General features: G+C 33.1%; 3 protein-coding genes and 2 long non-coding RNA genes across 10 annotated transcripts; 2 read left to right on the top strand and 3 right to left on the bottom strand.

Moving 5' to 3' along the window:
* Positions 1-3,024: 3,024 nt before the first annotated feature.
* On the bottom strand, positions 3,025-4,169 carry LOC146897261 (protein LURP-one-related 3-like). Its single transcript, XM_085735089.1, has 3 exons — positions 3,920-4,169; positions 3,442-3,672; positions 3,025-3,336 (listed from the first exon to the last, which is right to left on the bottom strand). The coding sequence occupies exons 1-3, from the start codon at positions 4,151-4,153 to the stop codon at positions 3,202-3,204; spliced, it is 600 nt and encodes a 199-aa protein (XP_085591215.1). The 5' UTR covers positions 4,154-4,169; the 3' UTR covers positions 3,025-3,201.
* A 1,858-nt stretch (positions 4,170-6,027) lies between these two features.
* Positions 6,028-8,000, bottom strand: LOC146897260 (uncharacterized). The gene is made up of 2 exons (XR_015021963.1): positions 6,495-8,000; positions 6,028-6,408 (listed from the first exon to the last, which is right to left on the bottom strand). It is a non-coding gene; the product is annotated as an uncharacterized LOC146897260 (long non-coding RNA).
* A 17,517-nt stretch (positions 8,001-25,517) lies between these two features.
* Positions 25,518-37,080, top strand: FAB1B (phosphatidylinositol-4-phosphate 5-kinase family protein). Of its 6 annotated transcripts, none has more exons than XM_085737292.1 (13): positions 25,518-25,767; positions 25,962-26,191; positions 26,904-27,757; positions 28,909-29,643; positions 30,227-30,380; positions 30,461-30,805; positions 30,933-31,793; positions 31,879-32,210; positions 32,963-33,086; positions 33,158-33,328; positions 33,819-35,318; positions 35,709-35,975; positions 36,451-37,080. In XM_085737292.1, exons 3-13 carry the CDS (start codon positions 27,114-27,116, stop codon positions 36,784-36,786), a joined length of 5,469 nt encoding a protein of 1,822 aa, XP_085593418.1. In that variant the 5' UTR covers positions 25,518-25,767; positions 25,962-26,191; positions 26,904-27,113; the 3' UTR covers positions 36,787-37,080. The 6 variants fall into 6 exon arrangements, with proteins under 6 accessions (XP_085593418.1, XP_085593419.1, XP_085593415.1 ...); XM_085737293.1 differs by having other exon boundaries at positions 26,855-27,757; XM_085737289.1 differs by having other exon boundaries at positions 25,518-25,821.
* Positions 37,081-45,245: 8,165 nt separating this feature from the next.
* LOC146897258 (uncharacterized) lies at positions 45,246-45,873 on the top strand. Its single transcript, XR_015022543.1, has 2 exons — positions 45,246-45,434; positions 45,477-45,873. It is a non-coding gene; the product is annotated as an uncharacterized LOC146897258 (long non-coding RNA).
* A 193-nt stretch (positions 45,874-46,066) lies between these two features.
* On the bottom strand, positions 46,067-47,399 carry LOC146897257 (uncharacterized). Its single transcript, XM_085735086.1, has 3 exons — positions 47,131-47,399; positions 46,647-46,774; positions 46,067-46,383 (listed from the first exon to the last, which is right to left on the bottom strand). Exons 1-3 carry the CDS (start codon positions 47,296-47,298, stop codon positions 46,275-46,277), a joined length of 405 nt encoding a protein of 134 aa, XP_085591212.1. The 5' UTR covers positions 47,299-47,399; the 3' UTR covers positions 46,067-46,274.
* Positions 47,400-57,993: the final 10,594 nt, after the last annotated feature.

The raw sequence follows: 57,993 nt of genomic DNA, 5'->3' as shown, positions 1-57,993 counted from the left end.
GTTTGGATTGGTTCGGTTTGTGCGGTTTATCGCGAGATAAAAAAATATTACATTAACTCTAATATTGACAACTTGTTACAAAATAAACATAGGACATTTTATTTTGATGTTTATATGATAAAATATTAGGTAAAACTTATATCAAAATAGGTAAAATTAAGAAGAAACATAAGCATGAACCAAATTATTGGGAAGTAAAGAAAACAAATTCATCACTGGAAATGAATTGAAACAGATGGAAAGGAATTATAATCGAACCTGATGGTGCAACGATGGAAAAATCGAATCAAAAGAGATTATTCTTAAGCTATGTAATTGGGCTAGTACATATTTAAGTAATATTCATTATTCTTACGGTTTGGTTTGGTTTGGTTCAGTTGCTGAGATGCAAACCGCAAACCGAACCGAACCGCGCGGTTCAGTGCAAAAGTCATCTGAATTCATCCAAACCAAGTGTGGTTTTTTGCGGTTTTGGTTTGGATTGGTTTGGTTTGCGGTTTTTCTATTGGGTTGGTTCGGTTTTGAACACCCCTAGACAGACTTGATCTACATCGAGGCAGGATGTTTGGGACCTTTAGGCTTATATAATCATAAACACGTCTATTCGGATTATATAATTTGAATTGTCCTAAAACTATAACATAATGCATTTTTCTTAGTTTTCTACGACATTTTAATTAACAGTTTTTTACACATTCTAGGCCCCATTCAAGGAGGTTGATTACAACATAAAGGTGCATATGAAAGAACAATCTTGACAGTTTGTTTTGCTAGAGACGACATCTATGCATCCACCACCAAAAAAGGTCACCGCAAAAGGGGACCCCAAAGAAAGATAAACATGTCATTTGGTCGACAAAGCGGTCGTCTTCACTCTGGGAGCATGTTGACTCCCAAGATCCATAGACACAGGCTTCACAGACGAATTCAACAGGGACAAGTAGAAAAAGTTCACGGAAAAGCAACATGCCTCGTAATCCTCTTAAGTTAATTTCGGTTAAAGTCAACATACCACACAAAGACCAAATCACATCTTTCACACACGAACATATTGAGAAGGTGGTGGATGTAACTGGTGATGGTCATTATGGTTTACGTGCAGTTGCGAGCCTACGTAACATGTATGTTGATGATTGCTAGATGATCTGTTACCAACTTCAACAAGAGCTTATCGGTGAAGAAAATGAGTGTTATTGACGGTTGATTGGGTCGGGTAGACGATATAATCAGGTCTTACACGCTCCAACCTGTTTTGTATCGGTCCTGCACTACCGAATAAATGGATGATCATGCCTGGTATGTGTTTCCTCATTGCACAGAGATACAAACATGTGGTTATTCGACTGTTCATTGAGAAAGGACGATTGAAAACCTTTTTCCCTTTATGTGGTGCACCGTCGCATAGAGACCGAATTATGTGTATGGCACATGTGAATGACAACCATTTTATGGTGATATATTTGAAGGATGGGTGTCCAATTCCTCCCACTTCCGCACTATGGAGACAACACTATCGAGATGATGCAAAAAAAATGAGATGAAAGATATGTCAGTCGGATGGTTAACTATAATGGACTATGTCGAGCGACGGGTTATGCAGTAGTAAGAGATGACCAAGTTTTGTACATTGTTGAAAATCTTGATCCATAAGGTTATTGCTGATAAGAAGGTTGAAGATGAGGTGAATAATGAAAAGGATGAGAACTTTAATCTTGATGATTGTAGCATAGATCTTGGGGCGGATTAGTTGAATTGTATATCATTAGTTGAGATGTGTAATGATGTAAATTCAACTTTTTTGTTGTAATGATATATATATATATATATATATATATATATATATAATGATTTTTTTGATATAATTATAACCTCGTTGTCTTTTATATTATTTTATTTATTGAAAAATTGTTGAGTTTAGAAAGACATGGAATCAGTGCATGCTGATAGCCGTAAATTTAATGATTTCAGATTATATAATTTTAAATATGTTTCAGATTATAAAATCTGAAAGGTATTTTGGGAAGAAACAAAAATAGAGCGCGCAAGAAATGGATAACGTGAAAAAAGTAATAGACATATATTTTTATTAGTACTTTTATCTTCCCTTTTTTTCTAGTTTGTGTTGTTGAGATGATGTTTGCTTGTTTTATGGTTTTTACCATTGGTGATACTTTTGATGCTTTGTTAATCTCTAGTGATATTAAGAAGACTCTTACTTGTGCCCACTATAGTTCTAGTGAAAGCTTTTGACCTGAATAGTTCCGTGATTTTTGTTCTCACAAATTGAGAAAAAGATTTCTATGCTAAAATTTGTGATGTTTTTTAATTATTTTTCTTCTTTTATTGTTATTATTTTTTTAGTGGATTGTGCTTGATAATTCTTCTGTTCAGGTTTCACACACAAAATAATTTAACGAGCTTCGAATATTCCATTGCAAGCTCTGGTCTCATTAAATACATGGTCTCATTAAATACATGGTTTGGAAGAAGGGATATTATAAAGATAAAAACAAAAACAAAAATAGTATTTCATCACAATTTTTCTTGTGATAATCTAACAAAAAATAGTATATATCAATCAACAAAGTCGCTCATGTGATAATCTATTTTTACAAAATCACTATCAAGTGTCAAACCTTTAAACAACTAGCACAAAAATTGATTTCTTTATTTAAGAGAGATATATATTTGTGTTCATGATACAGGTTGGAAGTAAACTTATACAAGTGGGAAGAAAATTGTTGACACAAAAGTGATTTCTAGGTACTACAGAAAAGTTATGTAAAAAAAAAAAGGTATCACAAAAAAAGTGCTTATGACTAATATAAAAAAATGTTTTAGGTCGACCAAGAGAAACACTTGCATGTTACAACTTGCAACCATGTAGCCAAAATTACCAACTTCTGCAGCTTGGTTTGTTGTATTATACTATAGCCTTATGAGTTATTATAGAATATAAGTGGAAGCATTTTTCACCAAAAAAAAAAATTAAAAGTGCAAGAAGCATTTTTCTAAACAAAGTCATTTTGAGATTGGATAATGGATTCATTCATCATGGTTAACTAGATTACAAGCATCACAAGCCATTTCCAAAGCTTAAACTTGAATCTGGGCTTAGCAATACATTTTGTAAACCAAAATGACTTCCACAAGATTCAAATCATTGTTTGTTCACTATTCTGTTTTTTCCAAAATACTTAATTACATTTTACTTTTAATAAGACTATAAGCTACAACAACTCCCATAATTAGAGAAAGATCAATATTTGGCTCCACCACCATTGTGAAAACATCATCTCCTAGATCAATTCCACAAGTTGACTTCTTTCTCCTTAGCTGCTCATAGAAAAAACATAAATTAATACATGTACTTAAGCATTTATATATGTTTATGTTATTTACCAAACTTTTCTGAAAAAAAATGTTAGAAATCTTTATTACCTCTGCAACTATCACTCCATTTTTGTCCAATATTTTGCAAGCTGGCTTGCAAGTGCTGCTTTCTATTTTATAATTATATGGTTGGTTTTTATCCAATCCAAGTTCAACTTCATAACTTGAATCCCATTTAGAGATGCTATATGTTTTACCAACTCGAAAGCATGGTCCTTTCTGGTCGTTCCTTGTCGCCGGAAGCTTGTAACCTTCCCAAAACCTAGACAACTTATATTGCTGCACACACAAACATATGTACACATGTTAATATTGATCGATTCATCTAAAAAAAACAAAAAAAATTCAAAATTTTAACTGACAGTTGCGTTGTGATTCTTTATATTGCAAAAAATTATAGTAAAATGCGACTGATGTAGCTGCAATTGTGGCCGTGATAAAATAACTGATGTCGCGGCCACAATCGTGTTGTACAAACTTTGCAAGTTTATAGGATATTGAGATATTGTTATGAAGTTTTGCATACCTTTTTAAGTATAGTAAACAAAGTATTTCCTCTTTGATCCATGAGATGAACTTGATCTCTATGATTTGAGTTGTAGTTATCAACTCTATATGCAATTTGACCATTGGAATCAAAGACGGTACACCCCTTTCCATTCAATACAAGAGATTTCATCCAAAGGGTGAAAGTCTCTTGCTTGGAAGTGAAATTGCAAGTTGTAGAGGAAGCTAGTGCTTGGGGATGAACTTTTCCCATGGTTAAAATTTTTATAAGGATATACAAAAATAAATGAGCTTTTATATACTAATGTACGGGTTAACCCTAGCCACATGAAAGTATTTAAACATATCATGAATCATTAGTGGCTTAAGAAACAAAAGTCTACACGGGAATAATTATTAGTGGTTGAGATGAAGCAAGAAAACAAAATAATTAAACAAAAAATGTATCAAATAAATTACAATATCTTGTCTACTATGCTTTTGTCCTTCATTTTCGAAATAATATCTTGACAAGTCAGTTGGAGTTAACCAAAATTCCACACCGGCAACCATAAGTAGTTTAATACAAATTCCATTCAACCTTATCAATATGGTCCCACATGTGGCCGATTTTGAAGAGCATATAATATATGGGTTGATCGTATACCATTCAACTTAGTTTTATTTATTTATTTGTAGTTGCATTGTAAAAGCTTATCATTGGTGCTTCCTTTAAATATTTTTTCTCTAAAAGTTTATGTCATTTGATGGAACTTAATTGTTTTTTATATAAAATTATAGTATCTTGGTTGTTGTTGATTTTTCTTTTTACAACCATGATATTTGGAAACCTAATTTTTCGCTGCGGTCATCAAACTGCATTTTATGGATCTAGATCATATGTTGTCCAATCCCCCTCTTGTCACTTTATGTTTCTAACTCTTTTTCTCATCTTCACTTTTTATATTCTTAATTTTTTGTCTCTCTCCTCACACTCACAATACCACATTTGCAACTCGCCCGCACCGGTTGGTTTAAATCTTCATTTTTATCTTTATCTTTTTCTTTTTATTTCTATCACATCATTAATCATTAATATATCACATCACTCTCTCTATCTCTTTTAAAGTACGAAGTATACACCAAACATTTTCTATTTTTTTTACACATTGTTGTTGTTATGTTATCTCACATTTGGGGAATTTCACTATTTTAATGGCAGGCTACCCTGCATAGAAATTAAGCCTAAATATGTTTTTAGTGTAGTTCTAGTAAGATTTAGACAAATTTCAAGTTATAAGTTTTTTGGATGGTGTCTTCGTAAATGTATGGTATTGTTTTAGGTTTTATTTTTTATGTGAAAATATAAGACTTTTCATTTTTAGTCTCCGTAAAAAAATTGACACTCGTTGCAACGCCCTCCTTTTTATTTAATTATTTTAATTAGTTTTAGAATATATTTATATATTTATATGATGTATATGAGGGATATATGATTTGTTGAGATTAGATGTCTTTTTATAATTTAGTTAATATATTTTGTTGAGTGATATTTTGTTATGTTATATGTTGGTATTTACTAGCATAACTAGAACGCCGACCCGTGCAACGCACGGGTCTCACGGGCCGGAATAATTTGATACATAATAAAACGAATAATTAATAAAGTTTTTAGTCCCTATAAATATATCAATTTTAGTTTTTAGTCCTCGTAAATTTTTTTGATAGATTTTGGTTTCTATAAAAAATTTCAGCACGTAGTTTAGTCCCTATTAAATTAAAATTTATTTAATTATGCTTAAAATTTTAAATTTTTTAATGATCTGTTACATACTTGTTTAAAACATTATAAAATGTTCCTTCGCTTAAACACATACTAAGCAAAGGCAAGCATACTAACTTGGTTTTATCAATCTGTACTTTTAATTTAACATGTGAATGCGTGGGATCTAGTTACTCAAGCCAAATCAGTATTGAGTTTTCTTCATCAAGCATACCAACTTGGTGAATGACTATCTAACATTCAGAAAAATATTAACACCTTCCGGAGGTAAATCTAAAAATAAATTTCGTACATTTAGAGGTTGAAGCGCTAATAAAAGACAATGATAATAAATTGTTGAATTAATACATATGGCAATGAATAAATTTATTTAGGTGGACTGGAAAAAGTTTCCTTAGCTAAGTAAATATAGCCGACACAGCAACTTGAAGAAAATTAAAAACCAAACTGTAAAAAACAAAAGGAAAAAACACAGATTATTTAATGTCTGATTTATGCAGATTGAAGGAATTCGATAACAAAGCAAACGGCTCTAGCATTCGAGCAAGCTAAACATCTTTGTCGTCCTTGTGCTCAATTTTGACACGAACAACTCTGGTAGGTTTTGTGGCCGACGTCTGGCCAGCTTCATCATCATCAACAGCCACATAGTCAATGCTATTAGAGGACCTCTTAGCACCTGTTTTGGTGGTTGGTGTATCAATCACACATGTATTGCTGCATGAGTCCTCAGCTTCTGGTACATCCTGCAGACATTGGCGGCAAACAATTTGATCAATTGTGTTACGGATTAAACCTTTACGGACTCATGAAAGATTAATGTAATAATTACCATCTGAACATTTGAATTGTTTGGCGCAGCACAATCCACACTAAGCTCAACAACAGATCCATCGTCGGAGTTATTAATTGTATTTGTTTCTCTACTGACTTTAGTCTCGTAGAGCTAACGTGCCTGCATGCACCTTCCATTCCACCGTAAAGACTCATCGCCACTGTATCAGAACACTTTTCACCACTGTTGCCTCCATCGATTCCTCACCGAACAGATCAGTTACCATACATTGATTGATTAGTAACTAATTTAGTAAGGGAACCATAGTTTCAATTATAAAATTAAAAAAAGTATACCAAAAATTATATTAGGAGAATACCAGCACACAGATTTGTTAGCAAACAAATGAATAGTCACGTAACCGTTTAAAATTCCAGAGTAAACTTAAAAATGTCGTGATTTTATAGGAACTAAACATATTTATTTATAAACATAAAATTTCATTAGATATAGATAAAGAAACTATAAATTGTAATAAGTTAAATATAAAGTATGTAAATAAATTAAAAATTAAAAATATAATTATGTCTATATATACTATATTTTATTACCGTGTTTTTTAAATTCGTTTAAATATTATTTTAATTAATGGTTAAGAAAATGGAAAATTTCTTATACGATATTTAGTGTGACAATAACAATAGTTAAATATCATAGTAATATGAAATCATGAATATAAATATGATAAAGGGCGACAACGGATTATACCCATGTTGGAGAATCGACTTAAACTAAACAATTTTAGAAGCTACTATGCATGTGTTTGATTATGCGGTGACCAAAATTGAGTTTGATTGAATTGATTTTATATATTTTTTTTTGAAAAATAAAAGAAGGATTATATTAATTGGAAATGGATCCCAAATTTCTTTTGGATTTTCTTCTACCCAAATCTTATTTAAAAGACTTAAACGCACTTTTGGCCCCTAACTTTATCATAGTTGCAATTTTGGTCCCCTATTAAAAAAACCACTTTTTAACCCCCTAAGTTTACCCTTTTTTTTCAACTTTAAGGTCCCCTTAATCTTGACTCTATCAACGCCCACGTGGCTCATCACTTAAGTGAGTTGGACGCCACATGCATCATTTTTCAATTAAATTTAAAAGAAAAAGCCACATGTGTATATTATAATTAAAGAAACAAAAAAGAAAAAGGTAATGGGAAGGGGCGCACGTGACAATCTTCATCTAAAACACAAACAACGATGTGAGCAGTTCAACATCTTACAACATGAACAACAACAAACCACTTATTATCAAAAGAAAAAAAAAACTATGGTCCTCTTTAGAAAGAATTTATTAGGCCACACTCATGCTTTCTCACCTACCATTTCTTCTTCTTTTTCATGGATAAGAAAATTCAGGGATGAAGGTGACATTCACAGCCATGGTCATGTGTATTTATAGTTATACCGTATGAAAGAAAGAAGTAACAAACAACACCTTTGTGTTCTTAGTAAAGTGGATGAAAAAATGGGGGGAAAAATTAGGTTTAGGGTTAGCTTTACGGATTAAGCATTTACCACGGTTTAGGGTTTATTTTTATCAAGAGAAACAGGTTTAGGGCTTCGTATATATAACCAAAATATTTGCTTCATAAAAAAAAGGCGAGGATAAGAATAAAATTTGTGTGATGCATTTTTTTAGATGGAATTTGTTATGTTAAATTGCAATCGTAAAAGTGTAGAAAATATTTGTTTCAAAAAAAAAAAAAAAGGAGGATACGAATGAAATTTGTTAGGTTAATTTTTTTTTTTTTTTTGAAAGGGAAATTTGTTAGGTTAATTAATAAATAAGGATTCGGATGGCCAAAACTATAGGAAAACAAATTTCGGATTTAAGTGAATTGATAACAAATTTCGGATATGACCAAAATTATAATTAGAGATAAATATGAAATAGTTGTTTCGGAAAATAGAAGAGATAAATACGAAATAGTTGTTTTGGAAAATAGAAGAGATAAATATAATATGATCAATGGCTAAAATTGAATGGCGCCTAAATGCGCAAGATCCAATGGCTTAGAAAAGTGGATGAAAAAATGGGGGGAAAAAATTAGGTTTAGGGTTAGCTTTACGGATTAAGCATTTACCACGGTTTAGGGTTTATTTTTATCGAGAGAAACAGGTTTAGGGCTTCGTATATATAACCAAAATATTTGCTTCATAAAAAAAAAGGCGAGGATAAGAATAAAATTTGTGCGATGGATTTTTTTAGATGGAATTTGTTATGTTAAATTGCAATCGTAAAAGTGTAGAAAATATTTGTTTCAAAAAAAAAAAGGAGGATACGAATGAAATTTGTTAGGTTAATTTTTTTTTTTTTTGAAAGGGAAATTTGTTAGGTTAATTAATAAATAAGGATTCGGATGGCCAAAACTATAGGAAAACAAATTTCGGATTTAAGTGAATTGATAACAAATTTCGGATATGACCAAAATTATAATTAGAGATAAATATGAAATAGTTGTTTCGGAAAATAGAAGAGATAAATACGAAATAGTTGTTTCGGAAAATAGAAGAGATAAATATAATATGATCAATGGCTAAAATTGAATGGCGCCTAAATGCGCAAGATCCAATGGTTTAGAAAAGTGGATGAAAAAATGGGGGGAAAAAATTAGGTTTAGGGTTAGCTTTACGGGTTAAGCTTTAGTAAATAAGATATATTTGTTAATTGTTATAGATATATATTTGTTATTTGGTGTATTATTATATATTTAGTAGAGAAATATTATTTATTAGAATATGAGGATTATTAGTGTGAGTGGATTTGGGGGTTAGAATAGAAAGAAGAATAAGTTGTTGGGCCTAAATAGATTTGGGAAGAATATTTTAGTATTATAAATAGAGAAGCTTAGGTTGGAAAGAGTTTACCTTAAACCGCTTTTTGAAAAAGAGGAGAACAAGAAAGAAGAGAAGAGAAGAGAAAAGTCAAGAGAAGAGGAGAATACCTTAGGAAAGAAGAACGATGCTGCTGATTCAGGAATTAATCTAAGGTGAGGGTGAGACTATCTTGCATTAATATTAAGTTGTTAAATCATTAGATTACATCTAACAAGTTTGGGAGAGTTTGTGAGAATTTGAGAATTAGGGTTTTGAGAGAGATTTGATGATTAAGTGATGAAAACTTGTTGAATTGATGTAGAAATTGTGTACAGACCTTAGATAATCCATAGGATGATTATTTGAAGTAGTTTTGAGGTTAGAACCATGAGATTAGGTGAAACTTGGAGAAAATCTGCATTCTGTCCGAATTTTGATATTAAAACTGGTATTGATCGATGCGGAATTGGTCTTAGGTGTAAACACGAAAGTTGTAGGTATGAATGTTAGTTTTTTAATGCCGTTGGTCTCACGTCAAAACAATTTATAGAACTTGAGTTATGGTCAAATTACTGCACGTAGGTCACAGTGAATTTTTATGGACTTTCAGCACAACTTTTCCGAATTTAAAATGAAAACTGGTATTGATCGGTACAGAATTGGTCTTAGGCGTAAACATGAAAGTTTTAGATAATTTTGTTAGCTTTCTATTGGCTTTGGTTTGCCGTGAAAATGATGTTTGGTCTTTGAGTTATGATGAAAATACTACAGGGAGGTCTTAGCAAAATTGTACAGTGACAGCATTCTCTGTTTCATGTTTTTGCGTTTTGTTCATATGTTTCTGTTTTGAATTGATCTTTGTTGTAAACATGAAAGTTGTTGATATTTGTGATATCTTTCCAGTAGCTTTGGTTTGACATGAAAATATATTGTGGATAATTTATTATGTTTTTACAAAGATACATAGTGAATTATTGTTGATGTTTAAATGCGATGTTATATGAAGTTGTTTATGATTGATGAATATGATGTTTTAAGATGTTGTTTATTATCATTTGATATTGTTATATTATGATATGACATGAATTATTTATGTGATCCATATGTTGTCAAGATGCTAAGATGTTAAGATGTTAAGACGTTAAGATGATAAGAGTTGTTAAGTCGTCGAGTCGTTATGAAGTCATCAAGTTATTAAGATGTTATGATGTCAAGATGTCAAGATGTTAGGATGTCATAGATGTTCATGAAGTTGTCTAAGTTGTACGAAAGTTATGTCGTTGCATTAGAGTTGTGTCGTTGCATAGTCAGAGATGGGGGCTCAATGCCTGACAGGTCCTTTATGACCTTAGAGATGGGGGCTCAATGCCCGACAGGTCCATTATGACCTTAGAGAAGAGGGTTTAATGCACTGGTGGTACCACATGCATAATGAAGATGTCTAAGATGATTTAAGATGATTTGAGAAGTAGAAGTTGCATAGTCGAGTCGAAGTTGTTAAGATGTTGAGATGTCAAGTTGTTAAGATGTCAAGTTGATAAGTTATTAATGAAGTGCTATGATGAATAAGTCGAATGATTTATGATAAGATGTTACGTGAGTTATAATTATGTTGATATATGAAGTTGATTACGAATTTGATTATGAAGTTGTTTTCGGTAATGCTATGTTTTGATAATAATACTTATGTGAAATTACATGATGATGCTTATGATTATATTTGATATTAGGTGTTGATGCTTATAAATAATGTTTGATGAAATGTGGTGACGTTTGTGATTAATTTTGATGTTGTGTGATGATCGTTGGAGACTATTATTTGATGTTATATGATGATGTTAAGATTAGTAATTGATAATATATGAAGATGTTTATGATTAGTATTAAGATAGTTTTACGACCAATATAAGAAGATAATGACACTAGTTAAGGAAGTTTAAGTTGTTAGATATGATTAATGAATTATAAGATGTTTAAGTTGTTGAATGTACTTTATATGATTTATATGCTTAATATTATTGTTTGAGAAATCTCACCCCTCTGCTTGGAAATGTTGCTCTTCGTATGGGTAACTTGCAGGTAACCAAGATTAGTTGCGGTCGTGAGTGGACTCCTCACAAGTGTGTCTTAGGTGCTCTGATACGTAACGGGATGGGATTATGTCTTCTATTTCTATTCCTTACGTATTACTTATGGATTTTTATGAATAAATGTTGAACAAGACTTATGAGATTTTTATGTTGAGGCCTGCGTGCCAAATATTATTTTTATTGTTTAACTAATTTCCGCTGCGAAGTTTTGAATTACTTATGTTAAATGATTTTGAAGAATAAATTGTTATTAATTCAGTTTATGAATTTTTAAGAAGTGTAGCATTCTGTTTAAAGTGAAATACTCTGATTTTTAATTATGAATTTTTTTTTACGTTGGAAAAACGGGGTGTTACACTCGTCCTCACAAAATTAACAATCATCATCACATCTAACTCCATTTAATCATTGGTTAATCCTTAAGTTTATCTACAATTGATATGACTAAAAACAAGTATATGTCAATATTACCATAATTGTAATTTTTTTTTTGAGGGAATTACCATAATTGTAAATGTAAATTCATTTATACGTATTTGAGCTTGTAGGTATTATTTGTCTTGAATTAGGATATCATCCTTCCACTTAAGATTTTTTTTTTAAATAATAAAACACCACATATGATTAATAATGTAACTTGGACTGCGACTACTTTCTTTTATTCTCCACCGTCCAAACACCATAATAGGGATTGCAAAGACTAAAATATTGTTTAAGACTTTTCATTATAACTTAATTAAAAAAAAAAACTATTGTATAAATTAAAAGTGAGGTTAATTTATATACCTTCTTAGTGTAAAAATATTGTTTCGCATGCATCTAATAATATTATCACATCATTTAATAAATTTAAAAACGCATGATTTATGATACTCACAAAGTAATATTACAATACATCATTATTACACAACAAAAAAATAAAAAGAGTAATGCTAGCAACACTCTCTTTTGAACACTCTCTTTAATACTCACTCTCTTATTGGTCTAAATCATTATGGGTCTACACTTTGAAAATTGAACCCCCACAAAATGGTGGGACATACATTGATTTCATCCAATAAATGAGTGAATGCTAAAGAGAATATTGAAAAGTGAGTGTTGCTAGCATTCCTCAAATAAAAATACATCATTATTGATACATAAAATACTTTGGGGAATGCTAACCGGTGCCCCCGGGGCACCGGTTAAGGATATGAAAAAGAAAATTATATAGTAGTTAATGCATTGAAATTGTGTAATTAATTTATAATAAAGTCAAAAACAATTTTTTTATGGTAATAATTCTCTTTTATGGTATGCTTAACCAATGTCCCGGGGACATCGGTTAGCAGGCCCCTAATACTTTTACTGAGATAAATCCTTCAAAGTTAATACCCAAAAAAGTCCTTTAAAGTATTTTGTAAGAAAATACTAAAGAAGAAATATTAAAATTAAAAATTGAAAATCTCACCGTATTGTCCTTTGGGTCATTCCAAGGGCCGAACAATCTAAGTTATGGTTTTAGGTCTCAAACTTGTAAGTTTTAAATACCTAAAAAGTTTATTTTATTTATAAATATATAATATGACAAATTAATTATAGATGCTTTTCTAGCCCTTTGATGAAAAGGTTGACCTCATAATTTTTTAGGTACCGTACACCAGACCCATATCCTTCTCTACCAAGGTTCAAAACTAGATTGATTATTTGGTAAAAGAAACAAGATTTATTATATTTTTATTAATCTTAATTTATTTTTTATTTTAAAATTTCTCAATGTCAAATTTATTTTAGACATATAAATATGATGAGCCGACCCAGCCGTAATTATCTTATCGGAAATGTTAACGAGTGCCCCCGAGGCACTCTTTAAGCACTTTAAATAGTAAGTTTTTTATGAAAAGTTGGGTAATCAATGCATTGGAAATTGTAATGATTGACTTTTTAAAGGAATAATTGCTAAATTGAGGATGCTTAAAAAGTGCCCCGGGGGCACTCGTTAACAAGACCCTTATCTTATTCCAAACTCATTTTGTAATTTATTTATTTTTAACCAAAAAACCAATTTCTTAACTAGGCAAGGCACTAAACTTATCGGCCGCCAAAATGACACACACACGTTTAGTGATATGCTTGTTAATTGTTTTGAGAGAATAAATTAAGAACTCATAAAGTTTGCGACCCATCATACTATGTGTGGTGATGATAATTTGAATGAGAATGCCAATAAATGTCTTTAAAATATTGACTAAAAAAGTTACAAAAGAGTTTTGTCAAAAAAAAAAGTTACAAAAGAGTTTAATTTATGATAAATGATATTTGTTCAGTTATTTTGTGATGATTTTTTAACAATTTTTCTTTTAAAAAAGACGCTTGAACAACTTTATCTCTCATACCCATATTATGTTCTTATTCTCCCTCTTCTTTTTTCTGTTTCTCTATTGATTTTTAACAGTAAAAAATTAAAAAAAAAATAATGTTGTGATAAAAGTTGTCATTCAATGATTGTATAAATATCGTTACTTTTAATTTAGTGTACAATATTTTTACACATATATAACGACGTGTTTTCACATCAATCAATGAAGTATGACAACTTTTAAACACCGATAGTGTATATATTAAACTCAAAATTAAAAGTGGTAATTCTTTTTTATAAAAGATGGTATATTTATTATTTTGAAAATTGTTTGATTTGTATTTCTAAACCAAAATTTTCTTTTATAAACTCCATGATCAAAGTATACCTTAATAAACTTGTTTGCATAATCCTTATTATTGTTATTTTTTGAAGAAAAAAAAATGTTCCTAATTTGAATATGCCAAACACACCAGGCTCAAGCATACTACAAACACCTTGGCAACTATGGCAATTGCCAACTCTGATCCAAGTGGCATATTGAAAATTTAAGTATGATGATGAAATCTCATATCAATTAAAATATATTAATTAGATCCACTTAATATCTCATATTGTTTATTGGCTTAGGTACTTTTGAATTAATACGTGACGTAAAACCTACTATAGGTGTTCAGTTTCACGCTATTTATACAATAGTTTATTTTTAACTTTTATCAATTTGATTTTAGTGGAAAAATAGGTGTTTGGTTTCTACCTCTCAACTTGATCTTTGAGTCAAAAAATCAAATTGATTTTTGTCACCAAAATTTGGTCTTAATATGTGTACTGTGGTATTGACTTTGATTGACAAGTTAATTTTTTTTTAAGTGTGTGGTAATATGACAAACATATATGTCGACTGTGAGCATCCTTTATCAATCTTTTGCGAGAAGTTGTGAAAATTGATGATTGGTCAAGCAATCATGTTCATCAAAATGTCAGCTAAGAAGATGAATTTTTGACACTATCATTGGTGGGGTAAGTTGTTATTTCACTGTCAATTGTCATTAGCAAGTTTGTTCTCTAAGAACAAGTAACAATGCAAGTTTAGGGTTTGTGAGGACATGTTGTCATATGATATTTTTTTATCCATTTATTATGTGTTTTAGTTTAGTCTATAGCAATGTTAGACAATTTGGAGTTGAAGAAGTCAAGAAAATCAATGGTTCTGTTCTAAAAGAACCGTGTCACAATTTATAGTATCGTGACTCAATTTGAAGCATTTGCAACTGACCTACAAAAAGTTAAAAAGGATTCTTTCCAAAAAATGTAAAAAAAGATATTAAGTGTAAGCCCAACCCATGCATGCCTTGCCTCGTGAGGAACTCCTTGTGACGACACTTGTGTGGTTTACGAGCTCATGAGAACACAAATGCACACTTCTTTATGTGACCTAAAGCTACTAGTTGTTGGAAACTAATCAATCTTGATAGACTCGTTCATGACCTTCTCCACATTGTTAATCAATCTTGGCATGTTGTGAACCGCGAATTAGTACTTATGTACCGGTTTGTGGTACTTTTGTGAGTTGGTTAGCATAAATTCTCCCTAAAATTCATCAAAATTAGTAAACCGAGATAAACCGATACAAGTGATGATAGAAGAAAGTAGAATATGAGGTTTGAGATAAAAGATAAAGGAAAACCTTCGACGATGCAAATAATTTTGCATAAAATCTCTTTGAAACTTGAAGAAAGAGTATGTCTTTTGCAAAAGAACACCGATAAAAAAGAAGAAATAAGTGAAAGAAAAGTAAATATAAAAAAAGGTTTTGGTATTTGGCCACTAGTTTTTTGTACTATCAGTTAATTTAACTGATTAAATATTAAGAGATTTTGAGTACTGGACCGGAGTTGAAAAGACTCACATTTGGTAAAAATTATATTTTTCTTAAAAATTTATTGATAACGGATTATACTTAATTAGGTAGTACTTGTACTACGAACCGACACGTCCTGGTACTCTATACCTCTATACGTATCGCATTCTTCGCATGTCGTGTACCGCAAACTTGTACCACTTACCAACATGAATTGTGAATTATGTGACTATTACTGTGATTTTTGATTTATTTGACAGGTTGTCTCATAATCAACATGCAACGACAACCATGCTCTTGTGAAGTTTATGGAAATGTCGTAACACAAAGCTATGGGAAGGTGTTGATACATCTCAATTTATAGTTAACCGAACAAAAGATTCTTTCAAAGAATGGTACTGCATGTAAAGGGCAAAACTCTGATTTCAGGGTACAACTCATGATACTAAGACTTTGTTTGAGAGTTTGGAGGGGATAGAAAGGAAGGGGATTGGAGGGAGCGAAACATAAGAGAAAATAGAGAAACATTTCACATGTTTTAAAAATGTATTTTTTTAGAGAATGATAAATAAATACTTATGATTATTATATTTTTAATTTTAAAAATATTATAAAAACATAAATTAAACATAAAGAATTCGTATAAACCCTCCCAAACCTCCCCAACTCTCTTTCAATACAACTTTTGACTTCCTCTAAATGAGAAGGATTTTCTATTATGAAGAAAAATAAACCCTCTAAAGTTCTCCCCTCTCAATATCCTTTATTTCTTCCACTCCCTCCTTCTTTTTATCCTAAACCCTCCCCTCTCTTCCCCTCCAAACTCGTAAACAAAAATCTAACCGGATTAAACCCCAACCCGACACAGTAAAATAACAACTCAATCATGGGTATGGCATGTGCTTTTGAGATTCCATGAGGTTTTTCCTTCTTGTTATGTCATGCTACGTGAACTATATAATTTCATCTACACAGACAGAAGCCATAGCGTTTTTGGAGGCTATCCAATTAGCCATTTCAAGAAGAGAAATGATATTTGAACATTCATTTTTTAACAACTTTTGTGACAACCCTCTCTCATACTTTCATTGTACTTCTATTCTCTCTCTTCCTTTTTCTCTCTCTATCGTTATTCTCCAATAAAAAGAGAGGAAAAAGGTTGTCACTAAAAGTTGTTGGAAATTGGTTGTCAAAATATCATTCCTCTTTCAAGAAGCATGTAATATGTAATTTTTGAATCAGAATGTAAGACCATGGTTGATAGTTTTTGTATATCTCCCCACACCGTCCCTCAAAATCAGATTGACGATATTATATCCCGATGTCTACTCATAACAACTATGTTCTATGGTTTCTACGGAGGTAAGCAGATAAGGTAGTTTATATTATTGTTAAAAGCAATTTTATTGTGTTTTAGTCCCCCATATTTTCTATGATCAGGGCCGACTAAGCTTATGTGTAATGTGAGCTATTGCACAAGACCTCAAAATTATGAGCGTCCAAATCCCGGAAAGAAAAAAAAAACACTAAATAGTAATGTTTAAGCGTCCAAATTTTAATGAAATTTAAAATTCTGAACTTAATTATATATCTAATCTAATGTTATATCTCTCACCAATTTTTTTATGAATAAAAAACAATTCTTTTTTCAATTAAAAGTAGGCTAAATTGCATTTTTGGTCCCTTAACTATTTAGGTAGTATCGCTTTGGTCCCTTAATTAAAATTCGATTTATTTTGGTCCCTTAACTTCTATTCGTTACACATTTTGGTCCTTTCCGTTAGTTTTAATTCAAAAACGTTGGATTTTCTTCATTTTCTTCTCCTCTTTTTCTTCTGGAATTTTTCATGATTTCATGATTTTCTACACTCAAACGACAAAATCATGAAAACAATCAACATCTCACCAAGACACTTCTGGAAAATCATGAACAATACATTTTATTCGGAGAACAATCAACATCTCACCAAGACAACAAACAACACAAAACTACACTCAAACGACGAAATCATGAAAAAGACAAGAAAAATTTGATGTGAAAATCATTTCTTTGGATTGAAAGAAATAAAAAAAAAATGTAGATGTGTTCAAACCAAAAAAAGGACTCAAAACCACCCATCTCCGATGAGTGAAGAAGAAAGAGAGAACTTATAACTAAATAATATAATTATCTTTACGACGGCAGCTCAGTAGCTAGCATATGGACTAACAACCTAGTGATCAGCAACCCAAATGTATGAAGATAAAAATAACTAAATAAATAGGCAGAGGGGACTCTACTTAAAAATATTGTTCATTAACGTACACATCACAATCATTGTTATTATTTTACGTGTGTATTACCAATCAAGTATCACAAGTAATCATCAATCACGAACCACAAATCTATAATACAAACAACTTAAATACACACAATTAGAAGATACTTATAAAATAATGACAAGGTGAAAAAATCTATGTCATGCACACAATTAGTCATATACATTGTCTTAAAGGAATTATTCATCTAAGGTGAAAAAATTCTGCAGGATTCAATGTTGTAAAATTAGTCATATAAATTATCTCTAAATAATAATCAACATATAAAAAAGAGCAAGAAATAAATATTAAAGAGAATAAACAATAGTGATATCAAATAAACTTATCTGTTCTTGAAATTGCAGTGATTAGAAGTCGGTAACGGTGAAGTGAACAAACACGAAACCATGAAAGGTGATAACTTGCCAAACAGTAATCCATTATATAACATGAGGCGTGACAAAGTCACTGTCCTTAAGGATTTATCCGCCTCATAAGCGCATATCCTCCCAGGATACAACATGTTCTTCCCTGATAAGAATCATATCTGAGGCGACAGAACAACTTGAATCTGTTAGAACACTGGAATGATGTAACCCAGGATTGTGTATTAGCTTGATGAAAATTGATTTTGTGTTGATTATGTATATGTCTAAAAGCATGAATGTGTGAATAATTTGTTTATATGGAAAATACGTGAGGGTGAGAAAGCTAATTGTTTTGTTTCAATACTCATCAAAGCAAATGAAAAAGTGCAGCTCTCTTTCTACGTGTTTTATGGTTAATCAAACAGCAAAAACCTAGTTCCTTTCTAAAACCAAAAGCCTTAATAATAGCTACATCAAGAGAAATTAATGGAAATGCAGTTACAAAATTTGGAATTAATAATAGGAAAAAGCTATGTATAGCGAAAAAATATCTCCCGACGGCATCCCGACATGTATTGTGGCCAAGTTTGACTTTTATTCACACACCCATGTATCAATCTAACCATCCATGTATTGTATGAAAATAGAGATCCAAGGCTGTTAATCATTAGCTTGCAATTCATGAATTTGTGTTCGCTTTATATAGCAAAGCTCTTAATAATATGTTACAAAACCAGGTCAGACAATAGTATTGATAATAATTTCCCTCAAAAAAAATAGTATTGATAATAATATGATAATAATTTTTTATTAAAATATTTTTCGATATTTCTCAATTAAAAAATATTGGACACAAAATATTTGAAACTTTTGAAATATACTCCAAATTTACAACATTCAACAAACTCTTTCAGAAAGATTTTGGGTAAAGAACTGCAAGAATAAAACGTCGTTGTTAAACCATATGAAAACTATAAGAAGATAATTTTATTTATTTTTTGGTAAAAAAAATAATGAAGCTCAGAGGGAACTAAGTCATTATTTAAGATCGTACCGGCACTACAGGTTGATACATTACTACTGTCGGAAAGAACAATAGCATTACCCTCAATTTTGGCCCGGTTGCATATTTAAGATTGTATACATGTTTTTGGTTTCCGCTGCTTCTTGATTGATACAATTTTAGATGTACTTGGTTCTTTACGCAAGAGTTATTGTTCCAACATTTGTCCAATGAAGTCCTTCCTTCTAGCGATTATTTTCTAATATCCTATACTCAGAGCAAACTCTCCATCTTGTGAATACTCTAAGTGGATATCCGTACATGTTTTGTATCATTGTAAGTTTGTCGAAATTATAGTGACTTTCCCAGACTTGACCAAACTCAATGTGATACCAAACATATATTTAATTTGTACTCACATTTGTCACCATATTAGTTCGCATTTTTAAGCAAAACCTAAGAAGAACCAGCTGAAATGGAGTAAACGAGGCTAGATTCAAAGAGCTCGACTACTTCGTTGTGTACCACTCCTCAAGTTAGAAATAATTTAACCAAATGCCTACTTCTTCTCTCAAAGCAATGTGGATTAAGAAACTTCTGGGATACATGAGCTTATGAGGAATTTTTTCTATAGAATAACACTAAAATCCTCAATAAAGTGAATGTTTCTTCGTCACCATTGATCCTCCTCTTCTTAGATAAGTGTTCCTTCGTAAATATAGCATATGGAGACATTTTTTATAGAGCCTCAACAAATGGGACGTTGATTTGCAATTTTTTAAACATCTCAAAGAATTTGTTTAACTGCTTTTTTTCTTCCTTTCCAACAATTTATTTAACTGTTATATATTATATATATCTTGCTCCTTCTATAGCCTTTGAGAGAAAAAAAAAAAAATTGTTCTTCTCTCTTTCAAAATTGCTCATTCCCTTGACCTAGCGGAAATTAACTCACACTCGGTATTTTTTTTAGCGGTAGTTGACTCACACTGGCACTTTTTAGATCGGTTCAATCACTTTTTTAGTCAGGTCAACCGATCTTAAAAGTGTCATTGTAGTGAGTTAATTACCGCTGAAAAATACCGAACGTGAGTTAACTCCCGTTGAATCAAGGAATGAGCAATTTTAAAAGGGAGAAAAGTAATTTTCTTGAGAGAATAGCAACATGATGATTTGCTTGGGCCTCTCCAGAGCTGGCCCAACAATTTTGATTCTCCATATGAAGTTTTTTAAATAAATTTTTTGGGCATGAAACAAAAAAAAAAGCTGAAGAATGTTGTTCACAGACAGTGTTTGGTTGAAAAACACAAGTAATTTATCAATATAATCTCATCGGCAGTTAACTGTCGATGGGTTTTAATTGGCGGCAGTTAACTGTCAATGGACATTTATGTCTTTTTTTTTGTATGTTTCAGCTTTGTTAGAAGTGTATACAATAATTTTCAAAAAAGATACAAATTTCTATTAGAGGTTCAAAATACACAGTAATATCTTAGTAAAATATTCCTTCAGAAAGATCTTAGTGAAATATTATAATTTTTTAAATATTTTATTGATGTAACTAATAAATATTTCTATGGTCTTGTTCAAAAAAATAAATATTTATATGGCCAATGGCTAATAAATATTTATATTTCACTCGGTTCTCAAATCTCCTTTTCTTTGTTTTTATTTGAAGGTTTTTTTGAATCTTTTTGTTTTTTATTCCAAAGTCCAAATAGAAAAACAAAGGGGCATTGGCAATAATGTAAACCGATTAAAAAAAAGCTAGTTATTAAGTGCTGCTTTGCCTCACCAAATTGCATAGGCAGATTTCACAAACAACCATTGGAAGTTGTATTGATTAGGAATATGGAATACATATATTTTTAATTGTTATATGGAATGGATATATAAAATTATAAACAGGTAGCACTCTTGTGTTGCCTTCTGTAATAAAAATGTTGCTCTCTATTAAAAAAGATTGCTTGTTGAATGATTTGCGGGCCAATGTTGTATGGATGGATTCAAACACACGAAGCATACGCGGTTTGTTTTGTGGATAATGTTTAAGATGTGCGTGCCTACCTTGTTCCTGTCTTAAGTCACTATCAATTCTCAAAGTCCTCAATATTTTCTTTGATAAAAAAATGTCCTACATTTTCTTTTTAAAACAAGGAAGGTGCACCAGTTATTTCCATTTTCTATGTTTAAAATAAACTTGTATAGAAAATTCAATTTGTATATTGTTGATAGATATCTTTTTTCTATATAAATATAATACGTATATTAGATTAAAATGACTACTTCGGAGTTGAGTTGCATGTGGTGCGAGGGAGAGTTGGAATCGGAAGACCATCTTTTCCAATGTGTGGCTAGCTAGTGCAATATGGTATGCAGTTTTTAAAAGGATTGCACTTGGTGCCTTTGACTTTGGTGTCATTGTTTCTGTCTTTGGTACCATTAACATGACTCTTATTCTAATCATTCGTCTATCATTCTTTTTCGTCTAAAATAAATTAAATGCATCAATGACACCAAACGCCAAAGGCACCAAGTATTTTCCGAAAATTATGCTTCCAAGGGACACCTCTAATATGCTAGATATCTTCTTTCCATTGGCTATAAAAGGTAAAAGGGTGATGGTGTGTGTTGATGATTTGGCACACGGTAATCTGGTTAATTTGGAAGGTAAAGAACGGAAGAATTTTTACCGAAAAATCTTCTCAATTGGCGGAGGTAGTCGACGACATCAAAAGAGTGTCTTAGAGTTGGATTTTAGGTAGAAGATTGAGTCTCATTGTTTATATTACGAATGGTACAAATTACCAACAAATTATGCTCTGGATCCTGGTTCAAACTCACAGTAAGGAAAAAAATATAACAATTAACTACCATTAAAAAAAGGATTATTGACTACCGCGAGACCATCAATATTTAATGGTAAAAAAGTCATCACAAAACCTAAAATCAAAATATTTTGATATTATTGACAGGGAAAAAACAGTAGAAATTTTGTGGGTGCTTTGGTTACCACAAAATACGTATCAACCCATGTACCCTTATTATATGATAAAAATAACGGTTATGTTAACAAATACCTTAAAGCATTTGTTAAGAAATCTAAAAAGAAAATTTTATATTAAAAATAATCATTTTTTTTATATAATCGAAAGTATTGTGTTTGTGTTAACCTTTCGGTTCTTAGGAAAATAGACTCTAGTAACTCAAAGTAGTTCGAGAAATAAGTAAACTCTAACAAAAAATTGTTCTATCCAAAAATTATATTCGGATTCTTTCAAATGATTCGTCTTTTGATGAAGCTCATTAATAAGTTAAATTCAATAATTCAATTGAAAAGAGTATTTTTGGACTTTTAAAAATTTGGTTACAAAATCAAAACATAAAAATTAAGATGGTGTATTAGTGGAGGATTGATTAAAAAATAAGAAAAAAAACTAAATTAACAATACGAAATACTAACAAGTGCCCCCAAGACAAAAAACTTTAATCGTAAGTTTTAATAAAAATTTGTGTATTAAATTCATTGCAATTTGTAATATTTAACTTTTTGAATGAATAATTTCTAAATTTAAAATTCTTAAAGAGTATTCCGAAACATTTGTTAATTTGGTAGGGTTTTAACAATTCATCGATAGTAATTCGGTAAGTTTTTTTTACTCAATACGACAAAAGGACGTTCATCGAAATTTGTGCTTGTTCGACAATCTTATGCTTTGACTTTCTTACCTTTTTGTTATGAACAATGTCTGACAAGTCTTACGGTGCCATGTTTCTTCTTTGACTTTATAATTTTTTTTTTAAATACACACATAAAGGTTTTTTTTAAAAAAAAAACATAATTTAAGGGTTATGTAAGAAAATAAAGTACTGTGTGTGTATTTTTATTTTCTTACATAATTTGTAGACGTCAAAAAAAATTCTAGTTAATCTTCTGGACGTCAGTTACACAATTTTTTTGTGAAACATCATTTACACTATTATCCACCCGTTTCATATAAATAAAAGTATTTTTTTAACGATAAAGTAATTTTATATTTGAGTCAAAAATATAAGTCATTTTATATTTAAAAAAAAAACAAAATGAATTAGATTAACCTTCCCAATCACAAGTTGTGCTAGAGAAAAATCAAACGACCACAAAGTCAAGTTACAACAGAAACATAGTTCAAAAAACAAGCATAATAAGGCAGAACTAACATATGCCTGTACAAAATAAAGGACTAAGCCACCACCTGTGATAATAAAAAACAATGTTTGTGATTTTTGTCTTTAACCATAAAAAAGAAAGAAGCATGTTGTCAATAAGTTAAAGTATGGACGCATGTTTATCTAAAAAAATCCGTCTATTCATGTCCTTCCAAATAATCCAGATGCAAGCACACGAACCAAATCATGACCATCCAGATTCGATGAGATTTAGAAATACCAACAACAAAAACAAACTGATGCAAGTGGTCCGACAAATTATGGGGACAAGTTGTAACAATGCTTAACCAGCGATAAACATCAAACCATAAGGATCCATATAAAGCATAATTCAAAAAGATAACCAGCCAATTCAACTTGGCTACAACCGGGAACACACAATTGATCTTCAGCAAAAATGATACGACGTTGAAATAAGTTAAATATATACAGTTAATTAATTTTTGAAATTTTATCCTATTATATTTAACTAATCATACTCGTATTCACGATAATGTTTACTATTTAATGTTATGTTTTAGGGATACTCTTTAATTGTTGATGAAGATATTTGTAAAAATACTTACTTAGTCATTTTTTAAAGATTTAATTTATAATATTGCCAATATAAATATTTTTTATATTGAATATTTTTTCATATTGTCAGTCAATTGTAATCATCAAGTTATTAAAACATTCAACCAAAGTTGTTCCCTTAAAAAAAAAATTGAAAACGTTTTTTTAGATCGTTAAAAACCTTTCAACTTTAGATATAGCTCCTCCGTTCCAACAATTAATTACTTCACACATGTTAATACAAAATTTTAGCTATTAATATACTAAATTATTTATGATAAAATATAAAAAAAAATTGATATTTTAAAAATATTCATTTGATTTTTTTTTTTTGTCCTCGTGCGAGTAAATTGTAGACTAGATGTGGGTGGAATGAGGTTTCAAGAATGTTTCATCACTTTGGTCACATCTCGCATTTGATTGCCAAAGTAGTGACTAATATTGGTAGCATTGTCCCTTTGACCATGTAGAACATTTGGACCTCTCGATACAAAATCGTTTTTGAAGAGTTATAACCAGTTCGACATTCGATTACATCTTCTATTTTTGTTGAATTTCAAACGCCTCTTCAAGCCTTTGCAGACTTAAGTTTTTCTCCTACTCTTCCTTTGTGCGAGTTTGATGGAAGAAAGGGGATCAAAAAACATTAGTGCTCAATGTAGACAATAATCTTTGACTAATCCAAGGAAAACAAGATTTGGAGGTATTGTGCGTAATTATGACGAAGCCTTTCAATTTGATTTCTAAGAAAGTATAGGTTGTTCGAACGTGATTCATATAAACGCAAACTCTCCTTGTTGGTCTCAACTTGTGTTGACAAGCTGACTTTCGAAAGGTCATTTGTTAATCTGATTCTCTTCACATTGTGCAGTTGGTAACTATAGACACACGTCACTTTCATCAGCATGCCAATATGTTGGAGATCATCATAGATTACATGAAGAAAAATTAGAATTTTAGCCTCCGTCGCATTCTTAGTGAAGGAAATGTCTGTGCAAATATTCTAGTTCTAGCAAAGTTTTTTTTTTTTTTTGTAGGAAAGTTCTAGCAAAGTCAGGACCTCATTGTATAGATATCTCACAAGCCATCATCGTGTCTTTCCTCGACTTTGTTAGTCGACGCTATGAAAATGTCCTTTATTTTTTTTTTTTTTGGTTACATGAAAATGTCCTTTATTAGGGCTTAGGTTTTTTTTCTTTCTCATGCATAAAAATATACTTGTTTTTCTTCTTCTTACATTTATAGTTCCTTTGTATTTTTTTGACTCATATATTTCTTTGATATTAGTTTATATATAAAGCACAATACATTTTTTTCGTTTCATAAAAAAATAACTATAATTTTATACCACCTTAATTATAATGATTATTTTATTTACTAACGTTAATTAAATTTTTTATTTATAATTTTTATTTTTTGACCAAATAATTATCGGTATTTTTTATTTAAACAAAGTTTTGTCATGATCATAGAGAAAAAAGGTTACTTAGTACACGATTTGAGAAAATTATGGAACAAAAGAAAAAAAATTCAATTTTTTCCAATGATCATTGCTTTTCGAAATTTATGTAAAAGGGTCATAGAATTGTAGAGAATTTTTTTTTTCTTACAATCAATTTTTTGTTCATCGACAATTTCGTTTACAACGATGATGATGTTTTTGAACGATCAAGATCCAATTTTGAAGTCCTAGATGATTGATTCTGCAACAAATCGTTTCTGGGTCTGTGTTATTTTCGCTTAATTTTTGTTTCCAACCCTTTTTCCTTTGATTGAGGTGAGAGAGATTTGATTTTGTGTAAATTTGGGATTTTGATCAGCATTTGAGGTTGAATTTTAGGTTTTTCATTGTTACTATAGGCAAATACCGATTTGTTTTAATCTTGATGTTTATGAATACGTTGTTCCATGCTTCAGTACTGTGACATTGGAAAAGAAGTTAGAAAGAAGAATCTACAACGCAGCTCTGTGAGAGGAAGTGGTGAGGGTAATTGCAACGTTTTGATTAATTCACACTGTGACGACCGCAATCTGTAACGCAGCACCTGTAACGAAATCGCAAAAACCTTAACGCGACCGTGACCATTATTTAAAATGTTGGGGTTGACCTTTTCAGTTGACATTCTTGCATGAAGGTTTTCATTCTGGTATGATTTTTTGTTTCTATTGTTATGGTGATTTTTTCATTTAATTTGACTTTGGTTATTTGAAATATAATATTATTGTTGAGACTGTTGTATTGTTGTAGTATTTGTATAGTAGTGGAGTGATTTGTTGGAATTGAATTGTTGAGTGGTAGAAGAAATAGGGTGTAGAATTGATTCTGGAGCGTGTAAAATAGATTCTGACATGTTTGGTTGCTTTCGAGTAAAATTGATTTTGCCTCTTCAATTGATTTTACTTGATGCTAGGTTTGTAGATTTTGATTCTAGAATTGATTCTTATACACAAGTTTAATAGTTCAATCCACTTTTACATGAATGTATCCAAGCAATAATCACTTTACGTACTAAATTAACGGATTTTATATAGTTTAGGACTAAATCGGAGAGGGAGTGATAGTTTACGGACTAAATTGATGATTTATTCGTTTTTTTTTTTCTTATTAAAAGGCTTGTTCTGTGGACCGAACAAGTGCAGTAGTAAAATAAATAGAAAATATTAACTATATTCTTACTGAAATTATTATATTTACATTTTTGCACTATTAATTAATTATATCATATGTTTATAGTAAAATATATTTTAATAATTTCTGGTAGTCCGTGTTACCCGTGATTTACTATCTTCATTTCTTTTTCTGATCTTAGGTCGGATCTCGATTTTGACTACCCTACCAATTGATTGATCTTTATTCAGGTGTGGATTCGATTCATCGATGATGTTTTTATCATAGAACCACATATTGCATCAACGTGGTTGGGAATTGTTTGTGGATATTGAAGAGCTTGATTTCAGAAGTTTGAGTTGTGACTTATAAGTATATCAGCTTAGGATCTCCAAGGTTGTTTCTGTTTCTCGATTCGGAACATGGTCTGTTAGGAGTGGCAAATGGGAAAAACATGATGAATGCGGAAGCTAGATTGTCTGTCAATGGACGTAATAGACAAGACCTTTTCTGAGCTTGTTAGCATCATTAAATCATGGATTCCCTGGCAATCTGAGCCAGCAAACGTGTCTCGTGATTTTTGGATGCCGGATCACAGTTGTAGAGTATGCTACGAGTGTGATTCGCAGTTCACCTTATTTAATCGCAGACACCATTGCCGTCTTTGTGGACGAATTTTCTGTTCAAAGTGTACAGCAAACTCGATTCCTGCCCCATTTAGTGGCCAAAGGAATCCTTGGGACGAGTGGGAAAAGATTCGCGTATGCAATTATTGTTACAAGCAATGGGAGCAGGGCATAGTTTCTTTTGACAACACTGGTCAGGTTTCTAATCTCAATCGTACAATGTCAGCTTCGAGTGTCGCTAGTAGTAAAACCAGTGCGACTGCTGACAGTAGTAACATTACTCTTTGCTCCGTGCCTTATTCAGTTGGGTCTTATAAACAAATGCAACAGGGTTCATGTGTGAACAGCTTACATCAATCACCTAAGAGAGGAAAAGACACCGACAGGGAAGGTTTATCATCCTTAGGAGGGAGGAATATTGATCTTGTAGAAGACCTAGGGGACCCATTACCAAAGCAATACGGGTTCTCAATAAGCAGGTATTGCACTATTTCTCTTACATTCGTTGACAGAGAGAACTAATGCTTGATTGTTCATATTGATATTTCCTTAATCAGACATTTTTCACTTAGTTTTATTTCATATATTGTTTTTAATAAATCATATTCTCCACTGTGCTTATTGAAAATTCAAAGGAGTTTCCCAGCCGTACATTATATTTTATTATAACTTAAATTGTGATGGAGATCTGATAAGTGATCACATAAGTCATTTTGGTCTAATGGGCATCAGAGTCATCAGGATTTAGGAATCACATAATCTCAAATCTAGGTAGTCAATCCCAGTGGGATCCCGGAGGAGCGGCGCATCTCAATGAAAAATCGCGACAGGAATGCTAATCCCAGCCCACTTATGGTCCGTGGCCGCTCCAGGTGGGAGAGCAGGTTCCTGGTTCGTGTGCTCCGGTTTCCGAGTTCCCACTCCGGGAAAATCACGAGTTTGCCCTTAAAATTTGAACCATTTGAAGGGCAATTTTGGTTTTTTGCACAAACTTGACCCTTCTCTCTCTCTCTCTCTCTCTCTCTCTCTCTCTCTCTCTCTCTATATATATATATATATATATATATATATATATATATATATATATCTGCCGTTTTATCATATCTTTTTTTGTTCTGTTTTTTATGCAATCTCTCCTCTGTTCTTATACAATCTATCCTTTGCGATCCCGGTGATCCCACTATCCCACTTTTGGGGTCAGCTGCTCCGCGCCTCTATCAGGGATTGACTATCTAGATCTCAACGTGTAGATGTTATTTACAAAAAGATCTGTAATTTATTGAACTATGGCCGGCGATCTCTAGGAACCAACGATTTTTACTCCCTCTATTCCTTAGTAAGTCTCGTTTTTTTAGAAGTTTTTCTTCATTTTTATTTGTCGTTTGAAAGTTCAAAGTAGTATTGTTTTGTCAAAATCATCCCTGATTACTTTTTGCAAAGAGGTAAAAATGTGAAATGAGATAATAAATAAAAAATGGTATTATAGGAAAAAAATAATTCCATAAAAAGTAAAAATGGCGATTAGAAAGGAATGATGGTAGTATATTTAATGTCTGCCTACTCGATGAGTGCTGCTGCTACTTTTTTTTTTGTGAAATTGTCATGATCATATGGGTTTATCTTACTTCAGGAGTGACGATGATGAGGATGAGTATGGTGTATATCGGTCGGATTTAGATATGAGGCAATATCCTCAAGTGAATAGCTACTATGGACAAGCTGTGCTTGGTGGGATGAGCAACGTCGATGGCTCACAGAAAGTGCATCCTAGTGGAGAAAACATCGATGCAAAACTCTCTTCAAACTACAATTTTGATGCACAGTGTTTGGAAGGAACGCCAATTATTTCAAAAAATGAAGATGAACCTGATATCTGTGATGAAAACGAAGCACCTTCCTCGTTATATGTTTCAGAGGACGTTGATGCTGAACCTGTTGATTTTGAAAATAATGGACTTTTGTGGCTCCCTCCAGAACCAGAAGATGAAGAAGATGATCGAGAAGCTATTTTGTTCGATGACGATGATGATAATGATGGGAATGGTACTGGAGAGTGGGGTTATCTGCGTAGTTCAAGCAGTTTTGGTAGTGGGGAGTCTCGACAGAGAGATAGGTCAAATGAGGAGCAAAAGAAGGTAATGAAGAATGTAGTTGACGGGCACTTCAGGGCTTTGGTATCGCAGCTATTACAGGTTGAGAACTTACCAGTTGAAGACAATAACAAAAACAGTTGGTTGGAAATAATCATATCTCTGTCATGGGAAGCTGCTAATTTACTGAAACCAGATATGAGCAAAGGTGGAGGGATGGACCCAGCTGGTTATTCGAAAGTCAAATGCATAGCTTGCGGGAGCCGTATTGAAAGGTAAATACTATGCTTTTTATGATTTTAACCTCTAAGTTCTAATTTGTATCTAGTTTTGTTTCATGTTCTTCTAGATCAGCTGTTGCAATTTGTAATTCTTGACGGCTTTTAGCAACAGGTTTTAAGCCCTCACGATCATGTCTCTCACACATAAATACACAGTGTGTCTCAATGTGAAAAATCACCTTTCATAACCTGCTAAACAAAAATATTCAATAGGAATGGCGTGATTGCTTTTTTTTATATTTCTGGAAATTTGTTAAGGTATTAAAAAAAACAAATAAATGGGAGCTGAAAAATGAAATCTAGGCTATATCTTTTTATTTCTTTATTTCAAAACACGAGAGCAGTAGAAATAAAAAGAAGTTGTTGAGGATAAGTCATTTTATTCATTTTCACTAAAATCTACACCATCAAGGAATTTAGGATACCTAATTTTAATCTGTATGCTTTTATGTTGATCACTTGATTTTATTGCTCGTTATACCTGAAATATATTATTAAACTCAACAATGGTCAGCAAAATTTTTGTGACAGTCCTGGCATTCCATTTGTTTGACTTCTTGGATATATGTTCTTACAGTGTGGTGGTTAAAGGTGTTGTTTGTAAGAAAAATGTGGCTCATCGGCGAATGACGTCAAAAGTGGATAAACCTCGTATGTTGATCCTTGGAGGAGCTCTTGAATACCAGCGCGTTACCAATCTCTTGTCGAGTGTAGATACCCTATTGCAGCAGGTTGTTCTTGTGCACTGCTTTTTAAGTTTAAAGTTCTAGTGTACCACTTTTTATGCTAATGATTTATATTCTCTATGTAGGAAATGGATCATCTGAAGATGGCAGTGGCAAAAATAGCTTCACACCAGCCAAATATCCTTCTGGTAGAGAAATCAGTTTCACGATATGCACAGGAATATCTTCTTGCTAAAGATATAACTCTGGTTCTCAATGTAAAGAGACCACTTTTGGAACGCATAGCACGTTGCACAGGCACTCAAATAGTGCCTTCAGTTGACCATCTTTCATCACAAAAGTTGGGTTACTGTGAAACATTTCATGTTCAAAAGTTTCTTGAAGACCTAATTGATGCTGGTCAGGGTGCAAAAAAAACACTGAAAACATTGATGTTTTTCCAAGGTTGCCCAAAACCATTAGGTTGCACAGTAAGTATTTATTTTATGTAATTTGAACATAATAGGAAAAAAATATGCAGGCAACTCTGACTTGAAATTACATAACCTTTCTACTATTGTAAGAAGAATTCATTGTTCTCGTGTTTATATTAAACAGATTTTACTTAGAGGAGCTGATATGGATGAACTCAAAAAGGTCAAGCATGTGGTTCAGTATGCAGTTTTTGCAGCTTACCATTTGGCTATGGAGACATCTTTTCTTGCTGATGAAGGAGTCTCCCTTCCAGAACTTCCGTTAAACAGTCTGGCCCTTCCAAATAAGTCGTCTTCCATTCAAAGGTCCATCTCAACAGTTCCTGGTTTTAGTGTTCCTGGCAATGAAAAGTCTCCGGCTCATGAACCTAACACTGAACCACGGAGAACCAAAAGTGTCACAGTTGCTGAACTAGCCTCAGCAATTTGCAATACAGGATCCTTATCTAATGGTTCTTCTCAATCTTTGCCTCCTGGATTAAATCTTAACCATTCAAGTGCCTTGTACTCCTCCACTGTTGCTTCAGGAGATGAAATTCCCGAGTCGTACCATAAGAAGCTTCTATCCACACAACCTCTGGCGAAAGAAACTACTGTGGTGGATAACACTCCGGTAGTCATGGATGACCCCTCTGTAAATGATTCTGATACTGCAGAGAAGATATATCAAGGCATTTTAGCTGGAAAGTCTCAAAATGGTCATAGCCAAATCTATGCAAATCAATTAAGTGGTTCGGAGTCGTTATCTCCAACTAATGCTCAAAACCATACCGAGAAGCCTGTAATCACAAATGAAGAACCAGTTCCTCAGAAAGAAGAGTTTCCTCCATCACCCTCTGACCATCAAAGCATTTTGGTGTCGTTGTCCTCCCGGTGTGTGTGGAAGGGAACTGTGTGTGAGAGGTCCCATCTATTTCGAATTAAATACTATGGAAGCTTTGACAAACCATTGGGTCGGTTTCTACGGGACCATTTATTTGATCAGGTAATTGTCTGTTACAGAAATAAATGTGCATTTGTTAGAACTACGACAATGATTTTTACAAATAATGTATGTCTTTCCTTTCCAGAGTTATCGATGCCATTCTTGTGATATGCCATCGGAAGCACATGTGCATTGTTACACACATCGACAGGGAACACTTACCATATCGGTCAAGAAACTACCAGAAATTATCCTTCCCGGTGAAAAGGATGGAAAGATTTGGATGTGGCACAGGTGCTTGCGGTGTCCAAGAATCAGTGGCTTTCCTCCTGCTACACAGAGAATAGTAATGTCTGATGCCGCTTGGGGTTTATCGTTCGGAAAATTTTTGGAGCTCAGTTTCTCAAACCATGCTGCAGCCAGCAGGGTGGCAAGCTGTGGCCATTCTCTACACAGAGACTGTCTTCGTTTTTATGGGTGATTATAGTCTCCCCTATCCTTGTGTTTGAACTTAACCATAATCATATCCAAGTTTTATACTCCCTACGGTCCTATATATAAGAAAATTTTCAAAAAAATATTTGGTCCTATTTATAAGAAAATATCACAACTTTTTGGTCCTATTTATAAGAAAATATCACAACTTTTAAGGTGTAATTATTGCTTAAAAGACTTTTATACCCCTTATTTAATGTTTGTTTTTTTAATATTAGTGAGTGTATTTAATGCTTCACAATTTTTTATGAGGGTATATTTGTAAAAATATTCAAAAAACTACACTAATTAATGAGTGTATTGGTTTTGATGTTTTTTGGTTTTTCTTCTCATAATAAGGACCGGAGGGAGTATACGTTATCCATTTATAACAAATCTGTCATGTATGTGGTCTTGATCTCCATTTTATCGGTAATAAACTTCACGATTTAAGATTTAAATGGTTGAATTTGAAAAATAAAGCGTGTTTAATAAATTATGCACTGACAGTGTAAAAAACATTTACGCACATATATGCAGTCAACTAGTCATGTTTAATCATCTTGCCATGATAATATTACTTCTGAACATATTTACACTGGTAAGATGGTGAAATAAGTCTGAACGTCTGTAAATTTTATTTGTCGGGGTATATTTGGTGAACTCTTTTTTAAAACCTGATTATGTAAGAGAAGGAATCTTATAACCTCTTTTGTTGGATGCATTAATTCACCATTCTCATGTTTCTTTTGCAGATTTGGGAAAATGGTTGCTTGTTTTCGATATGCATCAATTGATGTTCACTCAGTCTACCTTCCCCCACACAAACTGAATTTTGATTATGGGAATCAGGATTGGATACAAAAAGAAACAGACGAGGTTCAATATTTGAAGTCTTGGATTTTTAAATTTGGTTTAGTGACAGGGAACCTAATTTCTGGTTGTTGCAGGTGGTCAACCGTGCGGAGCTTTTATTCTCTGAAATACTCAATGGTCTTGGTCAAATTGGCGAGAAGAGATCTAGTGCAGCCCAAATCAGTAGTGGCCAAAAAACACCGGAAATAAGACGTCAGGTTGCTGAACTGGAGGGGATGTTGCAAAGAGAGAAACTCGAATTTGAGGTGAGGTTCTCAGTAAATATACCTGAGTTCATAGATACATGTTATTCAAGTTCCCTGTCTTCTAGTGGCCCTGTACAGTGATTAATTTTGTTTTCATTCACTTTTAGTCTCAAGAGATATAAGATCGATCTAGTTTTAGAATATTATAATGTTTATCCTTTTATTGTTACAAAAGATTTATTATGTTAGCAGCCTTAGTGTATGTTTGGGCCGAAATTGATTCTAGAGGTGTAGAACTGATTTTGACATGTTTGGCTGTTTTAAGTAGAATTGATTTTGCTTCGAGAGTTGATTCTAAACTTTACATTTTACTCAATTTTAGTCCAAATCAATTTTACAAAATCAAAGCATTTAAAATCATTTTTTCTCATCGCACAACCAAACACACATTTAATAATATGGTGGAAGTTTTATTAATTTATATTATTGAAGCAGCACATACATATCTTGAAAGGTTTGTGGTTAATGGTTCTCTCTTTTGTTTCCTTAGGAAACTCTTCAAAAGATTTTGAACCAAGAAAAGAGAAATGGCCAACCTGGGACTGGGATTGACATTCTGGAAGTTAATCGATTGTGGAGGCAGTTACTTTTCCAATCATATATGTGGGATCACCGCCTTATATATGCAGACAGCTTAGCTAATTCCAACAATGAAACTGGACTAAGCAGTTCAACTTCAGAGGATATGGAAATACCTATCGATGAAAATTTGACGACTGATGTCTCCGTGGCAGGAAGGGGATTCAGTAGTGTTGACTCCAATCTTGGAGTAGTTGATGCTAAAAGTTCTCAGTCAGATGCATTTCATCAAGAAGTTGACATGGCCAAAAATAAACAAAACGAGAAAGAAGAACAACCTAATCTTTCGATCAGCAAAAGTATAAATGATCAATCTGACCTTTTAGAACCGGAATTGGGTGTTCGCAGAGCTCTCTCTGAGGGGCCACTTCCTGTCGTACCTAGTTTGTCTGAAACACTTGATGCTAAATGGACAGGTGAAAACCAGTCAGGAATCGGAACTCAAAAGGATAGCACTTCTGTAAACCCTGATACATCTATGGCAGATGCTTTGACGGCCACTGTACAAAGAGAAGCATACCATCTCGGAGATCGCACAGAAGACCAGAACGGCTACAAGAGTATCTTTTCTGCTCCTAAAGGTCATGATAACATGGAAGACTCTTTAAGCTGGTTAGGAATGCCCTTTTTAAACTTCTATCGCCAATTTAACAAGAACTTGTTTGCTAGTAGCCAGAAGTTTGAAACGCTAGTTGACTACAATCCTGTTTTTGTATCGTCCTTCGGGAAGCTGGAACTCCAAGGTGGTGCAAGGATGCTTCTTCCGATTGGTATAAATGACACTGTAATTCCAATATATGATGATGAACCCTCAAGTATTATAGCTTATGCCTTGATGTCACCAGAATATCATTTTCAATTATCTGATGATGGAGAGAGACCAAAAGATGGACCCTCTGAGTTGGCTTCATCGTATTTTTCAGAGTCTGGTGCCTTCCAATCCTTTTCATCTGCTGATGACGCTTTTGATTCTCAGAAAAGTTTTGGATCAATTGAGGATATGATATTGTCCATGTCTGGGACTCGTAACTCGTCAATGTTGGACCCAGTGACGCATACAAAAGCTATGCATGCCCGAGTTTCCTTTGGAGAAGATGGTCTCCTTGGTAAGGTAAAATATTCTGTGACCGGTTACTATGCGAAGCGATTTGAAGCCTTAAGAAGAGTCTGTTGTCCTTCAGAGCTCGACTATATAAGGTCTCTCAGTCGCTGTAAGAAATGGAGAGCTCAAGGTGGGAAGAGTAATGTATTCTTTGCAAAAACCTTGGATGATCGATTTATCATCAAACAAGTTACCAAAACGGAACTTGAATCGTTCATCAAATTTGGTCCTGAATACTTCAAGTACCTTTCTGAATCCATAGCAACAGGAAGTCCAACATGTTTGGCAAAAATTCTTGGCATATACCAGGTACTTGTCTTTCATGCTTTACATTTTTTTATAGTTTTGTCCTTAGAGCACCAAAATATTAAAGTAACCAAGTCATCATATTTCGTTGGCAAGGATGAAAACATTATATGCTTCAAACAAAAACAAAAATTAGTTGAGCCCAAAAAGAAAGAAGAATAATTGCTTTGTTGTTCATCTGATTTTCTGGAGGTGCTATATTTCAAGTTACCGAAATTTGAATAGATTTTTAATATCTTAAATTAAACAAAAGATGGAATGGTCATGCAATAAATCATCTCCATGAGTGTATTGGTTTGTTATCTTATAATTTTGTATTTTGCTTTACTTGTCTTGGATGGATATATATCATCTTAACTTCATAATTCTTGGATGGCATTCTATTGGAAAAAGGTTACGTCAAAGCATCTCAAAGGAGGTAAAGAGTCCAAGATGGATGTTCTGGTTATGGAGAATCTTCTATTTAGGAGGACCGTGACACGACTTTATGATCTCAAAGGGTCGTCGAGGTCTCGGTATAATCCAGATAGTACAGGGAAAAACAAAGTTCTGCTGGACCAAAACTTGATTGAAGCAATGCCAACTTCTCCTATTTTTGTGGGAAATAAAGCAAAACGATTGTTAGAAAGAGGTGTTTGGAATGATACTGGTTTTCTTGCAGTAAGTTTTAAATCTTCATCCACACCATTCTTTTCACTTAACCGAATCATTTTCTTGTTTCTTACTTAAAATCGGTTTGGATAAACAACTTCATTAAGCGCTTATGTATAAGCTCTAACAAGAGATAAATAAAATCAAAATGTTTTATATAATCTATAAGCTGTTTTCATAAGTTATCCTAGGGAGTTTAAGGAAATAAGGTGAAAACAACTTATGCACATGTCATTAGTTGTTTTCATAAGCTCTCTCAAATAGTTTGGCTAGTGTTTATGCCAGTTGATACAACAACAACAACAACAATGGATCAAATTACGCCATAGTGGTCTATCATAAACCATATTTGGATTTTATGCCAGTTGATAAACTCAGGCAATCCAATCCAAACAGACCTGTAGGAGGGGCTTGTGGGGGAATCTTTCAACTAAACTTAAGTTCATTTCACATGCATGATGCATCTGTTTTTCCTCTTTTGCAGTCGGTTGATGTAATGGACTATTCACTACTTGTTGGGGTGGATGAAGAGAAGCATGAGTTAGTTCTTGGAATAATTGATTTCATGAGGCAGTATACATGGGACAAGCATCTTGAAACATGGGTGAAAGCTTCAGGAATCCTTGGAGGGCCAAAGAACGCGTCACCAACAGTTATATCACCGAAGCAATATAAAAAAAGGTTCAGGAAAGCAATGACCACTTACTTTCTCATGCTTCCAGATCAGTGGTCCCCACCATCTCTTATTCCTAGTCTTTCTCAGTCTGATTTAGTTGAAGAAAAAGAAAACAATGCACAGTCTAGGACTTTAGCTGAATGATTCTTTGTTGTGTTTTTGTAAATTTTACATCGATTTTGGGAAATCATCAACTCCCTCCATATTTTTGGTTTTGAAAATTATATAGGAATTCTTTTGGTTCAATTGTAAGTTGGTCAATTATAGATATTATAAAAAAAAAATTTGTTAGAAAGATACACACAGAGAGGGGGCTTTTAGAAGCCACATGGTATTTGATGACCTCTGGATGAAATCTTATGTACAAAACACATATAGTCACATTTGTGTCAAGTCACATACATGTATAATTTTTCAGAAGTGCTCCATTATCTCAAATTTCTTTTGCCATCACCATGCATTGGCTTTAAATATTGTTGGGAATTCTTATTTATACAATGAGAATAAAGTGTTATGATTTCTTGTTTATCTTGGGGATGGGCTAGGCAATGAGAAGAAGAATAAGTTCAAAGTGATCTTCGATACAACACCAGATTGGTCATGAATGTTGGCACAAATGCAGGCCAACTAGGTAAGGACCCGCTCAAGGAAGTTGACGTTATTTTTGCAAAGTGATATGGTCGTTGTGGGTCTAGGCTAAGCAAAGGACCCCATTTCAGCGATGGGGAATAAGAGGTCGTCGTTGGGGGAGTCGAAGTAATCAAAAAGTGGTGGTGAGAGGAGCAGAGGTGCTAGTTGGGCGAGAGAGACATTTGGGAGATATGAGAGGAGGCCGTTGGCAGTGGTTTAACGGTTTTTATTTAATTTCTCCATTGCTAATTTCATCTGTTGCCTAATTTGTATGCAGATCACTACTAGGCATGATGATGACTCATTGCTTATTATAATAACTTCAATGGCTAACTTTGAGGTGAAAAATGTCTTCATGGCATGCTTGTAGGAGAAGTTTAGGCTAAGGGGCACCTTGCTCTGAATTTTTTCAATGAGAACGAAAAGTTTGTACAATATGAAGTGATTAATCGATTGAAGATACTCCTTCATTTTCTTTGACATAGCAATCTTAGATAGAATCGTCTTCTACTCTGAATCCAAATAGGAAACAATTTTCCTAACAAAGATGATACAAGGAGGTTCTGACTTAGCTAACTTTACTAGTTAAAAAAATCAATGAAATCTATATAAAATAAAAATAAAAATGAAAACTAGGTCATGTCTGTTGGTAACACTTTCTCCACTACACTGTTTATTTGCTACTGTCTTTTGTAAAATTTTGTAGTTTGGTTATATTTGGATGGTTAAGTCTCATTTACAGGAATCTCTAGCAAACACATCACTAGTATTTTTCCAAATGTTATTTCAAAAAAGCAAAAATGTTTGCTTCAGATTCATTATAGGCTTCTCAAACAAGTTTTTTTGCTAGTAATCATGAAATCATTGTTAATTTCATTTTTTCTTTTATCAGAGATAATTTTTTTATGGCTTAATTGCACTTTTGCCTCCTATATTTTGCCAATTGTGCGATTTTGTACCCCATTGTTTCAAACGAGCGATTTTGCACCCTATATTTTGCCAATTGTGCGATTTTGCACCCCATTGTTTCAAACGAGCGATTTTGCACCCCATAGTTTTCCCCCTTTCTGATTTTGCACACCAAAAAATCATAAAAATATTCAGTTTTTTTCCAAAAAATTTAAAAAATTAGAAAAAAAATCAGATTTTTTTAAAAATTCTGGAATTTAATTTTCAAAATAAAAAAAAGTAAATTTTCAAAATTTTAAAAAAAGGTCAGATTTTTTTAAAAAATTCTGGAAAAAAATTTAATTTTTAAAAAAATGTCGGAAAAAATTTTAATTTTTAAAAGGTCAGATTTTTTCAAAATTTTGAAAATTTACGTTTTTTGTATTTTGAAAATTAAATTCCAGAATTTTTAAAAAAATCTGATTATATTTTCTGATTTTTTTTCGATTTTTTAAATTTTTTGGAAAAAAACTGAATATTTTTATGATTTTTTGGGGTGCAAAATCAGAAAGGGGGAAAACTATGGGATGCAAAATCGCTCGTTTGAAACAATGGGGTGCAAAATCGCACAATTGCCAAAATATAGGGTGCAAAATCGCTCGTTTGAAACAATGGGGTGCAAAATCGCACAATTGCCAAAATATAAGGGGCAAAAGTGCAATTAAGCCTTTTTTTATTGGGTGGTGTTATCAGAGATAATCATGTTTCATAAGGTTGTATTAATGTTTTTCTCTTCTCTCCATTTCCCTTTTGTGTACCTCCTAGTCATAACAAATGTACCATACTTCAATTTTTTCTGAAAATTGCTGTTGACACATTCCATATGGCTGGGACACACATGTAAAATCCTCTTTTACCCCCTCTGCAGTTAACTGCCGAGGAATTTGAAATCCGGCTGCAGTTAACTGCCGAGGAATTCCTCGGTAGTTAACTGCCGAGAAAAACTGTTTCATCAGATGAAACAGTCACCTGCTCCCCCTACACACTATTTTCTCATCACCTTCCATACAACTCCAATCCAACCCAAAATCCTAAAAAAAAATTCATCAAATCTTGCTCCAAAATGATTCAAGCATCAAGCATAGGATGATTCAACACACTTTTGACGTAAAAAAACAGGTATTGTGCATTTTATTCGGTTTATTTTTTGGATATGTAACACTGTCATGGTGGTTTTACAACGTAAGTTACGTAACACTGTCATGGGGAATCTCGGTAGTTTACTGCCGAGGAAAACCTCGGTACCTTACTGCCGAGGAAAACCTCGGTAGTTAACTACCGAGGAACACTTAGGAAAAAATTTTGGAACGAAAAAATGGCAGCTACTGCCATTTTTTCCAAAAAAAAATTTCTTTGTTTTTTTTTGTTTTTTTTGTTTTAGTTCATTATGGCATTGATGTTTATGCATTAGTAAGTTGTTAATTTATATTTTTGTGTTGTTTAATTATAGTAATGACCGAGAACGCGGAAGATGTTTCGGGAGAGACAAAACGTAATTTTGTCCAAATTTCCGGAGATGTCAAACCGCCTAAGGTTGAAGTCAAACCAAACATTGATGGAATTTCCGTCCATGTTGAAGCTTCTAAATATGTTAGCCCCGGTGTCGTCCCACTTCAAGCCCACGAAGTGGACACAGCTAGGTTTTTTTCTGACGACATTAAGTTTCAAGATAGAGAAGAATTGCTTGGGTGGGTACGTTGTCAAGCAAATAAGGCGGGATTTACAATTGTTACACAAAGATCAAGCTTGATCCATCCAATATTGCGCCTAGTGTGTGAAAGGAGTGGAGCTCACAAAGTGCCTAAAAAAAACCGAAGCATGCGACAACGGGCTCAAGAAAATGCGGGTGCTTGTTCATGATTAGTGGATATCAAAGTACGCAAACAAAGGAATGGGGATTGAACATTCTTAATGGAGTTCACAACCATGCCATGGAGCCGGCTTTAGAAGGACACATTCTTGCCGGTAGATTAAAAGAGGATGACAAGAAGATTGTACATGACTTGACCAAGAGCAAGATGCTTCCAAGAAATATTTTGATACACTTGAAGAACAAAAGACCACATCGCATGACAAATGTGAAGCAAGTGTACAATGAACGTCAAAAAATATGGAAGGCAAATAGAGGTGACAAGAAGCCGTTGCAATATCTAATCTCGAAGTTGGAGGAGCACAACTATACTTATTACTCAAGAACACATGGTGAAAGTAATACAATCGAAGATATCTTTTGGGCTCATCCAACATCCGTTAAGTTGTTTAACAATTTTCCAACGGTTTTGGTTATGGACTCCACCTACAAAACCAACTTGTATAAGATGCCAATGTTTGAGGTAGTTGGGGTAACTTCGACCGATTTGACATATTCGGTTGGGTTTGGATTCTTGATGCATGAGAAAGAGGAAAACTTTGTTTGGGTTTTAAAAATGTTGCGTAAACTTCTTACTTCAAAGATGAATATGCCTAAGGTGATTGTTACCGACAGAGATGGGTCTTTGATGAAAGCGGTTGGAATTGTTTTCCCGGAAAGTTATGGTATGAATTGTTACTTTCATGTGCAAGCAAATGTTAAACAAAGGTGCGTCTTAGATTGTAAATATCCTTTGGGAAAAAAGGATGGGAAAGAGGTGAGTAATCGCGATGTTGTCAAGAAGATCATGAGGGCATGGAAAAATATGGTTGAATCGTCCACTCAAGAGTTATATGCAAATGCATTAGTGGAGTTCCAAGATGCTTGTAGTGATTTCCCACATTTCCTAGCCTATGCCATGACCACCTTGAATGAAGTGAAGGAGAAAATAGTGAGGGTATGGACAGACCGTGTGTTGCATCTTGGTTGTAGATCCACCAATAGGGTAGAATCGGCTCATGCTTTGGTGAAGAAATATTTGGACAATAGTGTGGGTGATTTGGGTACTTGTTGGGAGAAAATACATAACATGTTGTTGCTTCAACACACTGCGATACAAACAGGCTTTGGTCAGAGCGTTACCGTGTTGGAACATAGATTCAAAGATGTCACTTTGTACTCCGGCTTAGGTGGTCATGTGTCTAGATATGCTTTGGACAACATTGCTATGGAAAAGTCACGTTGTAGGGAAACATTGTGCATGAACAAGGAAATTTGTGGTTGTGTTCAAAGGACATCTTACGGCTTACCATGTGCATGCGAAATTGCAACTAAACTCCTTGAAGAAAAGCCAATTTTATTGGATGAGATACACCACCATTGGCAAAGGTTACGCATGGGAGAAGAAAGCAATGAACTTGGTTTTTCGGTGGATGATGAGTTGAAGGGTATTGTAGAACGTCTCAAGAAACTCCCTTTCCAAATGAAGCTTTAAGTCAAGGAGGCTTTGCGGCAATTGGCATTTCCTGAAACCACCATGATGTCTCCACCACCACAAAAAGCAACAACCAAGGGAGCCAAGAAAAAAGTGGACATTGCGAGGTCTAAAGGAAGAATTACATCCACTAGCCGGATCCCTTCTTCTTGGGAGGTTGTTGATTCCCAAAATCCGGATAGTCAACCGTCACCAACAACATCATCATATAAAAGGAAAAAAGGTGCCGTCTTGGTAAAGCACTAATTTCCCCACTTCCACCACCTTCTCGGTATCCAAAGCCTAAGGCTATCCCGATTATGAGGCCTATTGATTATATGCCACGCTTCATGCTTCCATTTATTGAAAAAGTGGTGGATGTTATTGGCGATGGACATTGTGGATTCCGGGCTATAGCCGAATTCATGGGCTTAACCGAACAAAATCATCTCATGATTCGTACACATCTTATTCAAGAATTGAAAGATCATAGAGATGATTATGTTGAAGTATTTGCGGGTGAGGATCGTTATAACTACATTTTAAATGGCTTACATCCTCCCGCAAATACAAAAAGTTGTGCACATCTTGTTGATAAGTGGTTGACTTTTTCGGACATGGGGCACATTGTTGCCAATTATTACAAAAGGTGTGTGGTTGTGTTGACAAATCTTGAAGTTGGTAACTCGGAATCTTTTTTTCCATTAAGAGGGCCACCACCGCCGGGTAAGCAAAAAACTCCCATCATGTGCCTTGGGGTAATTCCTAATCACTTTGTGCTTATTTACTTGAGGAATGGTTGTCCGTTACCTCCATCATCTACGGAGTGGCACAATCACAAGAAACAAGATGCGGTGACTTGGGAAGATGAGTATTTGGATCAACATGAGTTGTTCCGAAAGCTCATGGCTATTGAAAGTGGAAACAAACCGTCAAAACCACAAAAGGAATCAAACAAAGCGGCGCCTATTTTGTTGGACACTCCCGAAAAACCAAAGCAACAATTTGAAGTTATTGCGGAAGATGAGGAAGATTTTATGTCACTTGATCTTCTCCAATCACTTGGCCTTTAACAAGGGATTTTTTTGTCGGTGTTAGTCCTTTTTTTTGGTAGAAATTACACCGACGTATATTTTGGGGTCAAAATTGTAATGCCAATTTTTTGTGGCCAATATATAAGTAACATTATGTAATTGATATTGATATATATGATAATATGACTTTTATTTACTTGAAACTAGTGCAATACTTATTTATAGCTTATTAATGTTTACGCATTTGATTTATTCGTTATTACATTCCATTTAATTTTGTTCTAATCTATGATTATTTTGTTAAAGCTTTTGTCAAGTGAAACATGTCAGAGGTTGCAAGAATTGAAGGTCGTGTTAGGTATTGCTCGTTTAAAAAGACGGTTAAGGTTATGATAACACCGACGGACTCTATTGATGATTTGACGACACAACTTAACACTTATTTTGAGCATCTTGGTGAAAATCAATATACACGTCACTTGTCTGCTCTAATGCCAATGATAGACCTAGGAGAAGATAGAGATGAATTCGCATGGAAAACGGCAAGCTATATGCCTTGGATTATTAAAGACGATAGCGACGTCAGATTTATGTTTAGGAATATGGTGGAAAATAATGTATTATATATATATATATATGTTCGTTCCATATGCAATTGTAATGAATGTAAGTAGGGATTTAATTTAATGATGTGTAATGTGTTGTTTTACAGTTGTAATGTGTTGTAATGTGTTGTTTGATTATGGACACTATGTTCCGTTTTGATGAATTTCAAACTTTTGTGTGGTTTGAACCAAATGTCGGTTTGATTTAATTATGGACAAATGTAAAAGATATTGTATTTTTCTTGTTTATGACCGAGTTTCATTGTTGTATAATTTGAATTGCCTATGGAAATGCTCTGGTGAAATTACAGGTCAAAACTGGCCTAAAAACGGCTTGGTAAGGGTTAGCATTAATGCAGGACCTGCTGTCTGCATAAATGCTTTCCTCAGCAGTTAACTACCGAGGAATTCCTCGGCAGTTAACTGCAGCCGGATTTCAAATTCCTCGGCAGTTAACTGCCGAGGGGGCAAAAACGTATTTTACATGTGTGTCCCAGCCTTCTCTAATGTGTGAACAACAATTTTCATTTTTTCTTGCTTCTAGATAAGTCTCGTATGGGCATTTTACATATCCGAATTTTAAAATTTGGATTTGTAAAAATCCTCAAAACACATTTAGTCACGAATAAACCATGGTTAAGTTAATGTCGTATTCTAGATTTCAGAAAAACTCTGTATAGTTAAATGAGAATTTTTCGAGTTTTTGAGGGTCGTGTGGAAGATGTATTGGGGTGGAAAAAGAATTTCACATTTTTTAATTGAATATTATCTACCTTTCGGTGATGGGTAGGTCTTGAAATTTGGGTATATAAAAATCTTGAAAACACATTTAACCAAGGTTAAATCATATGTTTGTCTGATCCTTCAATTTAATGAAGTTTAATTAATTGATAAGGTTTTCTATTTAAATAATTGCTATGACATCTCTTATGTTGTACAAAGGTTAAGTTCCATCCCCCACTTACACTTAACTAAATAATGCTCGAGATTTTGCATTACTTAAAAGAACAAAACACGAAAATGAATTTTCTTCCCAACTTCCATCATTTCAAACATCAAGGGATTTTGTGATTTTGATCAGGTTCTTGCCCAAATACTTGTATGTTCAAAATAAATTTTTAATTTTCCTTTTGAAACTTGATCATTTCATGGAAAAGCAAAAAACAGGTTTAATTGTGGCTAAATGTTTTTACTTATCTAACGATTACTGATGATTAAAAGTGTAATATTTCTTTACATTGTGTATGAATAAATTCTCAAAAAATTACACAGTACGACACATGTCGACTCCAAATTGTTTGATATTCTTCCCAATATACCTTGTCAAACATTGGCTCCTAGAGAAACTATACATGCAAACTAAAAGAGGTTGGCAATAATGAATTGATATTTTAAATTTCTTCCAATAATTTTTCCATTCCTTAACTCTTTGATAGACTATATGGATGGATTAAAATAAAGAGATATTAATAAATTGAAAATATAAAAAAAAATTAAAAGAAAATAAAAACTCAACAAGTGTATATTGCTTTCTATTATTCTATATATACTTAGATAGAACCAAACATTTTGATGGTTCCTTTCAACGTCATTTGCTTAGAAATCATGACTTTCTCTACTAGTAAATTCTACATCATCTTCATGTTCCATTGTCTTATCATTCTCCTTATTTCTACATGGGGTACAAACTAACTATGCAACCTATGTTTATTCAATTGTGCTTCTTCAAATTTAATCTTTATTTAAGTTCTTAATTTGCTACATTATTATTTTTCTTTTTATGTGTAGAAGTGGAAGCAACACTTTGTGGAAGGAAAAGTAGAACATGGTCAGGGCGTTGTACCAGTAACTCAGATTGTAGTACAAAGTGCATCAAATGGGAGTATGCAACATATGGCTCTTGTGGAGGCTTTTATATTGATTGTGTCTGCTTCTATAATTGTTGAGTAGTTTTTGGTGGTGTATGGGGTTCGAACCCCGTCAAATGGGAGTATGCAACATATGGCTCTTGTGGAGGCTTTTATATTGATGTCTTTGCAACATATGGCTCTTGTGGAGGCTTTTATATTGATTGTGTCTGCTTCTTTAATTGTTGAGTACAAAGTGCATCAAATGGGAGTATGCAACATATGGCTCTTGTGGAGGCTTTTATATTGATTGTGTCTGCTTCTATAATTGTTGAGTAGTTTTTGGTGGTGTATGGGGTTCGAACCCCGTCAAATGGGAGTATGCAACATATGGCTCTTGTGGAGGCTTTTATATTGATGTCTTTGCAACATATGGCTCTTGTGGAGGCTTTTATATTGATTGTGTCTGCTTCTTTAATTGTTGAGTAGTTTTTGGTGGTGTCTGGGGTTCGAACCCCGGATATTATGTAATTATGTATTATTTTTACCAACTGAGCTAAACTCGGACAATTGTTGAGCAGTTTATGATCAAGAACTTCAACCTTTGATATTTTTGGTTATCCTTGAGTGATTTGAGTCTCATTTATAGGTATGAGTAGAGAACACAACACTAGTTGTTTCCCATAAAAATCCTGAAGTATGATGAAATCACCAAAGAACCTTATGAAATTTCGTATGGAGGTAATTTTTACCCCTAAGGAAATTTCTAAGTGACTTGTATAATTTTTGGGGTACTTCGGTAATTTACTCTTCAAATATCAAAGTTCAAACAAATTCCCTTGGATTATTTATTTTTAATATTATTTTAAAATAGCAAAAATATTGTTTGCTTCAAATTTCATTATAGGCTTCCTAAACAATTTTTTGCTATGTAATTATGAAATCATCCTTAATTTTTTTTTATTCTTGTACTGTATCAACAGATTATATAATCTAAAATTGTAGTATACAAACTATAATTGGAGAGGAAAAAGCAATTGATAAAAACATTGCTATTATTAATTTGTACATCTTGCAAGTAAAATGAAAAATGTGCTGCAGGAACTAACCTACTACACATGTGCTATTTGATACACTATTCACATTTTACAATTTACATACTATTACACTCTTCAAACCTCAAAGCTATGAGTGAGACAAAGGCAAGATTGATTAGTTAAACAAGTTAAACCATTTTATTGCAATTCAAATTAAATCCTCTTGCAAACGACCACCTTCAATTGCATCATCAATTTCTTTCCCTTTTGCAATTTGAAACCAACTTTGTTTTAGAAGATTCACAATTTCTACATCCCTAAGCACAACAAAAAATTCCATTGGTAAGACATATTTATATAAAATAAGAAAATACAATTTTTTGATGATCGATGATGTTCCGACATCAAAGAATGCTAGAAAACACCACGAAAATACCAAATTAACCTCATCGACATTTAACCGCCAAAAGATTTTAACTGGTAGCAATTAACCGCCGAAGAATAAAAATGTCATTTTATGGTATTTCTTAGCCTTCAGAATATAAACATCAATTTTCTTTTTTGATTGAATATTATCTACCTTTTGTGATGAACCGTTGGTCTTGAAATTTGTCTATAAGATGGCCCTTCATCATACCCTTCACAAATTATTTCTCCACTCTCATCTTGGTAGCAAATTATACCTTGAGACTCATCCTCATAAAAAACCTGTTTAGTATCAAATTAGACATTAATTAAGAGAAAGATCTTTAATCTCAGTCCTAGCCTATTTTTACTACTAGGAGAAAAAAGAACAAATTACCAATAAAAAGTAGATATATCCAAAAAAAGAAAAAACTTATCTCCAATTTTGACGTACCTTATAGTTTTTTCTAAGGGACGTACCAAAGATATAACTAGAGACAAATGTTATATTTTTGTTTCCAAATTTCCATAACTAACCAAAGTTTTTTTCATCTTTTTTGAAATAAACTATTGAACTTTTTTTTAATAGATATATGTATATCAATTGGCTATACATATGTGACTTCTAAAGAATAGATAAAAGATAATAGGATTTTAACCTTGTTCTTGATGGATGCTGTGATTTTCAATACCACTGGACCAACTGTTGACTTTTTCTTTGGAGCATAGCATCGTTTGGACATCAACAAATTGTTTGAATATTTCACAAATGAATTATCATATTTCTGAATTGGGATTTGAGCTAAAGAATTGCAGTGAACAGCCATTAAGCTAATTCTTCAAGAACAAGAAAGAGGTGGAAGAAGAAGATGTGGAAGAAGATGAGATAAATAAGGAGGAAAAATGAAATGGAAGTGTTAATAAAAGTGAGCATCGGTTTTATCTACTTTTGTTTATATAATAACAATTCAATTATTGTGGATTATCATGTCTTGTCACGATGTATTAATTAATTGTTATAGTGCAAGATAAAGTCGTAGGGCCAACATTTTTTTTTTATCTCATATGAGTTTCCCAGGGAACTCTCACTCTATTCCCATAGTATAAGACCATAGTAAATTAAATTTGGTTTTTTTTTTGACAAAAAATTAAATTTGGTTAGTGGGCCAATTATATTTGATTCGAGTGATTTTTAATTAAATTAAATTTGTTAAAGTGATAGGTTAAATTAAAAAAATTCTAACTATCTTTCAAAAAAAAAAAAAATTCTAACTATATAAGTTTGATGTATGAAATAAGGGGGTCACAGAGTTGAGTGATAAACTAGTGAATGATTTAATCTCCATTCTCAACATAAAAAATGACATTGGCAATACTAATGACGACATTGGCAATACTAGTGACTACTTATCATTTATATATCAATAAATAATATATTTTTTAAATTGTATACCTTATACGTCGAATCTCTTAGGAAATTAGTGGAAAACCAAATTTGTAAGCAAGTGCATATGATTGTTTATTGTGCACTAAAGTCGTCTTGAAATAATGGACTGGAAGAAATATAAAGCACGTATTATCTTACTCCACTTGGCATTTATAATTTATGTTTTTGAAAGTGAATTTGTATACCTAACGCAATATATAGTCAGCATTGCATCTGACTAAGTATTCGTGATTAATTAAATAAATACTAATTTTTGATGGGTGTGTGGTGGGATAGTGATTGTATACTTTACGTGCAAAAATAAGGAGGAATCAATTTGTGAGAAATACAGATTCTTTATTCCTAGAATTAGAAAAACAAAAAGATTCTCTGATTTATTAGTCAGTTAGTTGGGTGCAGCTTTCTTTCTTAATCATTTCTTGTATGAGAAGCATTGCATCTTAATTATTGCTTCCCACAAGTTACCAAAACAGGTACTATAACTTGATTAAGATCATTTCTATTTTTTTTTTACAAAAATAAAGGATATTCATTCAATCAAATTGATAGAGTAAATCGATACAATGAAAATTCGCTAAAAACAAAAATGATGAATCTGTGAACAAAACTCATAGCATCCATGTTAATAGCATAAAACGGCAAAATACTAAAGCCTACACATATGACTATATTTAAGTCTCCAGAATACTCATGTCTCCGGATCTGCAACATTGACGACTCCAAAATCATTGATTTGATCTGCACTTGATCGAAGCTGATCTGACAATCTGAATCGAACAAATACCTGAATGAAACAAGAAAGACAAACAACTTCGTGCAAAGACGGCGAACAAAACGACGTCGCACTAAGACGACGATATCACAAAAGAAAAAACGAAATAGATGTGAAAATCACTTATTTCAATAAAAAGTAAATAGAAAAACGAATTAGAGGGGTGATTTTGGGTCAAAATTGACCCTAAATCACCCCTTTTTGATGGATGAAGGAGAATAAACTAGGGTTTTAGTGACGGCTCACAAGAGTGGCTAAGATCATTTCTATTTGTCAAAATAAATAGAGTATATAAATTAGAGAGAAATAAACAAAAAAAATAGATAACGGATCCTATAATTAAGTGTTTATATTGAATGAGATAAGACTTTAATATAAATTTATAAATGAGGTCGTCCTCACATCACAAACTTATTTTGTAACGATGACCCTCAATCTAAAATACTAAAATGATATCGATTTATCCAAGAATCATTGAGTAACCCACTAAAGTTACACTTAAAATATTCAAAATGTTCGGTCCACAACGTAAAAATACGTTAAGAGTTACACATTTAATGATATACAACCTAAATATTTGGATATATAAATGGCGGGTAACTCTCATCTATACAAGAATAAATTAAACCAAATCAAATTTCAATCTTTTCAACGGATTATTTAAGATTATCTGGTGAGGTCATATTTGTTTTTCTAATGTGAAACATTTTATCATATATTGGTGGTACTCATTTCCAGCCACGAGATATAGTGTATGTTATAGTATCTTTTTTTGGTGAATATTGAGGAGAACCTCAAAAGAAAAATAGTGACGAGAACTTGGTATAAAATTTATGGATTAATTATGTTATGTAGGTCAGACTAGATAAATAAATAACTAGTTAGTGCCATCTAAAAAAAAAATAGTTAGTGGCGTAATTTAACTTTCCACGTACACCAATGAATGAGTCGAATACGTAATAGCGCTCCATGCTTATTAGTCCATTATAGGAGTGTCTTCAGTATGAAGTGTGTTGAAGGTTGATAAGGATAATAAATGAATCGAGTAATTTGTAAATAGCTTGAGATTTGATTTGATGATTAATTTGTTGAACTTAATTTATTGATCAAAAGAGTTAAATATGAGTTAAAAATAAAGTTCGTCAAATAAATAAGTTAATTTGAGCAATATATGTTGAACTCGTTTGACCTATAAACTAATTCGATACAACAAAACTATTACTCTTTGCTTAATCAATTACACTGATTGTAAAGGAAATATTTTTTTTGGGTATTTTTTGTTTCTACTTTACTAACCATTATTAAATCAAAAGGAATTAAAACGTTCTTTTGCTCGGATGTGTGGATGAAGGGACTTTGCATGATAGGTTTAGATGTTTGTTTGATTTAGCGGAAAATCGGTTGGTTACTGTATCTGAGATGTATGCGTTAGATTGACGGTTAGAGGGAGATGTTTGGAATGGTGGTGTCAATTGTTTGCTTGGGAGGATGAGATGTTGGGGAGTGGAGTGAGCTTTTATCGAACATTTTTTACGGATCGGTGTGGAAGATAGGTGGACTTGGCAACTTACGCCTAACAAAGGTTTACACCGTTAGTGGGGTTTATCACTTATTGTCAATGGTAGAATCGAGTCCTTCAGATGATTTACAAGATATTATTTGGAACAAAGTAGTCCTGCTAAAGGTATCTATTTTTACGTGGCGGCTGCTAGTTAAGGAACCATAATCCAACAGAAGACAATTTGGTAAGGTGAGGGATTATTCAACTAAATTTGAATGTTTTCCTTAGATCTTGTGGTATTGAAGAAAGCATAGATCACTTGTTTTTGGGTTTTAATGTGTTTGGGAGCATTTGGTTATTAGTCAGACAATGGTTGTGTTTCACCGACCCCTTTACATTTGTTTGACCATGTTTTACATTTTAGCATGTTAGCACAATGCTCAAAGAAAATAAGTTATTATATGAATCTTGTTTGACTCGCTTGTGTATGAGTAATTTGTAAGGAAAGAAATTACCATTATTTTCTTTAAAAGGAGAAGACGATTGCTCACTTGTTCGATAAAGATAAGTTACTATTATTTTGGTGGCTGACATCAAAAAATCCAAATTTAGTTTTTTGATCTTCATCTCTGGTGAGTTAATCCTTTACTGTATGCGGGTTTAACCACTTAGTTGAGTTACTTTTGTGGATTTTTTTGTCATCTCTTGTTATTGTAGCTATCTGTTTGTACTATGTGTTCTTTTCGTGCACTTCTTGTGTTAGGAAGAACCTTTAATATCGTAAATAAATTCCATTTTGACTTTTGTTAAAAAAAAATTAAATCAAATAGCCAAAGGTAATGCCCACTTGAGTAAAAAATAAAATAGGAATGCCCTTGAAAACGTTGATAGGATGTAAGTTTATTCGACAACTAAGTAGCAGGTTTTAAGCTTGCAATTTCATTAGTCTCCCATTGGAAGTTTTGTTGAGGGCAAGGAGCAAATTATCTGACTTGTTCATACTCTTGTACTATGGGAATCCACAATCATAGTGTTATTAATTAATTAATTGATTAAGATCAGTACCCGCTTTTAAGTGGGTTTTAGGTGGTTTATGCTATTTTTATGCTCATTTTAAATCTCTCTCTCTCTCTCTCTCTCTCTCTCTCTCTCTCTCTCTCTCTCTCTCTCTCTCTCTCTCTCTCTCCCCTTATTTGATTTGAGCTATCAAGCGAACTGAGCTGTTCATGAGCTTGAATCGAATCAAATTTGAGCTGGAAAAAAGTTCGCGATTAACTTGAATCGAGTTTTCAACCAAGTTAATTTTTATTGATTCAAATCAAACTAAACAATGTTCAACGGCTCACCTCATTTCCATCCCAAAAGCTTGAGGAGAAATAAATTTTAACCTATTAACTTTTGGTGCAAACTCATTTGAGTTGTCTTGGAACCTTTGAGTCTGATTCTCTAAAGGTCTCAGGTTCAATTCTCCTCAATGTCAATTTCAACAGGGTAGTTTACCTTCTAAAAATGTTTTGTGCATGGATAGACTACATCAAATTAGTCCACCAAAACCTTCACTATAATTATTAATGCAAATGCAAAACATTGGTTTCCGACTGATTGGTTCAAGGCTCAATTGTTCAAATTTTAATAGAGTTGTCAAAGATCACAGACACAAATTATGTCATATCTACAATATGAAAGACGTACCAACATTGTGCTTTTTAGGATTGAGAAATAACCAGTGAGAGCAACATGAGAGCTAGGGATGGCAAAGCAAGCCGGCCCGCCCCATTTAGGCCCGCCCTGTCTATGCCCGCTAAAAACGAGACGAGACGAGCCGAGTCTAATATTGTGACCGAGTCCAAAATCTCACCTTGCCCCGTTTAGTGGCGGGCTTGCGAGTTGGCGGGCCGGCCCGCGAAACAAAAACTTTTTTTTTAATTTCTTTTTACAACTTAATTGTTACAAAAAAAAAACTATGTTGCTTTTATCGTAAAAAAGTATAAAAGAATAGGTAGCAAGTAAATTTGTGAAAAACAAGATAATTACTAAATTGTCGAATTCAACATCATAACTAATAGCAAAATAAGGCAAATGCGCAACATAAAACAAATCATAAAATAAATCCAACAACCAAATTATAAAATAAGTCTTAAAATAAATAAACTCAACAACCAAGATAAATCCAAAAGCATAAAATAAGTCTCAAAATATATCTAAAAACCAAAATAAATCCAAAAACATGAAATAAGACTCAAAATAACAAATTGAAACACGAGTTAAGCGGGCCGCCCTGCCACTCCCCGTGCCCGTCCCGTTTCCAACGAGTTAAGCGGGTCGGCCCTCCCCGCCCCGTGCCCGCCCCGTATTTTAACGAGACGAGCCGAGCCAACTATAGAAAGTGAGTTCAAAACTTCCACTCAGCCCGCCAAAAATAACGGGCCAAACGGGCCGGCCCGACGGGTCAGACCCGTTTTGCCACCCCTAATGAGAGCTTTAAATACCCTCATGACCATTTTGGTTTATTAGTTAGGTTTTCACCTTATACAAAATGCTTAACCGTTTAATGGGATGACATTGAAATAGTTAAAACAGTCGAGGGCACATAACTCTTATTAAACTTAACAAATGGTCTAATTTATCACGGTTCATCCTGAAACAGAGCTTAGTTCATCAATAATTATTGCTTACTAATGCTCTTTAAAATCATTTTATTTCAATGATTCACGATTTTGATATCTCTATTTATATTTCTACCATTGAAGTTTGGATTTTTTTTTTTTGGTTGATATATCTTGTTGAATAATGAACTACGAGTCATTATATAATTAATGTATACATGTAGCAATGCATATTTTCTGAAAAACCATTTTTTTAGTGTTTTATATTTTAAACATTTTTACTTGCATTTTTAAACAATGTAATTTAACGATATGGAAAATAAAATAATAATATTCAATCCACATATGAGTTCTCACACGATCATGTGACCGGCCAATCGAACATGATTCAAATTAACATATCAAGAAAAATAAGCTCCAAATGTTGTAATGGAAAAAATTTCTAAAATTTTAAAAAATAAATGAATATATTTTTGAGTTTAAAAATGAAGGGACTAAAATTGTGAATCAACAAAATAAGGGAATTAAAAAAGTCTTCAAATTTATTTTAAAATTATAAAAGAGTTATTGGATGTAGAGGTATAAGCAGTTCGGACAAAACCTACGAAACTGAAAATTTAAACAGAACCAAACGGAAAAAGTATCCGACCATATTTGGTTTAGTTCAAAAGCAAATTGAACCAATCTAAACCGTCTTGTCTTAATTCGGTTCTCAAATTTTGATTTTGAGATACAAAGAACCAATGAACTGATCAATCGAACCAAACATGTTAGTTTGATTCCGGTTTTAAAATATAATGAAAACCGAACCAAACTAAATCGATGTATATTTTATCAGTTCGGACATTTTCATGAATGAAAATCGATCCAAACCAAAGCATTACACCTGTAACTAGATGCATGTTTTGTCATCTATATAATAGAACGAAGAAAATAGGTCAATTTTCTATGAATTATATATAAATCTAGGAAAGATCATAAATTTAAACTGAAAGGTGGTAAATTTAAATGTGGTTGCGTCCCTCCAAAAAGTGTAGTTGAAAAGTTGACGTACATTGACTAAATTTTTAACCATACATTGACTTTTGAACTACCACTTTTGTCTATATTTCATTCCGGAGGTGTATTTTTTGGATAAATAAAAAATATAGGTTATAAGAAATTTTGTGAAACTTTTATATAAATTTATAAACATAAATAACTATGAGTCCATCTGTTGTTTAACCTGCAAGTTGTATATGACCAGGCTCTTGTAGTATTTTTAGAATTCATATTTATGGAAGTTTTACCACGTACCCTTACACTTATACCGTTACCCCGACAAATGATTTACCATTCTAATTTTATCCCATTCTCATTTGACTTCACCACCACAAATTATATCAAAAAACTTTAGTTGAATTTTCGAGAATAGAATTAGTGGTCACACTTCTGTCTCCCTCTTCCAACTCCATTCCAACACAACACGTAATTTCATCTCTCTTCCATCTCTTTCCTCAATTCAATTTTCTTGTTCTCATATTTTTCTTCTCTCATTTCACCACCAATTCTTTTAATATTTCTTATTAATCCATAAACTTTGTACATATGCAAGTTTTTGCATTACAACCACATGGTTAACAAACTAAATGTCTCAAAACGAAATTGATCAATAATTTATCTTTATGCATCAACATTCTTTTTCTCAAAAAAATTATATTTCAATACAATTTGTGTTTGGTTTCAATAAATTATTATCACCAGTCACCATTTCAGTAATAGGGAAGAACATGTTATAATTAATTAACAAAGTTGTTAATTTATATCAAGTGTGACTTGGACACAAACGGAGGTTTTTTTGGAACACTTGCTCTTTATTTTCCAATTTATAAATTTAACTGTCATTTATTCAATTCATAAAAAAAAAATTGGCATAGAAAATATTTTGTGGGGCGAAGTCAATTGATAAGAGGGGTAAAATGTTTTTTTTTTTTTTTTTTTTTTATAGTTTGTCCTCTGTAGAGGTGAAAGTATAAGTTTAGCAGTACATTGTATAATGTTTCGTATTTAAATAAGGCTTTCTGGCCCAACCCAACAAAATCTGAATCCAAAACAAACATGTAGCCCATTTTGACATTATAGATTGTGCAATACTGACTATTATATATAATAGATAATTAGGGTTTTCAAAGTACCTATTCATACTCACTATCACACTATTGTCTGATCGGCGGCTACTATCCCTAATCCTCTCACAAATTATTACTTTCATGTTTTGTTGTTCCTTCCATTCCATCAAATGTAGACAAAAAGCTTCCATGAGAGAGCCCTTGGTATGCTTAACTGCATACAGGTATGCCTTAGATCAGATCTAATTCCACTTTCCTCAATTTTTTTTTGCATGTATTCATTTTTATTTGTAATATATTTCTTCTAATTTCTGCTAAAATTGTTACAACTTCATTGTATAGATCGGATTTTATTCCTTGATAATGATTTCGATTTCTTGTGGTCATCTACAAATAGCTTTCATTGGTGGTTTAGTCATTACATTGTTCTATTTTTCCATCCCAACATTGACTGTGATTTCCTTGATTAAAATAGTGAATTCTCAAATTGATGGCTTCTTAAAAACGGTACTAAAAAATTTTCTTTAGATATTATATTTATGTAGATTTTATAATTATAATATCTAAAGAAGTTTTTTTAGTACCGTTTTTAAGAAGCCATCATTTTGAGAATTCACTATTTTAATCAAAGAAATTACAGTCACGTTGAGATAGAAAAATAGAACAATGTCATGACTAAACCACCAATGAAAGTGGTTTGTAGATGACCACAAGAAATTGAAATCAATATCAAGGAAAAATACGAAATGCAATCCGGATTACGTAATCCGGACTACTTCAATTTATATAAGAAAATCATCCCTCCCGTTTTACAGTTTCACTTTTCACACACACACACTCTCTCTCTCTCTCTCTGTCTCTCTCTCTCTCTCTCTCCACCTCTCTCTCTCCCCCCTTATCCCAAATTCTGAATTGCACAAATCGGTCAAAAATTGGAGTTTATTTGCTCAAAATCACCGCATTTGAAGCTTTATCAAACATCAAATTGAAGGTTAGTTCGAATTCCTTATGCATGCAAGTTAATTTGGCCGATTTTTTTTCTTGTGCACTTAAGTTGATCATAATTTGTTTTCCGAATTAGATTGTTGCAGTTCGTAAAATGAAATCCGGAATGAACCTGTGTAATTGTTTCCCCTGTTTTGTGCTGCGTTGTGCCTTTTATGTTGATTACCCTAATATGCATGTTATATGTATGGATCATGTAGATCGCAGAAGGGGTGAGGTTGAGGCTATGCACGCTTCCGTTAGGAGATAGCGTCGGCAAAAGGCGGAGGCGAAGGGTGTAGTTCAAGCTCCCAGGCGTAGGGGTGGTAGGCCACGTCGTGCTGTTTTTGACGACGAGCCTCAACCTCAGGCTGAGCTAGAGTGCGATCAGATGGACGTGGAGCATCAGGTGGAGGATGATGCTGAGGCAATGGAGGAGGATGTAGATGATGGCTAGTATCAGTGACGGCGGAGGGGGAAGTGTGTGCCGGTGCCAGACCTTGAGCCTCTGGATGACTATCCGGGTGGCCCACACGACACTACCCTGCTGACGAGGTACCATGTGCATGTGGCCATGAAGGCGTCTGAGGGCGGGGTACTTATTAATATGAAACTTTAATGATTGTAAACTGTTGTTAATCTTAGTGAAACTAATGTTAATGTTTTATTTTTTTATTTTTTTGTTGTGGCGAGCCAATTCAAAATGCATTAACAACAGGAATAAGATTGATTCGATGCATGATGAGGATACCAGGCCTACCATGATCGCATAGTGGTGGCGTGATGGATTGAGTGTCACCGGTCTTTCTTGGCTTCAGGATACCAGCTACAGCTAGATTGACCACAACCTGATTTATACATTTGCGGAGAGGTGGCACGAGGAGACATCGAGCTTCCATCTTCCATTTGGGGAGATGACAGTGACACTTAATGATGTGTCATGTTTGCTGCATCTTACTATTGATGGTATGCTTTTGTCCCACGAGAGTATGACAAGGGACAATGCGGTGGAGATGATGATGCGGTATTTGGGGTCTTCTTCGGGAGATGCTCTTGACGAGGTGCATGAGACTATAGGTGCACATGCATGATTTAGCTACTTGAGGAGGATTTTCAAGGGGCGCCTTTTGCAGCAGTTGGAGGCTGATAATGACGGTGGTATGAAGGAGGAGGTGCAGAAGTTGCGAGACCAAACTCTGCATATATTTGAAAATTGATTGTGCCCTGGTAAAGCCACTACAAATTTATATATAAGTTATCTCCTACTACTCAAAACTCCAAAGGTTTGTCTCTTATATCTATGATAGCATAGACAATTCTAATACAAGGGAAAGTATCATAAGAGGCAAGTGAATACATTATAAGATGCTTCAACATTCAATTTGGAAGGGATTTTAAACAACATAACGGTCATAAGAACTTGACATACATAGCTAATTTGAAAGATTTATTTATTACAATATAGTTAATCAACTATAGTTAGTTGATAGGTTAACTACAGTTAGAAGCTTGGTCGGAGTTAGTTAAAATTTGTTACTCTAACTAATCTCTCGATATAGGAACACTCGTGTACCATTTCATTATCTTTTATTCATTTATATCTTTGTGATTACTTTCAAAGAGTAATATAAAGTCTATATTTCCATTGTATTAAACCTAGAACCACAGAATCCTCTGAATCATAATATTATTCTTTATATATATGTAGTCACTGACTATATAGTATACATGTGGTGACTATATGTATCCTGTAGCGGAGAAAGTCATTCTCTTATTGACTACACACTCCATTCAGTCGTTAGATCATAGGGTAAGCGTGGTCTTCGTTTTAAGAAATATGTTTGGTGAACACTCATAGATGTGTATACACATAGAGAAAAAGAGATAAAAAGAGTTATAGAGATGTGATAGATCGATAATGTAATAAAAAGATATTGCTATAGCATACAAGTGTGTTGAATACTTCTTATACTATGTAAGGATTGTCAAAAATCTTTCGGAATGACATTGGATAACAAATGTCGGGTCACTTGAATTCAAGTCATCGAGATCTATATTAGGTTTTCAATCTGCTTTAAATCTTCAAGATCACCCTCGACAAATA

Source organism: Medicago sativa, chromosome 8 (assembly GCF_051527215.1).
Source record: "Medicago sativa cultivar Bolivia chromosome 8, Bolivia_mono, whole genome shotgun sequence".
NCBI classification, from domain to species: domain Eukaryota; kingdom Viridiplantae; phylum Streptophyta; class Magnoliopsida; order Fabales; family Fabaceae; genus Medicago; species Medicago sativa.
This window is presented reverse-complemented; position numbering and strand designations above follow the sequence as displayed.

Bases quoted from the DNA above. Each gene is read 5' to 3' on its own strand.
- LOC146897261 (XM_085735089.1), bottom strand. From the start codon at position 4,153: ATGGGAAAAGTTCATCCCCAAGCACTAGCTTCCTCTACAACTTGCAAT. The intron at 3,673-3,919 runs GTATGCAAAACT...TTGTGTGTGCAG, and splicing joins TGTTTACTATACTTAAAAAG to CAATATAAGTTGTCTAGGTT. The intron at 3,337-3,441 runs GTAATAAAGATT...TTCTATGAGCAG, and splicing joins ATGGAGTGATAGTTGCAGAG to CTAAGGAGAAAGAAGTCAAC.
- FAB1B (XM_085737292.1), top strand. From the start codon at position 27,114: ATGCGGAAGCTAGATTGTCTGTCAATGGACGTAATAGACAAGACCTTT. The intron at 33,329-33,818 runs GTGAGGTTCTCA...TTGTTTCCTTAG, and splicing joins GAGAGAAACTCGAATTTGAG to GAAACTCTTCAAAAGATTTT. The intron at 35,976-36,450 runs GTAAGTTTTAAA...CCTCTTTTGCAG, and splicing joins ATGATACTGGTTTTCTTGCA to TCGGTTGATGTAATGGACTA.
- LOC146897257 (XM_085735086.1), bottom strand. From the start codon at position 47,298: ATGGCTGTTCACTGCAATTCTTTAGCTCAAATCCCAATTCAGAAATAT. The intron at 46,775-47,130 runs GTTAAAATCCTA...GATACTAAACAG, and splicing joins CAGCATCCATCAAGAACAAG to GTTTTTTATGAGGATGAGTC. The intron at 46,384-46,646 runs GTAGATAATATT...TGTTGTGCTTAG, and splicing joins CCAACGGTTCATCACAAAAG to GGATGTAGAAATTGTGAATC.